At 40.2% G+C, this 72,089-nt stretch overlaps 1 long non-coding RNA gene across 2 annotated transcripts; it reads left to right on the forward strand.

The window, feature by feature from the left end:
* Window positions 1–3,292: 3,292 nt before the first annotated feature.
* Window positions 3,293–57,823, forward strand: LOC103217385 (uncharacterized). 2 transcript variants are annotated; one of them, XR_005241512.2, is made up of 5 exons: window positions 3,293–3,589; window positions 3,888–3,986; window positions 45,121–45,263; window positions 48,850–48,967; window positions 57,114–57,823. It is a non-coding gene; the product is annotated as an uncharacterized lncRNA (long non-coding RNA). The 2 variants fall into 2 exon arrangements; XR_012094231.1 differs by having other exon boundaries at window positions 3,892–3,986.
* The last annotated feature ends 14,266 nt before the right edge of the window (window positions 57,824–72,089 follow it).

The raw sequence follows: 72,089 nt of genomic DNA on the forward strand, positions 1-72,089 counted from the left end.
AACCTTTCATTGTTTCATATTCAAGGATTTCTCCCCTTCATAGGAAAAAAATTATGAATGTTGGCTTAATATTCAGAGCAGTTGTTTTTGTGTCTGTGAACATTAAATGTTAGAAACGGAAGAGCTATTTATCTTCAGCTGGCTGAAGAGAACAGTGGAAATTTCTCTTTATTGGTCTATAAATAAGCAAAGTCTGAACACACCCTTTATTGGGAGGGGAGCCACGGCAACTCATTCCACATATCAACTGGCTTGGCAGGATTTCTGTATTTGATATGGTCATAAGCATGCAGCTAATGACATAGACAAAAGGTTGTCCTCTCACACTATCAAATGTATTTAGCCCTAGGACCAACTAGTATTCCCCAGAAACTAGTATTTCCTTAGAAAGAAAAATGCATGTAAAATCATAAACATTTCTAACAGGTGTTATTGTTGAGAAAAAGCTAGAGGAATCAATGATGTATCATTTAACAAGATCAAGTGAATGGTGGTTAGTTTCTTTATAAAATCATTTATTAACAAAGAAATGTGACATACTTGGACTTTGTTTACATAGTGCCAGAAAAAGCTGGTTAATTCAGTAAAAAAACAAGCAAACAAAACCTCCCCAAAATATCAGTTAAGATGCCTATTTGAATTCTACAAACCAGAGATCGGCTGCATTAATTTTTTATTTATCAGTTATCTGTGGTTGTGAACATGTAGGAAAGCCATTGAAAATGTCTCAACTAAATGGGCAATATAATCTGTTCTTCCTATGTGAATCTGTTTAATTTGTTCATGTATATTAACTTTTTCAGATTAGATAGCCCACAAAAGCAGACAGCTGCACTAGAAGAATTTAGTTATGTAGGCAAAATTAAAAGGCTATCAGTGTGAAAAGTGAGAACTGACAGAAAGCCTAACAAATTGGAAAGAATAACAGGCAGCTAGCAAGAATCATGTTCCCTTTCCAAGAAAGGAACTCTGCCTGTTCCCTGTACGTGATTTGAGGCTTATACTCATATTAATGATAATACCTCTTCCATCAATATCTTGGATTATTACCAGTGTCTGGGAGAAATTTTATTGGCTGCCGCAGTTCATTGAAAATTAATTGATATGACACACTTACTCTACATGAACTTGGAAAAAAGTCTATGGAGTGAGTGATTTAATTCATTTTATGTTAATTATAAATTATGCCAGGAAACACTATTACGGATGGCCTTGTTTCCAGCTCACATTGCATGTGTGAGCAGTTTGTACTTCCGACATGCTGAATACCCTGACTTTGACTGACGAACACCTTAGGAAAGGCATTCATTTGGCATTCTCACTAATATTTGCAATGTGGCATGTCCTTAAACAAATTAGGCCAGGAGGAGGCAGCAAAATGGCCCACTTATCTTTATTTGTAATTTAACCAACATTATGGGAGACAACATCAAAATTGGGCAATTTAAAACTTTTACTTGCTTTCTGTATATATGTAAATAATCTCCTGAGTGTTTCAGAAAACTGAAAAGGAAGAGGGGTTGGGGTAGGGTGGGGAGCGGCTGCCAAATCAAGCGGAAAATGCAAGATGACTTTAGAAAGAGAATATAGAGTTGCTGGTTGCACATTAAGGCGGTATGCTGAAGAACTCTTTATTTTCATTTCCTGTTTGATAGTGCTGATGAGTAGATTCCTCTCTATTCTCCTCTCGGTGAGCGCACACTAGTACTTTTATTAAAAGGAGTCCATCAGAATGGGGTAGTTGTTATGCAGGAGCAGTAGCTCACATAATGGGGGATGGCATTTCTTTCCACTCGTGCTGGTCCGCTGGTTCTAATAGCAACCTGGAGCTCAATTTCCTCCTCAAGAACATTGCATTTCATGTGGAATGTCAATTATTAAAATGCAGTGTCCCGTGTCTTACTTCTCAGTAGATGAATTCATTTGCAAAACTTGCTAATTTATGCAAATGATCCTTAACCTGTAACTGCCTGGAACCTATTTCAGCATTTCTAGTGTTTGGCGGCTCGGAGCCTAGATGCAGGAAGGAAATCCATTAATGCAGAATTTGTCAGTCTGTCATCATTATATTGGTTATTGAGTTGTTTAAAAAAAAAAAAACAAAAACACTAACAACAGATAAAAATGTGTTATTAAGTGGAAGCTAACCGACAGCGAGAGCTGAAAAATCTAGAGATTAAATTAAAGATAAACCAGGATGAAAGGATCTGATACCTGCATCTCCTGACACCCCTGAGTAATGTTAGATGCTAATGACCTCTTTTCTGGAAGAAACTAACTGGTTAATAACCCAAAGAGGGTCTATCAGCTACTGACTAAGACAGATCCAGATAGTGAGCAGATAAGAAATTTCTTATTGGAAATAAAAGCCAAATTGGCCTGGGTTTCCGTAAATGCAAAGCACAAAAGGAAATATACACAGTTTTTGTTTTTATTTTTTAGTCATGGTTACATGAAAGATGAGGTAGCAAAAAAATGGATGCTGTCAGGAAGGGGGTTGCTGTGTGTGCATGCATGCACGCATGTGTACTTGTGCTTGTGTGTGAGAGCGTGAGGTGGTACAAGAGGGCCCGCTGATACTTCTGTGTCTGAATGTGTGTTCCCACAAGTACCTCGTACATCACATATCTTGCAGATTCCCTTTGAATCAATTGAGTTTTGTACGTCAATGGGGCTGTATTTTAATCAACAGTTTGGAAAAGACATACAATTTTTAACCCCTGTAGCCCTCATGTACTGTGACACAGTCTCTTTTCATGAACCATGTTGAGAAAGGGCTTTCTGCAAACCTCAGAGCTGCAGGTCAGGAGGATTCAGATTTCTGGCCTGTCTTCTGCATCCATTGGACCTAGATCTATTGTTTTTATTCCGTGTTCTTCATTCTAGCAAGTTTACAAAGGCCAACGAGCAGGCTGATTTAGATTTAAATTAGCCAGGGAGGCTTGACAAGGGAAGCAGTGTGTGTGTATATGTATGTGTGTGTGTGTGTGTGTGTGATGCACACGTGAGCTCTAGTCTGGACACTCAGCCTGGGCCATCAATGCAGACTCTATCAAGCAGCCCCTTTGGTCTACTGCACCGCACTGGCCACTGGTCACTGTTTTGGGGGATTTCCTTTGTTCAGCTGAGCATGGCCTCTGACTTACCTGAATCCATGCTGCACATACACTGTTACAAGCTGCCCTCATAACCTGATCTTCTGGCTGCTGTATTTTTGTATTTTTTTTTTCTTTCAAGTGTACCAATAGTTGCAAAGCAGGTAGGGGCATTTGTTGTGGATATTGGGATGAATTCTTTCAACTCCTCAATGGATTCCAATGAAAGAGGAAAAAAAGAATCTGCCCTTAGTAAAATGGACAATTGACACTTCAAGGAATCTGTCCAAGGTCTGGGAGATCATAAGAGAGTACATATTTAATGGCTCACTTTGCTTCTATTTCTTTCAGAACTGTGTCCCTTTAAATCTACTGAGGAAGATATTCCTTCTGGCCCACAGGATGCCAAAATGACTTAGTGATTTATTTATGCAGCACTTGGCAGCCTATAGTCCAGATTGTGGCTGAAGCTGAATTTTATGAGCCTTCCCCTAGTAAGTATATTTTAAAATTATATTAAAAATATATTTTTTGAAAACCTCAGTCATGTTTGGCCCAGCCTCGGGCCGTGAGAACGATGGTGATAGGACTAAGGAATTAATATTACTAAGGACCTGGCTGGTGAAATTTTTATTGTGAGAGCTTAGAAGAGTGTTAAGCTTTCATTTGGGGAAGGAAAAAAATTGTATTCAAACGTAAATGTTTTAGTGATATCAAATATGACCTTTCCTATTTGTAGCAATTCATCTGGTCCCTCAACAGCTATTTATTGGGCTTCTCACTATGTTCCAGGAAGTATTCGAAACCCAGGGGATTGTGGTGAAAAAGACAAACACTGCCCCGTCTCGTCCGGAACAGACATTTCAGAGGAGGGAGATGGATGATAAATAGGTAAGTAAATACTGTAGTTGAACAGAATGGTTTCAAATCACAATAACAATAAGTCCCATGTAATAAACACACAGACTGCGTCACAGGACTTTGAGCTGAGAACCCCCTGAGGTGCAGTGACTTTCCATGTTTGCCTGAAAGGATAGCTTCTTTAATGTTAAATCAGAAAAGCAGGCTGGGCACAGTGGTTCATGCCTGCAATCTCAGCACTTTGGGAGGCTGAGGCGGGAGGATTGCTTGAAGCCAGGAGTTGGAGACCAGCCTGGGCAACAAAGGCAGATACTGTCTTTACAAAAAATTTTAAAAATAGCCAGGAGCGGTGGTGCGTGCCTGTAGTCCCTGAGGTGGGGTGGGAAGTCACAGGGGGCACAGGCATGGGAAGGAGGATGGCTTGTGCCCAGGAGTTCAAGGCTGCAATGAACTAGGATCCTACTACTGTACGCCAGCCTGAGCGACAAAGCGAGACCCTGTGTAAATAAAAAAGAAAAGAAGAGGGTCTAACAAAACAATTACCTGGACAATTTTACTTCTTTTAAAACCCAAGCCAAAAAGAAAATGTGTTGTGAAGCTCAAATGAAAGGGTTTAGACCAAGAGATGAGTTGATACCAAGGTGGTCAGGCAATGTAGTTCCTTCCAGAAGCAGCCTGTAGTTTGGCATCGTGGGTTTAAACTTTACAGGATCAGTGATTAATTGTTGTAAGGAGGCCCAAGTTTACAAAGTCTGAAATAAGGCCACAGGGGCAGGGTTTTCACTGATGAGTCATAAAAAATGACACAGCAAGGATAAGAACTTAAAATCCTGGGCAGTCTTCATTGAGAATTCTTCATAGTAATACCTCATATTTGCACACCACTTTATGTTTTTCTTTTAAGTACAGTTCACATTTTTATGGCCTTTGATTTCCACATCAATCCTGTAAGTTATTGCAATCCGCATGTTAGATGAAAGAACTATGTCTTGGAAGAGATATACAGCTTTACAATGGTAAAACTGGCCTCTTTACCATAGTCAGCTATTCACTCAAAAATGCAGATGTGATACCTCACAATTTTAAAGGAATAATTCTTTGTGATTGCATTGCACTCAGCTTCTGTAGCCAGTTGAAAGTGAAAACCTCTGGTAGTCCATAATTTTGTTCCAAGTTTTACCCCATTTTTATGTGGATTTTTTAAACTGAAGTTCGGCTTTCAAAATACAAAAACAACTACTTAAATAAGTAAATGGCCATGGCAGATGCTTCACGTGGTCCTATCTCCCAAAAAAGCTGCTTAAAACTATGGCTTGCTGTGGAGTCAAGTAGACAAGGATTCAAATTCAAAGACATAGTCTGGCTTTTATTGCTGACAGTGAGATACATTTTCCTTAATACTAAAACTGAAGGTGAAAAGGAGGCCTGCAATTGTGACTAAGTCAAGGCCAGAGGACATCAAGGGCCTTGTCATTACTGTTAAAAACCACAAGCAAGAACAATCACCATAATCTAGACCTTTGCTGAAGAATTGCTGGCCGAGGAACAAAAAATTAATAATTCAAATTAAACTCACTTAAATCATTTTACTATCCCTTTTGGTAAACAAAGACCTTTTCTTAAAATGTAAAATTTTAAGAAATTTATCCTTTTTAATGGAAAAGATGTAATTATTACCATGTAACATTGATTGAATGTCAAAAGCATTTAATTTATTGGGTACTAGTAATACAGAAAGATGGTACATAGAAAGTGAAATTAGACACTTTCCGTAAGTGTCTAGTCATAATTCAACAGATAGACACAACTTAACACTCCTTGGCTAACATGAATCTATCATCAGTAAACTTTCTAGTGATTACCTTTTTTAAAAAATTTCATATTGTATAATTTATTCACAATGTATCAATGCCCAAGTCTTTTGAGTAAGATTGCTTTCTGAGAGAGTTACGTGTGTGTTATTGTGTGTTTCATTGAAGTTACTTAAGCATAAATTTGAGCTACAGTTACGGTTATTTTGTAGTACAAAAGCGTTGGGGCAGAGGTTCCATCTAGTACGTGTCCCTTTCTGTCCCATACACAGCCACATGCTATGCTGAACCAACTTGTAGGGTAAACTTGGGTGTGGTCAAACCTCCTACTCTTGAGAATGTGGAAGAATCCTTCCTGCTCTACTTCAGTCAAGGCTCAAGGTGCCCCTTCAGGGTGATGAGAGAGTCTGGACCCCATGTATGCCATGGCTGACACTCGGAAGCAGTTTTGGATGGGCAGGTTCATCTAATTTCAGATGAGGGCTCCTTAATTCACAGAATGTCTGGATCTCCTGGGGCTTTATAAGAGCTAATCTCATCCAGTGCCAAAGCCCTTTGGGTTTTTTTCCTACTGTTTGAGACTATACGTCATTAGTCTTATCCTCTTCTATGTGTTGTTTCTTTGGTTATTCTAGAAGATCCCAAGTAAAAGCTCCAGGCGGCAGTCAGGAGTTCTAAGCAGGTGATAGTCATAGTATTGATGGAAAGGGCTGGCTTTGGGATCAGTTAGATCTGGATTTGAATCTCAGCCTTACCACTTCCTGTGTGAACTTGGGCAATTATTACACTCTTCTTTGAGGGTCAATTTCCTTACTTGTAAATAGGAATAATTATGTCAACTTTATAGGACATTGTGAGGATTAAATGAGGAAAAATAAAAACCAGCACACAGCATCTCCTAAGTGCTCAAAACTGCAAGCTCTCTTACCTCTTCACTCTTGAGGACCTTGCCTTCTAAATATATCTCCGTCTCATACATCACTTCAAGTCACAGGTACGCAAGTGGTTTTAATGACTCAGTTTCATCTGCCGCATATTTTGTCTAAAATGTCTAAGTACTTCACTGGTACAGTAAAGCCTTCCTCTAATGCCATCCTTGAATTTCTTGCTCTAGAGCCGTTGTATAAATGGAGAAGTATAGAACAGTATTAACTCCCCTCCAATAGGGTTTAAGTTAAATTCACCCACCTTATCCTGTGGCATATGGTGTAATGGGGGATGGGCCTCCATATATTACCCTCTAAGGTGAGATTCAATTCCATTTTGCAGTTAAGACTTGATTAGGATCTTTGGCATGCTAAAGCCACAGTTCAAAAAGTAAAAATCTTGGGCTGACAGTTGCAGAGGATTGTTGTTAATACCATGGAAAATAATCAAGTTTATTTAACTAATTCATTATTTTCCCATCAAGGGCAGCCTTGTCACTTTCAGAGGGAGGGATTTGGTCCCTTTTAATTAATGTGATTTCGTAGAGGCAGGATTCTGAATAGACTCTGTGATTCCTATAGCACATCCTATTTTACTAACAGCTATCTAGACAGGATCAGTGTTGTTACTTCAAGAGTTATACAATGGAATAGGGGGGAGTTATAGGTAATCCCTTCTTCTGAACTAGCTTGAAATAAAAATTAAATGGGCCTTGAGCATTTGTGAATTGCAGTGTTTCACTGGGGCCATGGAACACTAAGTGAGGCTCAGAAACAGGGTGTTAATTCAGGCCTAATCATTTAATTCCACTCTGTTATGTGCTGTATTTATTGCCCTCCTGGATCTGTTTTCTATGGCCTGATAAAGAGACAGTGATTCTCCAAAGCTCAGTCAGGGACCATTTTATTTATATCGTTAGTTGGTCCAATAAAAGCACTGGCTTCAGATTCCCGCTGTTATTTTCTGTTTTGTAGCCCTGTCATTAACTATGAATATGCTGATGGGGTTTTCATCTCCTAGGCTGGAGTCTCTTGAGTTAAATGGGGACTTGTAAGAAAAGGGGAAGGTCAGGACTAGATGGACTGTAGAAAAGTTAAGTTTGGTGTAACCAGATGTAAAGTGACTGGGAGGCAACTCGGGTTTTAGGAGCAAATACAAACCTTTCATTACGACATGTGTTAGTGTGCTGAAAACTTGATTGACACTTTCAGAACAAACTTAGGGCTTTTAAGATGTGATTCTGTTTGTGAACCAGACATGTTTCAGAGTTTTTAAAAGTCAAATCTTTCTGCAACTCTCCACAAAGTGAAAACTGCTCTAATTTTGCACAGAAGGTAATATAATATAGCTCTAAAATTGTTTATATATGTCAAGCAAAGATAAGATGAAAAACAACAACAAACATCGATAGGATCACACTTCAGATCCTCTTTTTTTGAAAATAGCTTTTACTGTATACTTTTATTGTTTAGCCAACAATCTCTAAAGTGTTACAGAGGGTTCCAGAATAAGAAAATGATGGTGGGAAACAGATTTATAGAGGTCACTTGAATTAATAATATGGCAATCAGAAGATAACACAGGTGCATTAACATAACACACTGTGTAATTACTAGTGTTTCCAATGGAGTTAATGGGTAGTTATCCATGTAATAATAGACATTATTTCATAGCAGATATGCAATTAGCTCATCTCATTGGTGTGTAGAGCACAAATGAAGCAAATCATCATTATTGTTTCAACACTAAAAGGTGAGGACATTTTGAGGACTGATGGGCCTCTTTATCAGATATACTATTCATATTTTTAAGACTGTCTAAAGCACATATTCAGCAAGTAGAGGTGTGAGAAACATTCAGCAACTAAATGTGAGAAATGTTAACAGTCAGTAGCTTCCATACCTATGCTGGTATTTAAATGTTGGGAGCAATTAGCATGGTAGAAAGTTGTACTGGGGGATGTGGTTGAAATTGCTTGAGCAAATTTGCATGGAAGTATACATCAATAACCAAAGTTATCATATTCTCATTGAAAGATAAGAAATGAATATTCATTCATTTTACCAACAAAGATCTGTTGACCACTTTCTATAGGAGATAAACAGCTAACAATTAAAGTCATGCCTCCATTCTAACTCTCCTAAGTACAGTGAGGTGTATCTTTGAATTGCAGGGGCTGGAGGGACTGTGCTATATATGAGGACATCACTTAGTACTTCAGCATTTATGGGTCAGGGCAGGCGCAGTGGCTTACTCCTGTAATCCCAGCACTTTGGGAGGCAAGACGGACGGGCGGGTCACTTGAGGTCAGGAGTTCAATGGCAAAACCCATCTCTACTAAAAATACAAACAAACAAACAAACAACGCTGGGAGTGGTGGTGCATGCCTGTAATCCCAGCTACTAGTTGGGGCTGAGGTAGGAGAATTGCTTGAACCCTGGAGGCGGAGGTTGCAGTGAGTTGAGTTTGCGTCAGTGCACTCCAGCCTGGGCCAACAGAGCGAGAATTCGTCACAAAAAAAATAATAATAATTTATGAGTCACTTTGTTATGCAGTATTACATTTGATCTTCAAAAGAACCTTGTGAAGTAGGAAGGCAGGTATCTTCATTTTACAGATGTGGAACTTGAGTCTCAAAGAGCACATGTGTCTGGTTCAAGGTCACTTATCAAGAAAACAGTAGAGTCAGGTCTTCTCATCCCTAATCCAGAGCAAGTCCACTAAATAAAGATTGAGAGAAGCTATATTTAAAAATGACAAATAGCTCCACCTCCTGTCCCTGTGAGTTCTAGGCTTTTATGATTCTAGAGTAAGTGTCAAATCTTGAGTTTTAGAGAGGAAAGAGCTAGAATTAAAAAAATAAAAATAAAAAATAAAAAAAGATTTCAAAGATGTGGGAGTATATGGGAGGGGGCTGGAGAGATAGATAGTAAAGGCATTGGAGGCCAAATAACTAAGGGAGGGGAGGAAAGGGTGGTGGCCAGACGTGTAGCACCATGGGGATCAGAGACAGTGGCAGGCACAGTGGGCTTGCATAGAAAGCTGTGGGAAATATGTATTGAATAGTAAACAGCACCCAGATAGAGGAGGCTCTGACACAGAATTTACTTGGGAGGAAGTGAAGAGCCACTGACAGTTTGGGACAGGAGAATGATGTCACAAAAATGACTTTTTGCGAGGATTAGTTTAGTGGTGTGCACGAAAAAGTAGCTATTATTGGCAAAGACACAAGTTATGATCCCATAGCAATTGTCCAAGCATGAGAGAACCTAAGACTACAAAAGAGAGCATACAGCCACAAGGATTTAATAATTCTCCGGGGAATTAGAAAAACTATTTTTAAATGTTATAAAGTATTCAAATAAATCAGTCCCAGCTGCTCGCCCTTCTTGAGAAATAGCTCCAAATTAAACTTGGCTTTTAGCAGACATGAAAAGGAAAATTAAGCAATCATCTAAAATCCAGGGCACGCCCTATATACTTCATAGGGCTCAATTTGTTTTTCTTATAATGTTGATGAAAATATTATCTGTCAAGCAAGAGAAACATTTCTCTAGGTTGCTAGCTTTTCAGATATCAATATTCTTATTAAAATACAATTTATAAGGTTGCTTTACTTCTCTATTTTAAATGTATAAATGAAATCAAATGAATGCTAAATTTGGAGGTCAATAGAAGATTATTTTTTTCCTTTGTGAGCTAAGGAACAGAATAGGATAATAGTAGGAATAAAGGAAAAAATTTAGTGTTTTGAATTGACTTTTCTAAAGTCTAGAGTCTTTACTATGGAGAATTCCACAAAACTTTGATACTTGCGAAGGGTCACAATATAAATTAATCTAACATCATGGCTTTAAGCTAAGCAAGATCTATTATTCCTAAATAGCCTCAGGCTAAATTCTGGACTAAGGTAAATTAGTTTTTAGACCTATGCAATTCTGCAGTATAAATTGTCACACTGGCTGGGTAAACTTGATGAGCAAGTTACTTAACATCTCTGGGCCTCAGTTTCTCATCTGGGAAGTGGGGATAATAATAGTACTGCCTGCCCTCACAGATGAATTCTGCAAATATTAGTCACCATTGAGATTCATTCTCAATCCTCTCTGCGTACCCCTGCATTTTGTACATAGTGATCCTGGCCGTCAGGATGTCCTCTCAGCAACACTTCATTTTCCCATCATTTGTGCTGCCTGCCCTGAGTTCCAGTTCACCCTACTCAGTGCCCTAATTTTGACTAAGTTGAGAACCTGCTGCATGCCGAGATGTCAATGAATGTTCACATATCTCCTTGTCAACTTTTCCAGATATCTTGTTTGCATTTTAAAAGGGTTTAAAAACCTTAAGCCAAACAGTGAAAATGGTATTAATTATAGGTTCCTCAATTGGTTAGTGAGGAAGATCATGGCAGGGAGAGAAGGAAAAAGGGCCTAAATCCCCCCCCCCCCCAACATTTTAAGGTAGCCTCTGGGGAGAATCTGAACTTCTGGTGGTCCCTGAGTGACTCCATAATCAACACCTAATGTTGTTGCTGCTCCAGCCATAACCCTGGCTCCTAGATCCGAGGGACATCAAAGTGGGTCCTATCATCAGGAACATTTTTATGGTTAATAGAATATGCCACCATCCCTTTCACATTCAGCGAACACAGACACATCTTCTAGCAAAGGGCTGCGTTTTGGTGTCTAATGTTCCAGCTACAGTAAAAGCCCACTGGCCTTTCTCCCGTGTTTATAAACACAAGCATTTAATCCACAGCTATGCCTCCATTGCTGAAGAGAGCTGCCCTGCATCCCTGCATAACAGGCTCTTTTTCTCTCAGACCAATTGTGGCACTTGCTTCCTTCGGCCCTGGTGCCTACCTACAGCTGTGCTTACTGAAGTGAGACTGTAATTTGCTACAGCATGCCAGAGTATTAATAGACAATTATTTATTGCAAATCTGAACCATTTATACTGTTTACTGGCTGAGACAATGTAAAATTTTGATCCAAATGTTAATGTGTCCATGACATTGCATAATTCTGTTCCATGCCATGGTTTTTCTCTTCTAAATGAATCGAATTTGCAGTACAAGGAAATGGCGTTTTTAATGGATGAGTGATTTACAGCCTCAAACTTATAAGGCTATTATTTGTGTAACTGAGGGAGAATTGACTAATTGCAATAACACAGCAAATTAGACAAATTTAGGATTGTACTGGGAACAAATTCATAGGGAGAAAATGAAAATAACTTGCAAAGTTCTTAAAGGGTAAATGAATAAATCTCACTTTAGCTTTACAGGGCAATTGTATTTTGGGGGCAGATCAGGTACCTTTGAGGCCAAACAGACTTATAAATATTCAATTGAGTAGAACATAGATAAAAATTACCTCTTCATAAAGAACCATATGTGTAGGAGAGAGCACTTCCAATTCTCCAAATGTTTACTGAAATTGCCTACACAAATGTTTGCAGCAGTTGGGTGAAAACAAAGAGCTTTACAGTTATATGGTTTTCATGAAAAAGACACCAATTTTAGCATATTTACCTTCTATTTGTTGAGCATGCAACACAATTCCAAGGAAGAGTGATTTCCTAATGGAGATCTTCATGATTTTTCAAAATAAAAAATGTGTATCAGCAAAAATAATACTTCTATCTTTCTGAGGTATTCCTCTTAGGCTGTTTATATCGATTCCTGTTATTTTTTACCTCTACTCACAGAAATTGTTAAGATAAAAAGTGCCTCAACACAGCTCTAATGAAATCTGAGAGCTACACTAGATGTCTAAACACAAGGACATTCAAAATTAAGACTCCTTTAATGTTTTAGTCTATGGGGCTCCCACAAATTAATAATGAGAGAAAACTAATTTGGGGTTACTCCAAAAATATCTCACAAATATTTGTGTCTCAGTCCAAATTTCAGTTAACCCTTGAACAGTGCGAGGGTTAGGGGTGCTGACCCCCGTGCAGTAAAAAATTCTAATGTGGCCGGGCACAGTGTCTCACATCTATAATCCCAGCACTTTGGGAGGCCAAGGTGGGGGGATTACTTGAGGTCAGGAGTTCCAGACCAGCCTGGCCAACATAGTGAAACCCCATCTCTACTAAAAATACAAAAATTGGCTGAACGTGGTGGCACACACCTGTAATCCCAGCTACTTGGGAGGCTGAGGCAGGAGAATCGCTTGAACCCAGGAGGTAGAGATTGTAGTAAGCAGAGATCGTGCCACTGCACTCCAGCCTGGGCAACAGAGCGAGACTCCATCTCAAAAAAAAAAAAAAAATTCTCATGTAACTCGATTCCCCAAAACTTCACTGCTGATAGTCTACTGTTGACTTGGAGCCTTGTGAAATACATACATACATATTTTGTATATTACATGTATTATACACTGTATTTGTGCAATAAAATAAGTTAGCAAAAAGAAAATGTTATTAAGAAAATCATAAGGAAGAGAAAATATATTTACCGTAAGTGGGAGTAGATCATCATAAAGGTCTTCATCCTTGTCATCTTCACATGGAGCGGGCTAAGGAAGAGGAGGAAGAGAAATGGTTGGTTTTGCTGTCTCAAGTGTGGCAGAGATGGAAGAGATAGAGGAGGTGGAAGAGGAGGCAGGAGAGGTAGGCACACTCCATGTAACTGTTATTGAAAAAATTCCAAATATAAGTGGACTCTCACAGTTCAAACCTATGTTGTTCAAGGGTCAGCTGTGTATACAAAATGGCCTTCTCTTCTCTAATGGCAAGACCCTCCCTCCCACTGGTGTTAATGATTGCTTCCTTGGTTTTCTTTCCTGCTCCCTGTGACCAATAGCATCCTCTTCGAGTCTGTTCTCCACAATTCAGCTAATGATCTTCTTTCTCAAATATATGCCTTGTCTTGCCTCTCCCCTGAAAAAACCCTCCCCAGAAAGATCAGGATAGAGAAATACTTTATCATGGTGTACACAGTCCTTCTCTACTTCACAGCGGATACCTTGCCACCATCTCTCTTTCTGGTTCTCCCCTTTTCTTGTCCCCCAGCAAGCTCCAGGTGACTTGTAATCCTTGGAAACAGGCTTTGTGCTTCTCTCTAATTTCAGGGCCTTTGTGCATTCCTGATCCTTCTCTCTTTGCTTGGCTCTTACTGATGCTTCAAGAATGGTTTGGGATGACATCTTCCCCGGGAAGCCTTGACTGAGCCCACCAGTCAGTCAGCTTCCCCTTGGCTTCCCCTACTTCCCATCACTGTAGTGTCACACCCAGTTTAGAACACTGGGTCTTTAACTACTTTCTCCACTGAGCTAGAAGCTCCTGGAAGGCATGACTTGTCTTCTTTACTGGGCTTAACCACAGGGTAAACACCCAGCAAATATATGAGGAATAAGTGAAATGTATCTTGAATACCTACTTTGTTCCAGGCACTGAACAACGTCCTGGGGGAATACAGAAATGGTTTGTGTGCGGTCCCTTCTCCCAAATAGAATAGCTTATAATTCAGTAAAGTTATGTAAGAAATCCAGAAATAACAGCAGAATATGATAAGAGCCAGAAGAAAGGCAGGAGTTGCCATAGGGTTTTAGAAAATTGAGATTCATTCTTTAAAAACCACTATCTTCTCTTTGTTTCTCTCTGTCTCACTCACTGAATCACTTTGAAATCAAGCAGACCTCGAATTAAATCTGCATTCAACCACTTATTAACTATGTGACCTTGGACAATTTTTGTAAGCTTCAATTTCCTCATCTGTAAAATGAAGATAATATTTACCTTAGAGGGTACAGTGAAGATTGTGCAAAGGGCCAAGAGCATAGAAGACTCAGCAAATGGCGTTGAGAATATTATTTCAAGGCAATGTGCCACTTGTTCTCTCAAAGCTGCTCCACTGTACTTCAAGTTTTATTACTCAGCATCTCATATTTCAACTATTAAAAAGATATCTTTAGAGTAGGAATCTTATCTACACATGGCAAATAGCTTGTTTTCAAAATAGGACACAATATACTACTCAGTTTTTTCCAATATTGATTATAAGTTAATATTTGGAAGGGTTTCCTTGTTACTGATAAGCTTGAATTTGGGGCTTTTTGAAATTTTAAGGATGTGAGGATAGAAACCCCATAGCTTACACTCCACAGGTTGTCAAAGACTTTTTGCTGAATTTAAATTGCCAAACTTAAAACATCTGATTTATTTATGCAGTACATATTTATCGGGTTCTTGGATAGACCCTCTTGCTGTATCCATCTTTCCTTCCACAGACCTCCATCTCGAATGGAAAAGTATCGGGGGAAATGGAAAGCAGCAACCAACTGCAGCAATGTACACAAGTAGTGAAATGAAGCAATGACTGGTTGAAATTGAATCAGATTTTAGTGTCAATTACAGTGCCTATGTCAGAGTAAGGACCAAACACCATTTCTATAACTTACATGATAAATTAAGCCAAGACAATTATCTACTACATTAATACTGGATTCAGGGTTATATACTGGTCAAGAATTTGGATTGCAAAATTAGACCTGTATAATTATGATTTTTTACAAATTACTTAGTCTTTTTAGACTCCAAATTCTTCAACCATTTCATGGGGATTGTAAAACCAACCTTGTGAGGTTGCTTTGTAAGTCAGTTGAGATAATGCATGTAAAACACTTAACACATAGATAACTCATTGCATGGATATTTTTAGTATCATTTTGAAGATGCCATGGACATGGTGGCAATTTAAAAAACACTAAGTTAAGGGCAGCTGTTTGAGAGACAAGATGATTGTATTATCGTTACTTAGCTGAATGCTTAGTCCATACTCATTGGACGGTGTGATCTTGTATTTCTGCAGGTTGCCCAAGAATGGGGCGGGTGTGAAGAAACAGGATCAATAGATCTGAATGTCTTAACTAAATCAATGCAAATAGAAAGTTTGAATTATGCCTAAAATAACCAGCTACCACCTTCTGTACATGCAAAATTGGAACATGGAAATATTAATTAAAAAGGAAACAGTTTTGGACTCTATCATGAGAAGCTAGTTGTTTGGCTCAGTCCTCTGCCTTTAGGAAAAGCCTCTAATTAGTTTTCAAGAATTTTATTCTAATCTGCAATCACAGAAACACACTGACAATGTTGAAAGAAAATAGACATCAGACAAATTTCAACTCAAGTTCCCATTTTGGAACAAAGCTTGCAGCACATTACATTACTTACATAACTTACATTAATTACATTACTTATACATCTTTGGAATACAATAATCTTGTATTAAATATTTTGTGTTAAAAGCATTACATTTGTTAATTTTATTCATTGAAAATATGCAGGTTCTATAACTCTGTTTAGATGCTTCTTCACTTTTCAATACTCAGAGTCTCTCAAATTAGCAGTAGCTTGGGCCACTCTCTTGACCACTGTGGTGTTATAGCCTTTCCAATGTATTCATCTGGTTCATGCCTGATTTTGAGCAACAGGGGGAAAATATTCCTTATTCATATTAAATGTATTTATTTTACTTTCACATCTCATTCAAGAAGAGAAGCCAGAAACAGGAATATGTTGTTTAAGAGCCAGTTTTAAATTGTGTCCAATGGAAGAATTCCATGGGAGTTGCGTAGGGCTGTGTCACTGATGTACATCAAGAGGAATTCAGATTTTATATTATTTGTTCTAAACCAGAACATTTTACTTATTATTCATAATACATGTTGAAAGCAGATACCAAAATGGCTCATTTGGAGCCTTTTCTTCTCGCCTGCTAATGCACATTAACGCCAGTACACATTCTGTATTACAGATCCATAAAATGCATTTGCATAATATTGAAATTATAATCCCAAATGTGTACTAAAAACCTTTATGAAAAATTGTTACTGCTCAGCTACTATACAGTGGCTAATTTTTAATCTTCAGCCTCTCAGCTGCGAGTAAAGATGGGGTATTCTTTAAATAAAAATCTCAGGAGTCAGATCCTGGAAACTTAACTCTCCCCTCTTTGAAGTAGGCTGTTTTGAGGGGGAGAAATAGACTATCCACAGTGCTAAACAGCTGCCTCCGTGGTGATTCTGGTATTTTGTGGACTGATGTCTTGAATTTTTAGATCAGGTGAGAGGATCTTTAACCTGCCTTGCATCACCAATGGGATGAGCAAAAAAGCCCTCTGGAGCAGAATCAAAGTGGCTGAGGTGGCAAATATTTTAGCAGAGAATACCACTGGCCACTGCTTCTTGAATGCCACCAATGTCCTCAGTGCTGCGGTGGACCTTGGAATAAATTACAACAGTGAACCCTCACAATAATTCCGTGAGCTAGCTAGCTGTCCTTGATGGTGAGACATTGAGACTGCGTCTCAGAGAAGCTAAGCACTTGCTACATCTCTCATTTCTCCAATGTAGACCCTATCTGTTGCATATTCTAACTGCTGTATCCAAGAAGAGTGTTTAATTTATATGTTTGAGTTGTCAAATGATTCCACAACTCTGCTTTCAAATACTTCCCAGAAAGTTCTAGATGAGACTTTCCAAAATTAACATCACAGAGTTACATTTCTACCAGGCCTTTTTGACGTATACTTTAATAAGAGGAACCCTGATAAACAGGCTGAATTCTCACCTTGTGCATAGTGGGGTCCAGTTGGAGAGTGGGCCTGCATTTCCTCTGTGGAAATGGTCATCTCTTGGTCATGGGAGCTTTTTGCCTTTTTCCATGGCCCTAGGCAGAAGTTTACCCTCTGTGTAATGTCAGGCAGTTCTACTCACCAAATTGTGAAGTAAGGAAATGTTCCTTGGTGCCCTCCTACCAGACTCTACCTCCTTCTTCCTCTTCTCCATCTTCTGAAATGTATAGCTGCAGGAGGGGAATGAGAAAACATAGGTCAAACAGGCATGTCCCCGTGTCCCCCACTCCACTCCCACCCTGCACCCTGCCATGGCCATCGGATCCTAGTGGCTTTTATTTTATTTTAAGAATCAAGAAGGGAACCAGAGATAAGACAGAATGAATTCCCTACTTTATTTGGGGGATTTTGGTTTGGAAAAGAGTTCCCTTATTTTCTCTTAGTCATTTATTTAATATTCATTTATTTGATGTTAATAGATATTATACATAGTACCAATGCCAAAGGTATAATAGTTCTAAAATTATTTTTTTATGCTGTGGAAAGTATATCTCTCTTCTACTCCTTTTTGAAAACACACAAACAATAGCATAGTATATGTGATATTTTGCACCTAATTTTAAAAATGTGTATCTTAGAAATCCTTTTTTACAAGGCCATGTAGAGCTACCTCTTTCTTTAACACAGATATGCTATAACTTATTTAATCAGTCTTCTTTTGGTGGATATCAAGGTTGTTTCCAATTATTTGCTATTAAAAACATTGCTGCAATAAATCATGAATCCATAGGTCATTCTGAAATGTATGAATAGATCTGAGAGATACAGTCCTGGAAATGTAATTGTAGGGTCACAGGACAAGCACACTTTTTTTTATTATACTTTTAAGTTCTAGGGTACATGTGCACAATGTGCAGGTTTGTTACATATGTATACATGTGCCATGTTGGTTAATTTTGGTAGATTTTGTGAAATTGTCCACCCTAGAGATTGTACCAATTTAAACTCCCTCTCCCCTCAACCTACTAGCAGCAGTGCACGAGAGTCCCTTAGTTTAACCCTTTAGATCAAGAGGTTCTGGTAGGATATGGCTGAGATTTGAGAGAAGATGAACTTACGGGAAGGTTGGACAGAAGCCTGGCTTTGTAGATTGAATGTCTAACCTCTTCTCAGGCAAGCTACGAAAGAAAAGGACTAGGAAACTCTTAATAAGACCATTCTATTCATTTCAAAGACTCCGAAATAAACCCAAACATATGGGTCTCCTGTCTGCTGCTAAAAATCTCCAGGAGGGAAATTCCACAGCCTTCTTGGGTAAACTATTTGGCTTCTCACAACTCTTTTGAAAGTCAGGACATTTTTCCTGATGTCTAATATAAATCTTTCCTGCCTATATCCACTTGTGAAAAACATGTACTAACATGTCCCTGAAGCAATGCAAGTTCAACTGGCTAGATAACATTATGCTCTAATTTCATGGCTAAAGTATATATCCTCCTTTTTTGCTTTAATAGGAGGCATCTCAAGTCATTTTTAGAAACGTTTATTACCCACACAAGGGAACATGAGCCCTTTTATTGTGTCCCATCTTTGTTTTAGCTACGGACTTTACAAAGACTGTGTGGTGTGTGTACTTTAAAATTCTGCAGTGCCCTCTTTTCTTTTTCTCATATAATCATAGAATTGTGATACCTTGTCGTTAAATGCTGATTAACTTACAGCTTTCTTAACAACACATTCAATATCACTTCTGCTGAAGGCAACAATGTCTGTAACTGAGAGGCTTGTAGGTCATTTCTGAGTATATCTTTCTCCTGCTGTCTAGATACAATAACTATTTTAGGAACATTTGGTATCCAAAAAATCCCAGCACTGTGCAAATTAAAACATCTGCTTATACTTTGACACTCCCATTCTTCAAAGGTTAGTTGGATTTGCGGTTGCTTTGTTCAACAAGACTGCTCTTAGAGCTCAAGGATGCACATTTAATTATTGGGAAGATCTGTTGGACAGAGTTGTGGGAGAAAAAAATCACCCATCATATTCAGACCAGCATTAACATTTTTATAGAACAAGATTGCCTGAGAGTCAAAGAAGAGGGGAAAACTCCAGGAAAATAAATATGAATCTATTTGGTCACTGGTCTCCCACTGATTTACAAGACTCCAACCAACGACTCTTTGCTCTGTTCCCCAGAACTCATCAGCTTGCTGTTAAACTGGCATTTCTGATTCTGCCGAGGTTAAAGCACCAAAGTAAACTCTGCTTCCAACAATAAATAACAGAGGGAGTTTTTCTTTTCATTCAAAAAGGCTTTAGATCACAGCAGACAGCTACAACCAGGTGCATTTAGCTACATTTGTCGTTGCCACAAATGCAAAACATATAAAGAATCCGTGGCAAACAGGTCAAGATCCAGCCTTTTTCTACCCTAAATATTTTTTTTTTTTCCATCTGTAATTGTTACCATTGCCGTAACAAAGGCCGAGGTGCCAGTAGTAAAGCCAGTATCTCCTGATTGGTTTATTTATGCAAGTCATTGACGCCAGGTACCAGACTGAACACTGGAAGGCTTTCTGTGTCTCAGGCCAAAGACTAGTAATCTTCTCCCTGGGCAATGCCGAGATAACACATGTCAAGAGGCAGCAGTGACTCGCAAGCCAACTCATCACTCACCTCGTCCCATCACCAGCCTGGACCCCTTTCATTGCCATTCCGAGGGGGGCCTACAGACCTTAGCTATTGCACAGGGAAGAAAAGGATAGGAGAAGGGGGAATGCATAACACATGCAGCAAGAGGGATTTGGTGAGGCAGGAACCAGCAGGTGAACAACGACTCATTTGGAAACATGCAGCTGGGTGTGTGTTATTTGCATATCAGAGACCCTTTGTTAAAGTGGCTTGCCCAGCTGTGTGGGCACATTGGTGGGGTGGGCAGGGGGGGAGGGGGGTGGTGGTCAGAAGCAGAAGATGAATTCTCAGACAAAACAGAGTGACTTGCTGTCTAATTGGTGCACAGGTTGAGGATGGTGTGCTCATAGGGGACCTGCTGCAGAAAAGCTGCGTGCTTCTGAGATTTATTTTCCTTCTGCCAAGTATATTATTTCCAAACTCGCCTTTTCAAGATCTTGCAAATTCCCTTCAAAAAAAAAAAATGATTTAACAATTTAAGGAAAACAGCAGCAAAACAAAAGCCATGTTGATGAGGGACAGAGGTAAGGTTGGGTTTGAAATGAGTGACGAACCTCGTAATGAGGTGTGCAGCTTTGTATATTAAGCGATTTCTCTGCGGTACTTTTCCAGATGTGATGGAATACATTTATTTTTGTGCTCATCTGAACTGAAATAATACAAATGAGATACTAAAAAGATATCATTACGTGCAGAAGTAGGCGAAGAATTTAGAATCCCAATTCTATAAGTTAACAGCTGTGCGTAAAGCAATTCAGAAATGCTTCGAGTCTGCAGGTTGCCTGGGAATCTCTGTCTAGCTCGTATGGACTTGTGACAATCTACATGTGAATCCTGCATGTTGATAGTTCAAGGCTGCTTTATTTCAGGCAGAAATAAATAGCTGGTAGTAAGAAGTCTGTCTCCATCGAAAGCCTGCAGTACAGCTGAATACAGCCACTGCAGTAGTGCCATAAAACGGGATGAGTTTAAAACTACCAGATGGTACCCTGTACAGTGCCTGAAATAAAATGGAGGATTAGGGTGCCCCAAGGTGTGCACAGGAAAGGCAATTACATGAAATAAATGTGCCTCGGGCCTACAGGATGCTCAAGTATGCTACACAGGAGACATATAGTACATCTGGTGAACAGATTTTATCACACACTGGAAAGCCATAAAGCACGCCGTTGAATATTGGAACCCCGTCTTACAATGACATTTTACCTGTGTTGCTATTCAGTGCTGTTTATTTTAAAAGGTGCTGTAATCTCGATGATGTGTTTTAAAAGCCTCCTTAACAATGTTTTCTACTATGTCCCATTTTGGGGGGTACAGATTGATTCAATGCAATGAAAGTCTGTGGATATATAGCCACTCTGGTCACACGAGATCTTGTTTTTATTTCATTTATCTCATTGCTGATATGATTTGAGTAATAGGATTATACTTGTCAGCACTCCCCATTTGGGAAAATGCCAACATATTTTTAATGTTATTTCCCACATCTCCGTTGCATTGTCTGTTGCTTCACTAGAGTTTCCCTCTCCACCCACTCCTCCTTTTTCTTAACATTCAAAGAAAAAGTGATTTTTTTTAGTGGTGGGGGTTTGTGAGGAGGATTTGTTGGCACGGAGCCATTTCTTCTTCCTCCACAGACGCAAATCTGCTTTCTGTTTGAAAATGATGTGCTTCTCTTCCGTTGTAAAAATGGCTGAGGAACACATAACATTCATTATTGTTTTAAGAGTTGCTGTAATAAAATCCTCTCAGTACTTAAAGATAGTTTTAGTGTCCCTCCTAGGATTCATTCTAGCTTTGATAATTGGGTAATTGCATCCCCTCCCCCACCAATAAATATTTTCACCCAATTAAGTTTAAAACTATAATAAATTTTAAAGAATTATAGTCTAAAAATTCATACCCTAGAACCAGTATTAAGTATGAATATTTATCTTAAGCCATCAAGCAGTGCAGCCTGTTTAGATGCTCCCAACCTTCTGTGCAGCGTCCTAGCTCCCAAGAGCTGCTGCTGGCGGTGCGGCTTCCCCGAGTGCCAGGAAGACGTGTGCCCTTTACTGCCTGTATGGTTTTTGGACAAAGCAATCCTTTACTTTCACGTTCCTGTCCTTCTTTGTTTCCATGCAGCATTATTAATTTGTTCACTCATTCATTCATTCCTGTCTTCAGTAAATTCTAACTGAGTGATTGGGCCCATGCTTATGGTTGAAGCTGGGTGTGGAGAGATGCATAGAGGGACCAAGTGGCTGCCCTGACACAGCCCACAGCTTATTAATACTTTCACTCCCTCCTATTCACTCCACAAACCAATGCATCCAGATACATCTTCCAGGCCCTTATTACAGGTTCACCCTCTGTTGCACAAGAGCATACACTCTCAATACTAAAGGGCAACTAAATGACACGGGACACTACCACCATTGCTCAGATGTGTAATAAATGCAGATTGGCACCCAGAAGACAGTCCAGGAGTTCACATTTCAAACTCCAGCCCAACAGAGACTCCAAACCTCCTGTTCCCTCATGTTGAAAATAGAAATTCAATCACAGCCCCCAAAGCTGGTAGTTTTTGGCAACAGTAACACCTGGAGCTCTGGAGCCAGGAGCAAGGACAAAAGGGCACCACTGGCAAAGCCGAAGCTGAGGTGTGGGAGAAGGGAAAAGTGCAGCTGCAGCAAGAGTGAAAGAGGAATTGATGACTAGGAGAAGAAAGAGAGCCAAAAAGAACAAATCAGTAGGCCCAGCTGGTGGATGTGGAGAGGGTGGACCCTGGACTCTGGAGCTCTGTTGGGCACTGACCCGGTCTCCCCACCACCATGGTTTTCCTCAGTCCTGCTGCCTTCCTTCGTCCACTTTGTCCCCTTCTCCTAAGCCAGCCCATCCTATCCTGCTGTCCACAAATGCCCAGGTTTGTTCTTCCTTGATCAGCGCCTCCACCTCCACTATCAAGGCTTAACCATCTCTGCCCCATTTCCACCCATCACCTTGCAGGAAAAGAGCATGGCAGCATTGCATGCCCAGGTGGTCATATTTCAGAGGACACATTGTGAAAACACAATGACATAGACACACAAAAACAGTGATGCTGAATCTCTAGGTAATGTGGTTTTGGGTGCTGAGCTCTATTAATAAAGAATATGTCAATGATTGATAATATTCAGTTGGTGAAAAAAAATTAGAAAAAACCATTTAGCTTCTAAAACCTGATGTATATGTCAAGAATTTTTGAGGACATCAACAGGGAAGTTGTTTTTAAAATTCAGGATCATAATACCCGAAAAAAAATCAGAATCTAGTAACTTTTCTTTTTCAAACCTTTCTGATGGGATTCTAGGTGAGGGCGTTGGCAATGATGGCAATTGGGGTTCACCAAGAAGAAACATTCAAAAAATTGAAGTTCAAAGCTAAGCTGGAGCTAAAACCAGTCTGGTATTTGGCTCTTTATATCACACACAGTACTGGTCAAGAGGATGGCAATCATAACTTTGTTTTATTTACTCAGAAATATTTCAGACAACTTCAATTAGTTACAAACATTTCATTTGAAGAAATACAAGTAATACATGTCAGAGAATGGTCTAAGTGAAGGGCAGGAAAAGATGACAGGGAAGAATTTGTGAGAAAAGTCTTTGTGTCTGTATTTGCTCTTTACTATATTCAGATTTTTCATCAGTTCTTAATCAGCACTATAAGCAGAAGTTGCAGGCAAGGGCAGGAGAATGGCATTGGTAGTTCTATGCAAGCTATGAGGGAGAAGTATGTGGGGGAAGGAGTTCTTGGTATGAACTGTACAAGTTTGTTTCAATGCTGTTTCTCCAAGGGCAGGTTGGGCTACAGGTGGCTGCTTTCTGGCGGATGCCAGTTGGCATGTCACCTGAGGGTGGAGTTTTCAGAAGGAAGGGATCAGACCAGAATTAGCCTAGGTTCCAAGGAGCCTCCCCTAGATGGATGCAGTCTGAGCAGGTGTGGAGAAAGGTCGTTTCCATGGCAGCTGTCACTAGGCGCTCTGCCAGGGAGGCTGACTGGTACTTAGTGGACTGGATGCAAGATGTCAACATCTCCAAAGTATCCTGCTGTATGAACAATCTGTGAGCAGCACCCAGCTTCCAGCAAGCAAGGTTTTCGAGCATGATAGGGAAAAAGAGAGTGAATGCACCAAACTCCTGCTGCTGCTGTTTCCCAGCTGTGCAGCCTCGGGCAGGTTAAGCCTCAGTTCTCCACTCTATAAAGTGGGCATGAAAATAGTAGTGCTTTCCTTATAAAACTATCATGAAGAATCAATGAGACAATCCACATAAAAGTACATGGCCTGGCTTATAGTAAGGACTCAATCATTTTTAGCTATTGTTACAAATAATAGCTCTGTAGGCAAGGATGAATGAACTAGAGCTGTAGAGAGGAGCACAGGGAAATGAGATTCTCTTTGGAGCATCATAGAAAAGCATCAGAAAGCATATAAAAGAAAAAATAGGGGAAGGCACAATGGGGGTTGAGGACATACAGGTGGTGAGAAATGAAATTAGATTGGACCCACTCTTCACCTCCATCATTAAGGTGGACCCACACTCCATCATTAAGGATCCTCGGCCAAGGGATGGGAATCTTTTGGGATAAGCAGAGGCAAGTGGTGGGTGTGGGAGAGCAAATCAGAGACCATTCTAGAAGTTGGCCTGGTGGCAATAAGTGATGAGAATTGCATGGGTGCTTACCCAGTGGCTGTTGGGTGACGTAAAAGGTGGGTTACAGCTATTATGCTACATGTGGGTATAAAGACAGGGGAAGTGGGGAAGGGGGCCCTGTGGGTAAATGTTGGCTATTAGTATGCAAACCAAAGTCAGGACAATCTGGGTTTTGACTCCAGAGATTTTGCCAAAGTCAATTGAAGGTCTTTAGACACCAGAGGTTCTACAGGGTCTCAACATGTCATGGTACAAATGGGAAGGTTTTGTGCTTGTAGAAAAGTGGTGACATTGAGGAGCAAAGAGAAACCTGTTCATAAGGCCTTAAACAACATCACATGCTGGTATTCATTTTTTTTAAGGTGACAGAGTAAAATACATTTTAATATCCATGGAAAATACGAATGTAATAAAATATGAAACTTGAATTGACCTAGAGATAATTTCAGAATGTTCTGAAGATAAAAATGATTGAAAAAATAGCTGATGTGTCAGAATGCACCAGCAGAGTAATGTAGGATGAACCAGAAACCAGGCTGTAGAAATATGTCCATGCCAATACCATTAACTAAACAAATCTGAGATTTGTGAGGCTTAGAGATCAGCAAAGACCTTGCTATAGCTAACAACTCAGTGCTGAATAAGAGAATAAGAAATTGAATTGTCTAGGGTACAGATAGATAAGAAATAGGAAGAAAGAAGCTAGTAGTACATGAGAACAATCTCCATACATACAAACTCCACAGATGCATAGAATATTTTCATAATAACATTCTGCAAGAGACCTCTAGTTTCTCACTCCCCTTTCTCACCTTACTCTCTTGAATTCTGAGTTCTATCTCTTTGACTCCACTAACTCTCTTCTCTCAAAAATCAATTGCCAAATCCACTTACCTGTGTACACATACACCTTTATTCCAAGCATATTTACTAAATATCAGCTACATATAGGGCTCTATGTAAAGCATTGGGTGATTTGATACCTGCTCTTGGAGGGTTTACATGTGGGGAAAAGGCAGATGTACTCCAACAAATAAATATAGCACAAGGCAGGAGATCAATATTATGAAAATGGTGCTTTGAGGATATGACATGAGGCAAGAGCTCTGAATTCCCACGGGGTGGGCTGAAGGGGCTTCTTGGGAGCTTAGAACTTCAACAGTGAGGGCAGGGATTTAAGAGGATGTTCTAAGCAAAGGGGAATAGGAATGAGCTGAGGTGCTTTCAGGAAACAACAGGAAGTCTGGTGGTGGGGAGGACAGGATAGTGGAAGAAACACTATCCATTTGAAGAGGACCAGGCTTGACATACAATCAGTTGTACAGATAACAGAGATATTGCTGTCAGCAACGTGGAGCAAACGGAGAACTGAGATGATGATGGCCTGGACTACAGGGAACCAATGGAAAGGAGGGGTCAAGTTTGAAAACATGGTAGAGGTAAAATCAACAAGACCAAATGACCCGTTGGAGTGAGAAATGGGAAAAGGTTGGCACCCAAGGTTCTTTTCAGAGTTCTTATCATCTCTAACCTTTCCTGCCCACATGACATTGCTTAACACTTCCAGCTTCTGGAAGCTCCTTCTGTTTCTTTAATGAGGTGGCACTGCCCTGCTTCTCCTTCTGGTCATGAGCAAAACACAAATGTCCTTTGGAAAGAAATTTAGCTCTTCATTCCAACACTCATCTCTCCAAAAGATTAAGTGATTTTTGTGACTCTGGTGAAAATTGAGTTAAGTAGTAGGTCTGAGCCCATGAGATTTATCTGCTAGGCTGAGTTCCATCCCCCGGGGAGAAAAAAAAGGGAAGAGATTTGGTTGCAGGTGTGCACAGATGTGAGCTTAGGGAATTGAAATGTTCCTAGGACTCTCTGCAGGAAACTTAATGTTTCATACCAGCAGGCAAAAATAGTTTGAGGTTCTTTCCCAAGATAGTTTTAAATAGAGATGTGATTTGGAATGGTCAACATATAAATCTTCCTCCCTGGCTTCCACATGAAGCACATGTTTGAGCCTATAGACAGCAATGAGTCTTTAAGAGTCATAATGGCCCATCATGCCAGAGGGTATTTATGGATTTACAGAGTCTTCAGATATCTGGATCTTGTGCAAGCATGATAAAAGCCCTCTGAAGTTTTTGCTCAAATAAATAAGTGCTTAGCTAGCTGTGTTTCTTAAATTAAATGACTCAGCCATTGTTCACTTGTAAAATACCCAAGGGTCCTAGTCTACATTTTGGAGTAATGTGCTGCAACATTTCTGTTGGAAGAATAAAGCGGTTTAGGGGCTGGAGGAAATGACTAACTTCTATTTTTGTTTTTCACACTGCTAATTTAATAGGAAATATGCTGCTGAGTACAAGTTTGATGGCAGGCATTTCTCAAGCCATCTCCAGTGCCCAACAAGGGTGATCGGAGTAAAATAGTTTTCTATTTAAAAAACTGATTTGAAACATAGTTCAATAATTTTAGAAACCAATGTTTTGTTAGATTCTTAACTGATAGGACTTAGAAGCTAATGGTTGTAGAGATGGGAATCTTGTTTGTAGAAAGATTGAGTTTCTCATTGAGTTTTTTCATTTCTAGCAAGGAGTTGGAGAATTTTTACTATCTCACAAACCCTCTTCTTTGATAAGGAGAAATATTAAAAGTTATTTTCTGTGTCTTCATGAAATGCCTACCATGATATGGAATTGACATACCCATTTTCAGTGAATGCTTAAAACAAAGTATTTTATAAATTGCTGTAAATAAAGCCTCTGACAGTTAGCTGGTACTAGAGCAGTTAACTCTGTCAGAGGACCCTCAGGCTTCCTGGTGTCTTCTGTATGCCATAAGCCAAGATGCTTTGGCTTAATCCAAAACCAGAGGCCAAAAGTTTATTGATCTGTGTCAGTTAGGTAAATCTCAATGCACAGAGATCATTGATTTTAAAAATATAAATGTTTTCCCAACCTATACTTCTTTTTGAGATAAGTATTGGGGAAGAGCTGAACATAATGCATCTTTCTTGGTTTCGGTTATTCAAATGGGAACATGTCATATAATGATAGCCACATCTGGAGCGAAGTGTAATGGCTAGAGAAAGGCTGCTGCTACCATCATTACCACAGTGACCTTCCCAGGCAATCTCCTAAATTCCCAGCAGACAGGCAGAGTCCTCTAGCTTGCTGATGTGGGAGCCAAGAAATTGAAAACAGTTGGGGGAAGAACAAGAGGACCTGTACCTGCTACCTCAGCCAAATTACCTGTATTGACTTTGAGTGAAGCCCCTTAGGTTTGAAAAAATAGTTGTTTTTGTAATTGTCAAGGGACAACTCAGTTTTTCTAAAAACTCTGAAGGTGAGCAGTCTCAACTCCCGTTTACAAATGGAACACTAAAAAGCCATATGTAATTGAGGCTTCCCTATGAATCACACAGATTATGCCAATCAGATAATCAGGCATGTGTTTAAAGAAAAAGCAGAAGACTAGTAAGTCAGAGGCATGGAGGCAGTAGAGAGGAAGACATCATTCCAAAAAGGAAGGTAATCAATTGGAAAAGCTGAGTCCCAAGTCCTCTGTAGTGACTCTTCTGGAAGACCCCAGAATCAATATTAGGGATATGGTTTGGCCCTGTATCCCCACCCACATCTCATCTTGTAGCTCCCATAATTCCCACGTGTTGTGGGAGGGACCTAGTGGGAGATAATTGTATCATGGGGTGGGTCTTTCCTGTGCTGTTCTCATGATAATAAGTCTCACAAGATTAGATGGTTTAAAAAATGGGAATTTCCTTGCACAAGCCCCCTCTCTTGCCACTGCCATGTAAGAAATGCCTTTCACCTTCTGCCATTATTGTGAGGCCTCCCTAGCCATGTGGAACTGTAAGTCCATTAAACCTCTTTATTTTGTAAATTGCCCAGTCTCAGGTATGTCTTTATCAGCAGTGTGAAAATGGACTAATACAGTAAATTGGTACCAGTAGAGTGGTGCTGATGAAAAGATACCCAAAAATGTGGAAGCAACTTTGGAACTGGGTAACAGGCAGAGGTTGAAACAGTTTGGAGGGTTCAGAAGAAGACAGAAACATATGGGAAAGTTTGGAACTCCCTAGAGACTTATTGAGTGGCTTTGATGAAAATGCTGATAGTGATAAGAACAACAAGGTCCAGGTTGAGGTGGTGTCAGATGCAGATGAGGAATTTGTTAGGAACTGGAGCATGTCAGCAGCAGCCCTCCCATCACATGCCCAGAGGTTTAGGAGGAAAAAATCATTTCATGGGCTGGGCCCAGGGTCATTCTTCTGTGTGCAGTCTAGGGACTTGGTGCCCTGTATCCCAGCTGCTCCAGCCATGACTAAAAGGAGCCAAGGTACAGCTGTTGCTTTAGAGGGTGAAAGCCTTGGCAGCTTCCAGATGGTGTTGAGCCTGCAGGTACACAGAAGTGAAGAATTGAGGTTTGGGAATCTCTGCCTAAATTTCAAAGGATGTATGGAAATGCCTGGATATCCAGGCAGAAGTTTGTTGCAGGGCTAGGGCCCTCATGGAGAACCTCTGCTAGGGCAATACAGAAAGGAAATGTGGGGTCAGAGCCCCCACACAGACTCCCTACTGGGGCACCACCTAATGGAGCTGTGAGAAGAGGGCCAACATCCTTCAGACCCCAGAAAAGTAGATCCACTGACAGCTTGCACTGTGTGCCTGGAAAAGCTGCAGACAATACCAGCCCACAAAAGCAGCCAGGAGTTGGCACTGTACCCTGCAAAGCCACAGGGGCAGAGCTGCCCACTGCTGTGTGAGCCCACCTCTTGTAACAGTGTCACCTGGTTGTGAGACATGGAGTCAAAGGAGATCATTTTGGAGCTTTAAGATTTGACTTCCTTGCTGGATTTCAGACTTGCATGGTGCCTGTAGCCCCTTTGTTTTGGCCAATTTCTCCCATTTGGAACAGCTGTATTTAACCAATGCCTGTACCTCCATTGTATCTAGGAAGTAACTAACTTGCTTTTGATTTTGCAGGCTCATAGATGGAAGGGATTTGCCTTGTCTCAGATGAAACTTTGGACTGTGGACTTTTGGGTTAATGCTGAAATGAGTTAAGACTTTGGGGGACTGTTGGGAAGGTGTGATTTGTTTTGAAATGTGAGGACATGAGATTTGGGGGGGGCCAAGTGTGGAATGATAAGGTTTGGCTCTGTGTCTCCACCAAAATCTCATCTTGTAGTTCCCATAATTCCCACCTGTTGTGGGAGGTACCCAGTGGGAGATAATTGAATCATGAGGGCAGGTCTTTCATGTGCCGCTCTCATGATAGTGAATAAGTTTCACAAGATCTGATGTTTTTAAAAATGGGAGTTTCCCTGCACAACTCTCTTACTGCCACCATGGAAGAAGTGCCTTTGGCCTTCTGCTATGATTGTGAGGCCTTCCTAGCCACGTGGAACTGTAAGTCCATTAAACCTCTTTCTTTTGTAAATTTCCCAGTCTTGGGTATGTCTTTATCAGCAGTGTGAAAATGGACTAATACAGGGATTGAACAGCTTTTCAGGTATATGAAGCAACAAACATTTCCTAGTCATGAAGATATTTAATCTCCAGGCAAAAGGGAAAACTCGTATGTGTCTTTCCCTTAAGCTTTTTTCAATCAGACCCCTGGGGGAATGCTTAGAGGATGTGGTGAAAAGCGTTCCTTGAGTTTTCCAGCTTATTCCTAGCACTGTCCTCTAGTATGGGACCACCAACTTCCTCTGGATTCAGGGATCAAGGGATTGACAATAGTGCATAGGCTTAAGGGATTATCCTTTGGATTCTGACCACTAAACTTAATTGGGTAAGCAATGGGGACCAGCTAAGACCACTAAGCAGAGAAATGGCATGATTAGGGTTGTGTTCTATAAATCTCACTCTGGCAGCAATGTGGAAGGATGAATTAGAACAAGAATAGGATGATGGCAGCAAACATTGCCATAGGTATCCATGGCTGGAGTGGTGGCTCATATCTATAATCCCAGCACATTTTTGGGGAAACTGAGGTGGATCACTTGAGGCCAGGAGTTTGAGACTAGCCTGGGCAACATCATGAGACCCTGTCTCTACAAAAAAATAAATAAATAAATAGAAAAATTAGCCAGATGCCATGCTGTGTGCCTGTAGTCTTAACTACTTGAGAGGCTAAGGTGGGAGAATTGCTTAAGCCTGGAAGGCTGAGACCATGGTGAGCTGTGATTGCATCACTGTACTCCGGCCTGGGTGATAGAGCAATGCCCTGTCTCAAAAAAATACAATACAATAAAAAGTACTTTGAGAGAAGATAAGAATTTGAAGGACAGTGGCAATTGCATTGACCACCATGGTCCTAACAAACTTCCTTGTGTCCCCAGACCATGTCATCCCCACCTTGGTGGCTTTAGTGTCTATGTTTACCCAAGAGCTGCTCCACACCTTCCTCAGATAAGAGCTTACATGTCATAAGCATGTCTGCTTCTAATATATTTTAATGTGCATTCCTTACTATAAGAGATTTCTGGTAAATTTATAGTTTTGGCATAGGGCCATTTCCTCATCCTGCTCATAACTAAATCCAGCAAGATCTTCTTTACCTCTATTACATTCTAACTGCTGATCACAATGGCAGGTAGTGCAGGAATAGACACATGGCGACAGCCTAGCAAACACCCTCTCTTTTTCAGGATGAGTAAAATTAGAAAGGGACTCTATACAGCTGAGACCTATGTGGGTTCAAATGATAATAATAATAAAATAAATATTACACCTTTGTACTTTGTACTGAGCACTTCCTTTGTACTGTACTGTGGGCTTAATGTTTTATATTATATCTTGTCATTTAATCCTCACAACAATCCTATGAAGTGACTACTGTTAGCATTCCTATGAAACAAACAGAAAACTAAATCTTTTTTTTTTTTTTTCTAACACAGAGTCTCACTCTGTCACCCTGGCTGGAGTGCAGTGACACAATCTTGGCTCACTGCCAACCTCTGCCTCCTGGGTTCAATCAATTCTCCTGCCTCAGCCTCCCAAGTAGCTGGGATTACAGGCATCCAGCTAATTTTTGTAGTTTTGATGGAAATGGGGTTTCACCGTGTTGGCTAGGCTGGTCTCGAACTCCTGACCTCAAGTGGTCTGCCGGCATTGACCTCCCAAAGTCCTGGAATTACAAGCCTGAGCCATCATGCCTGGCCAGAAAACTAAATCTTAAAGAGAGTTTAAGAAACCTTCCTAAAGTTTCATAGCTAGTAGGTGGCAAGCAGGGATTCAAATCCAGGCCTATCATGTTCTTGAGCTCAAGCTCAGTGATGTTGTACCACAGAGAGTATCATCATTTCCTGTACATGTGCACATCTATTTCTAGTCCAGTCCCATGATATAAGGGCAAACTAAACCAAACTGCAGGCATTTCTCCCAATCCAATCCAAAATTGGAAGAAAAGCTTATCTTAAGTCTTAGAGAGGATTCTCTTAGATTTAATCTAGCACTTGAAATCTGGGTCTCAACAGAAGGGAATTTGTGGAAGGATCCAGATCAGAGATGAACTCTCACACTCATCAGCATGGACCAAATCTAGGTCCTGTGAGAAAGGAACATAATTTATCCAGCACCCACGATGCCCCTCCTTCAAGGGTTGGTGACTAGACTCATCCCAGTCACCTTGCAGGAAATTCTTGGCATGAAACATGCTCCTGTCCCAAATTTATGACACTTAGGCAGCAGTCTTTGCAGACTTGAAAAAGAGACTCAGATGAGGTTTTGTACATAGGCATTAATACTATTTTAGCTACAAGAGCTCTAGGCAGCCATATCTGCCAAGAGAAGTGGATTTTTCAGGCAGGGGTCTAAGATAGCTCCTTTACCTGCCATAGTAAATTGTCAGCTATAAAAAGTCATCCAGTCCCCAGTGGAGAAGCTACTCCTGGTCATCAGTTAACTCACATTACAAAGAACATTTTAAAAGTCTGGTGGCATAAGGAAAGTAAACAAAAGATTAATATCCAACATTTTTATGCAAGCAATACATCATTAATGATCATTATGGAGAACTTGCTTAGTTCAAACGAGGTTCCAGAAGACTGGAAGCATTTCACTGTAGCACCAGTATTTATAATAGCCACCCTGGGGAACAGCAGGCCCATCAACTTGACATAGCTAATATGCAAGGTAATGGAAATAAGTAGAGGTGAAATGGAGCCACACGGACACTGAATTATCTTGGGAGCCAACTTCCATGCAAATAATTAGAAACTGCCCTGATTATTAGTAGAGTGGAGAGGACGCTGCCTCAAACACCTTAGGTCACATTTTAACTTGCTATTTAAAACTGGCGCATCATGTTGTCCTGCTGCTTAAAATCATAGCAAAGAACACCGGATGCAATTGACAGAGGACAAATCATTTCTAATGAAATTTGAGGAAGGAGTTTGTTCACATGGTTTGGGAAGCAGCACAATATTGGAGATGAGGGTGGTCTGGATTTTAGTCCCTGTCCCAAGTGACTCACTGTGCATCATTATAAAATTCCTTTAACCTTTTATTAATTTTCTCAACTGTAAAATATAGATAGTATTGCCTAACCTCTTGTCTCATTGTTCGTGTAAAACAAGAGAGATGAGCCTCTATAAAAATACTTGGTTGAGCATAAGACAGGAGAGGGAAATGCAGATGCGTAAATGAGCCAAGTGGCTGCATGGAGGACGCTGGAGGATTTTGCAAACTGGTGAGTTGCGCCCTCTAAAAAGGCCCTTCAGCTCTAGCTCATTGTTGCCTTGCAGGAACGAAGGACGGGTGTTACAGGCAGGTCTTCCCATTTTAAAGTAATATTGGACATAGCTTTTCTTCTCTGATAAGTAATCTATTTTAAAATGCAGCAATGAAAACAAAAGTTTCTAAAACTCTGTTCATGCAGATTCCATCCTATTCATGGACTATTAGTCCTCTCCCCCAATGGGTCATATGGTATAAGGGTAATTGGGAGTTTTACTAGTTGATAATAACAATAATTGCTAACATTTATAGAATTATAGACTAGAATATGAGCTGTGTGCCTAGGTACTTATTTTTACTATGGAAATGAGGGTTTCCCTCCAGCTTTATTGAGGTGTAATTGACACAAAAATTGTATACATTCAAGGTGTACAGCATGATAATTGGAGAGGTACTCTTCTAAATGTTATATAAAGTAGTCCCAGAAAGCCCAAGAAAAGGTACTATTATAATCCCCATTTCATACCTGTGGAAACTGAGTGAGATTATCCCTGGTTAAAATTACATGAATTTTATAGAAGCCTTCATTTCTTAAAAAAATTACAGAAATCTTAATTTTTAAAACATGTAGCAGAGGATGTGATGTAGGAGCCCCAACCCTCAACTTTTTTTTAAACCAAACCCTTCACTGTGACCCATTCCAAGAAAGTACTTTCCCAAAGCATGGTTAATTATGGATCTTTCCTGTACTGTAAATAAGTACAGAGAATTTGCCAACGTTTCCTCTCATACATCTACTTTTCTTTAGCTTACCTTGGCCCATGGAGTTAGTTAACTAAATAAAATTAAAAATTCATTTTTATTTAACTGGACAAAGAAGGGAGTGGCCAGGGAAGGTAATTTCTTAGCCTGACTTAAAGCTGACCATGATGTGGGAAAGGTGAGCTGCCCAATGTCAATCCTGGATCAAGTTCAAATATGAGAGTCCAGAGGAAACACAATAATATTTCATCTTCTCATTATTGCACATTAAAGACTCCGCTAGAGGCCTTTCATCCTGGAAAATAATATCTAGAGGGGATCTTCAAGTTTCAGGAAGATATTTCCAAGAAGATCTAAAAATAAAAAGATAGGATACCCACAAGAGAGGAAAAAGCCTCAATTTTCTATTAGTAGATCAAATAATGAGGTGAATATCTGAATGATGAATAAATCATGACTTCATTTTCCCTTTCTTCTTGTCCCTGTAGCAGGTCTTTGCCAGTTCCTTTGCTTATTAGCATGACTGCTAGAGAGTAGGCAGAAAAACAGTTAAAAAGCAATGTTCTTTGTGGAATAGTTAGAAGAAAATTATCATCTGTAGTGATTATTAGAAAAGGGCTAACAATGAAAGAAATTTCTGATTACCTACACGCCTTAAGCATGCAGGATTGGCATTAGTATTATTTGCCAATCCAAGTCTATATTCCTGCTCCTCCTAACACTCTCATTTCCCACATTTCTGTTTGCCCTTCCCGGACATTTCCAGCACTCTCTTTCAGCATGGAGATGAAGGACTTTCAAGTGATGGCAAGCAGTTAAAAATATCAGAAGGAGCTGGCAAATGACAGTCATAGTTAAGGGAAGTAAGAAATGGAATCTTACCAAGGGTCAGTGTGTGGGACTCGGACGATTCTGGTGCACGTGAATGACTAACTTGGGGCAACAAGAAAACAAAATGGGCAGCCCAGATGCAGAGGAGTCTCATGCCATCTCCCTGTCCATGGGCTTGGGGCCTGTGTCCCTTCTCTTCCCGTCATGGCCTGAGTGTTTCCCCAAGAAGCCAGGGACTTAGAACAGGATGTGTGTAACCCTGGAGGGAATTCTAAACAAAAGCAAAACAAGAAACTTCCCTTCACCAAAGGAGCATTCATTCTGAGAAGTAGATTTCTCTTAAAATGGTGTTTCCTTGGCCTGTGAGAGGGAACTAGTCAGTGATTCTCAGAAGCAACCGCAAAAGAAGAGTCTTGGAATTATAACAGCTTGTTGCTAACGTTGACACTAATCATGAAAAAGGAAGTGGTAACCATTAGAAAATTCTTAAGAATAGGTTATGCTGGGACAGAGGGAAGAACGGTACTGACATTTTAAAACTGAGCAACATTCACCCCCTCCACAACCTCCAAAACAGCCCAGGGAGCTTGTGGATCCTAAACGTTTTTATCACAATCAATTGTGTAAGTATTCATAGGGCTTTGGAGTGTTCCTACCACTATGCTAGGAGTTTCTTTTAGTGGTGCTAGGAGTTTTAGTGAGAGAAGGCTTTTTCATTAAGCAAAGACATCATGTTTGGGAATGAAGTTAGTGGGGTCAGGACAGATTTACATGATCCTTGGGCTTGAGGAGGGACTTACATCCTGGCCCTTGATTCAAGACAGGAGAATTGTCTTGTGCACATTCCAGAAGTGGGTATCCCAGAGGTGAGGACATTTAAGGCACCTCAGTTATCAAAGAAGTACAGGCTATTGGACAACTTGCAGCCCACTGTAGGCCCAAAGGTAATGCTCTGTGGAGAACTAGACCCAATTAAATTGGGGGCTAGCCTTGCAGTTACCAAGTTTCATGCAACTTCTGATGGATTTGGAATGAGGAGTAGAGGCAGGCCCAGAGCAAAATAAGCTGAGTTGGGAAAGGGGAAAATAGACTCAGAATGTAAAAGCAGGGTTCTTTGATGGGCTGAAGAACTGACACATGGAAAATGTAATGCATTATTGACAAACACGTATGCTGGCTGCAAAAATAATTAACACAAGCAGAAAAGAAATAGGAATGAAATGGAGCAGAAAGACTTTGAAAGATTGTGAAGTGGCCGCTGAAATTGCCAAGCTAATGTCAGAGAGATGATTAAAATTTTCCAATAGAACAGGTGAATAGGTACTTAGGAGAGTGTGGTGTAAACCAAGGGAAAGTGGATCATTATATGAATCTGCACTGAGGTACTAATCAGCATTTTATGTGCAACTTTGCAGTGCACATTTTAGCAGATGGAGGAAGCTCTTAAAAGCTGATAGCTAAACCAAGTCTGACTGCCTTTCTGTTTCATAATAACCATCCCTGGAATGGGTACTTGTTCCTGTGAGCACTGCAGAATCAGTTCCCAGAATAGAATTCCAGAAATATCAATACGTTCACTAAGTAAAAATATCTGCAAAACTCTAGGATCAAGGGAGAGGAAGGGGAAGGAAGGGAAAGTTTACATCTTCCTAAACAGGAGTGCCTGGATGAACAGGCTATAACAGAGTTCTCAGTAATGAGAACTCAAAGTAAAGATCAAGTAGCAAAAAGGAGAAAATCTTCTGCAGGCCAGACTGTATATATGCACGCATGCACACACACATTCTTGTAGAAACTGTATTGTTGCAATAACCAAAACAATTAGATGGTGGATTGTGGGTATGTTAAAAGAGAATAATTCTTCATGATCAGAATGGCTTTTTCGCTCGTTCAACAGAAAAAGACTCTTATTTTTTATTTGTTGGCAAAGCCAAATTAGAAAAAATATATATCTTTACGACCATAGGAGACAAATGAGTGATACCAAATATCACTAAAAATGCTATTAATCTACAGTGATATAAAATTACCATCTCAGCACAAAGAAAGCCTATATAATCTGAATTTCTCTGGCATCATAAAAACGAATGAGAAGCGAAATTGAGAGTAAGTATGCTTTTGAGATGCCGTTAAGAGTTACATGCATTGTTAACAAATGTGGCTAGACAGACTGGTGATTTACCTTTAGTAACAAATTTATAGAGATACAGAAAATTTCCAGAAGGGACCAACTCATTGCCCTTCACTTTGGTTGATGACTCCTTTGAGGGTGTTATTCTCCTTTCTTGGATATTAAAGTGTGGCTGATTAGCCATTGACTTTATAGATTATTTCCCCATTTTTATTTGCTTATTTTCTGCATATAGCAGAAGCCAAAAATAGCTTGGGGTGGGGTAAGGGTGTGGCAAGGAAGAGGATACAGGTTAGGAGTTTCTTCATGTACCAGAGGAGCCTAAGTGACCTCACTGGGTGACCAGTGAGGTACACAAAGGACTTTGGCTTCATCACTATGGAGCCTTCCTCAAATCTGAACAAGCCCCACTCTCTGTTTATCTTCCATTATCTCTTAATCAGTCAAGGTGAGTGGAATGTCAGCCCAATTCCAGGATATTTCCACAAGACCCTGGAAGGAGCTGGACAAGGGCAATGGCCAGTTCAATAACTAAGAGGAAGTACAGGGCAATATCTGACAGGAAGTAGAGGGCAGTATTTAACAGGAAGTAGAAGTCAGTATCTGACAGGAAGTACAGGGCAGTTTCTGACAAGAAGTAGAGGGCAGTTTCTGACAGGAAGTAGAGTGTAGTATCTGACAGGAAGTAGAGGGCAGTGGCATTGGGCTGTTGAGGGGGGTAGGAGGACAATGCAGGATGTGGAGGAGGAAGGGTAAAAAGATGGGAAAAGGAGAGAAATGAGTGTTTTCACATTTTTTTCCCCTATAATAATAAAGAAAAAGAAACAAAAAGGAACTTCACTACCAACAACACCACTTAGGAGAAATTTAGAAAGGAACGTGTCAGTTTTCAATTTGTCTCAAAGTTGGTGTGGGAACAAGATGTGAAGGTGATAAAACTTCACGTAAATGCTACCAGTAACCTCTGAAGTTTGCTGCTAGCCAGGGAAAATATGCAATGAGTGGTAGCAATGACATTTACCTTTTTGTCAGCTGCCTTCAAAGATTTTAACATTTATATTATAATACTAATGCAAGACATCCCTGTGAGATGAGCAGAGGCTCTTATTTAGAATCCCATTTCCCTGAGGATTACAGCCTCCTTCCCAAGGGCACATAATTAGAACAAGGTGAATCTGGAAATAGAACTGAAGTCCCATTCTAGTCTATTGTTCTTTCCCTGAAACTGTACCAGGCACCTTTTCCTAACATCCCTCTAGACAGAGACTCCATCTCTGAAAACATGAAGATGCTGGGCATGGCCTTTTATGTCACAGCAGAAGTTCCAAGGTTGGCCCCAACGATAAATCCAGGTTTATGGGACCTAAAGCTTAAACTTGTGGGTCATTCTTTAAGAAAAATAATTTTAAAAGTTGAGTTAAAAAGTAGGTATGTATGGGAGAATTTTATTTCAAAAAGAAATTGCATCAAATCAGAAATGTTATAAAACTCACTGCTATAGTTTAATTTATCTGACTCCTCCATTTGATCCTCGGTGTTGGAGGCAGAGCCTCATGAGAGGTGTTTGGGTCATAGGGTGGATCCCTCATGAATGGTTGATGCAATCTTTGCAGTGATGAGTTAGTACTTGCTCTACATTAGTTCCCATAAGAGCTGCTTATTTTAAAGAGTCTGGCACCTCCCCTCTTTATCTCTTGTGCTTCTTCCTTCACCTGTTATCTCTGTACAAACTGGTTCCTCTTCCACCATGAGTGGGAACAGCCTGAAGCTCTCACCAGAAGCAGATGCGGTGTCATGCTTCTTGGATAACCTGCAGGACCATGAGCCAAACAAACCTTTTTTCTTTAATTACCCAGTCTCTATTATTCCTTTATAGCAATACAAATGAACTAAGACACTGACAAATATCACGAATTAAAAAAAAAATCAGAAAGGAAAGTAACATTATGTTTTTGGTAATTAAGCATCTAATTGCAGTTCTATGATGCTTGTTTCCCTTCATCTTTGCCTTTATACTCTTTGTCTCTTTATATAACAATTTTGTAATTTTTTCTAGAGAGGAAAACATAATTCAGTCTTTACTGTGTTTGATCAAAATGTGGTCATTATTGGTTTCAAAAAGTTACTTTTCACTTCAGCCTTTTATTGGCAATGCCGTATCTGTAAATTCCTTGGCAGTTTTTGCCTGAGGCCAAAACTTTTAGAGACTGTCAACCTTCTAATCTGGCTGGTCAGCCACTCACTCCACCTCCCTGTTCCCAGTTACAGATTCTCAGTGACTTCTTCCTCACCAGGTCTGACCTAGGGTAAGGGGGCCAGGGAGTCAGGGTGCTCTGAAGCCTAGGTCAAAGTAGTAATGAGCAGTACCTGGTTCAGATTCCTATCATTGAAGGTAAGAATGAGTCAGGATGCTCATGGCAGGCCTATCAGAAGGAGCTGTCATTAAGTGTAGGCAGAGGGAGAGGATTTTCTGAGCCCACCAGGCCAACCAGCAGCCCCAGGACCATGACAGGCAAGGGCAGTGATGCCCCCAGGCTGAGTTAGCAACTTTGTCTTCTTGCTGGGGTAGTTGCTTTCTCCTGCAGACAGCACCTGAGCCTTGAAAAAGACCTTGAATTTTAATCTCCATCTATGCCTTGTGTCTGCATCTAATTGGCCATCAGCAAATTATGAAATAGGTGGCTTACTTTCAGGAACACCCTTTCTCCTATGAGCATTTTTGTTCTTGGGACGTAACTACAGAGGAAATTCACAGATAGGGAATTTAAGTAATAAGTTTGAATCTCAAAGGTGCTTTTTAAACCTATCAACAATAAACTATCAAACTTTGAACAATCATGTTAAAAACTGAGTTATCATTCTATGCTCTCTGTAATAAATTTTACAAAATTGTCATATGAAGAGTCAACCAAAGAGTATGTAGCCAAAAAGTGTAGGAAAAAAGGTGCCATAGTGCTGTGATCCCCTAACCAGCCCCAGAACCCAGAGGAGATTCCCCTCAACCTTGTAGGACTTGCTCTTGGCTTCCTGGTAGAGCTCATTAAGCAACATGTCCCTTTTGATTAAATGCCTGGGAGCTACTTAAGATGCCCCCCACCTTGGATGACTGAATTTAGATCAGAAATTTAAAAAAAAAATCATTAAGACTTTAAGGAATTTACCTATAACTGTGGAATTAAATGGAGCCAGTAGGGAAGGTATTATGATATTGGAGAATTTCCCCTCAATTAAGCCAAGAGATAGACATACCCATAACATTTATGGCTAAAGTCAACACCAAGTCTGAGCTTAGCAGCTATTGATCATTTACCAGCTGTATGACCTGTAACAAATTTCTTAACATTTTTATTAGTCCTAGTCTTCTCATCAATTAGAAAGGGGAATGATGCTATGGTCATACTTAGCTTGCAAGGTGTGAAAGCACTTATTACACTGCCCTACATCTGGTGCTTAATAAATGTGATTTCTTCCTATGATTTTACGAGTTCTTGAATTTTATGGTTTTCTATGGTGTCCTTCATCTTTGCTAAATGGTCCATTTATGTAACTTGAGCTCCTGCTGAAACCCAAGAGACCTCATTGTTTTTAAGTCGTTACTAATTCCTGATTTTTGCTTTATCTACTTCACCTGAAGGCCAAACCCTGAACTTTTGCTTATACCCTGTATTACCTATTTTGTGTGATGTTGATGCTAATCCCTGGAACAAATGTGCTGACAATGTTAGATCATTTCTTTACATAGATTTTGATGCTCATCTTCCTAGAAAGACTGGCCACATCTCTCAAAGGGCAAGTCTGAGGCATCATAGTACATAACACTTTTTCTCCTGCTCAAATTTCTCTGGGCTGCACATATTTCTAATTTTAGGAGTAGCTGCAAGCATTTAGGAGTTATGCACTCACATATTCAATGGTCTATGCCAAAGCTGTCCATGTCTGATAGGGTAATGTGTACTCAGTTATTTTAAATTCTTTCATTTGAAATGAATGCTTTACTGTTTCCACATTTTCTGATATTCGGAAATATACTTTCCCAGACCTCTTCCTAAAGCATGTGGATTTTAAGGTATGCATCAGAGCTCTGTTCTGCTCTTGACTGTTGACTATATCTGGCTTACTTAAAAAAATTGTGTTTGCCCATAGAGGGGCAGGGAACTGAGGAGGAGAAGGTAGGTAAGGTAGGATTCTAACTCCAAATGAGCTGATAAAAAGGTATCTGAGATGATTGTTTTCAAAGGTGGAAAGAGATGGCTGGAAATCAGTGGGCAGGTATGTTGGAATATAAAAGTGATCAACATGAATACAGGCCATATCATCAATGCCCTCTGAATGCAAAGGGAAGGGAACTACTATGCCATGGCTTCCTTCAAATTGATGTGTTTTTCCAAACGTAGAGGAGCAAGAGAAATGCTTGCAGGGACTTTAACTTGAAAAAAAATAGGCTTGTAGCATTAACATAGCACGTTGAGTTCTTTGGAGCCAAGGTGCTGGCTAAATTTCTCCTGCTAATAAATGCTTTTATCACAAAGTTTATGCGATTCCACTATCTGGTGATGCATACCAAGTTTCTTTGGTTTGTAGCAAGACCATTTTGCATTACAGTTATTCAAAAAATCATTGATCAATTACTAAGATGAAGCTTCATAAGAAGTAAATTCTTGACATGCATAGAAGTACATGGATGGTTAAAAGAAACTTGGAAATTGGAGTAACTGAAATAATTTAATTTAATCCAGTCATTTCACAGGTGGGAGAGTGGAGGCCCAAGTTACTTGTAGGATTGGGTCAAAGAAAGCCAGCATTCTTTGACCAGCATTAACATCTGTGTGTCCTGATATTTACTCAAACTATGACATAATATCTGTACACCAGTCACACAGAAATGAACTAGAGGTGATATCGTTCAGATGTCCCTTCCAAATCTCATGCTGAAATGTAATACCCAGTGTTGGAGGTGGGGCCTAGTGGGAGGCAGATCCCTCATGGCTTGGTGTTCTCCTTGCAATAGTGAGTACTTGCAAGATCTGGTTGTTTAAGTGTGTGGCACCTCTCCCCACTTCACTCTTGCTCCCACTTTGCTTTCTGCCATGAGTAAAAGCTCCTTGAGGCCTCCCCAGAAGCCAAACATATGCCAATGCCTTGCTTCCTGTACAGCCTGCAGAACTGTGAGTCAATTAAACCTCTTTTCTTTATAAATTATCCAGGCTCAGGTATTTCTTTATAGCAACACAAGAATGGCCTAATACAAGTTGGCGGGGGTGGGGGGGACTTCAGGACACCTATATAAACAAAGTGAAAACATTTACATTTTCTTTATACTTTATTATTATAATAAAAATAAAGAGCATTAGAAATGGATATTGAATAGTGAATGTGTGCAAAAGCTCAAAATAAAATCTTTTCCAAGAATTTTAATGAGACAGTTGAGCTTGCTTCCATGTACATAACTGTTTTATACCAAGTTTTATGTTTGAAATGGCTACAAGCAAGTCCTGATCAAGTCTTTTTAATGATCTCTTCAAATTCTTGATAGTCACCATTGATGAGAAACTTTGTTCTCACAAGTAGGTGATAAAAAATTTAACACCATTTTTTACAGTCATTCAAAAATTTACAACAGTTGAAATTACCTTTCTTTAAAGAATCTGAGCTTTTCTTTTTTATTTTCTTTGACCGATGTAAATGTTAAAATTTCTTTTGATAATGAGAATGGATTTCAAATTCAGTCAAACTTTTTTCATTCCAAGTATTTCAATAGAAAGGCGCTTGAACATGCAGAATGTGCTCGCAGTGCTGGAGCTCTTGCCCCGCTGTTTGTATGGACTCCATAAAAAGGGCACTGCTACTGCAAGTACAGGTGTAAGTGTCCAGCATATGTGAAGAGAGAGGTGAAGGGCAGCCCTTGAACTCTACCCTGCTGGAGTCTCACCTGTCCTATCTCCTCATCTCCCACACTCAATCAAGACTTGGACCTCATAGCAAGCTCCTTAGGCCCCTGGAACAAGAAGTCTCTGGCATCTCTGCAGATTTCTTGCCCACAGAGGGTAACAGCATGCCCTGAAGCAGACTGCTGATACAGACAGTGAGGAGCACTTTCCTGCCAGCACTCTGTGTGTTGCAGATAAGCTTGTGGTATTTGCCACCTGAAGGTACTATGGGACATGCTGTCAGAATCCCCTCAGACTGCTTTCAAGGAATCCTGGACTTATGATCAGCTCAGGACTTCATTTATCCCAGGCCTCATGGGCCAGAGTTTCATTAGATCACAACATATCTGTAACCACTTCATGGCACAAAAATCAGGAAGCCCAGAGAATACAAATGTCTGGCCCACGTCTGTGAGTGACAGCCCAGGACTAGAAGGCATTGTCTACCCCTCAGTCTGTGTTCTTTCCCCTTTCCATAGTTCATCTCATTAATAATTCGACCAACATACCATCCTCAAGGGTAGAAGTATGTCTCCTGAATTCTACCAGCAGACCAGTAAATGTGGTAGTTTTACTTCTCATGTATAATAAGTAGTAGTCCTAGAAATTCACATGATTTATATCCATGGGAAATTTTATTTTATAAATTAAAAATAATAAATCCTGTTCCATTCATTGTGAGATCACAGAGATACTGCTGCCCTCTTCCCTAAATGTTCAACATCAGTGAGACTGGTACCACTGACCACTTTTCATCTATCAATCACTATGGATGGAAAAATAAAAACAAGCAATTTCTTTTATCATCTTTTCCTCCCAAACTCCATTCATTATCTGACTTTGCATATGCTTCATCCATTTCAATTCCCCTGGGCTGAGCAGTTTATGTTCTAAAGAGCTGCAGACTAGACTAAAAATGCCCTTCTTTCATCTTTCTTTTATAAAAGAAATATTTTTTTTTCCTGTGCCTGAGAAGAAGTGCTGAGTGGACAGCCCTGGTGGCTTCTGTTTATACTGTGAGCAACTGAGACACAAATCAGTACCAGGGTTATCTTGATTTCTGCCTGGAATAATATTGTCCTGCAGGGACCCACTCTGGGGATCCAGAGGGTGATATATCCCTTTCTATCACAGGTATGTGCCTAAGAGTGCAATTTTAGCCCCTTTGATGCTGCCAGAGACAATGAATAGTGATAGGATGGAGGAGTGGCACCATGTCACCACACTGTCATCATAACTCACCACCAACACATTAAATGCCTACTTTGTACAAAACCATGTGTTAGTACTATGTACTAAGTCTATGTGTTAAGTCCAGCCTAGGATAGAAAAAATAATAATAAACATTTGTTGAACATTTCCTATACTCCAGGCACTAAATCAAATGTGTTGCATGCATCATCTAATTAAGCCTCACCATTAAGCCTCACCATGATCCAATGAAGACTGTGTTATTATTCCAGTTTTCACATAAACATATTATTATTCCCAAGATTATGATCCTTCTATGTAAAGATTCCTCTTATTTTATCTAATGCAAAATGTCTTTTTCTCCAGTTCAGCTCCTTGTTTGTTTTCTTCATAACACTTCACACATCAAAAAAAAAACCTGTTTTTCATTTGTTGCACTTTTTTTTTTTTTTTTTTTTTTTTTGCTGTCTCTCTCACTAGTATGTTATGTTCTGAGGTTAGAGATCCTGTGTCTTTTGTTTCACTGCCTAGCAGGGCACCTGGACACATGGTAGGATCTTAGTAAGTGTTACTTGAGTGAATAAATAAAGTTAATACAAAGAAGTTAAATACCTTACCCAGGGGTCATAGAGTTAGTGAGTGACAGAGCTGGGATTCAATGTCCAGGAGCTTATGCACATAGCTATTCTCCTAAATATATGATAACCCTGTTTGGGATTTGAGATTTAGACATAGAAACCAATACAGAGAATTCAGGGGTTCTGCATCCCAGAGAAAATCGCTTTTTTCAGGTGTAGTGTGGAAAAAAAATATTCTATTTTAGATCCCCAGCTGAAAATATGGTAGGATTCCTGCTAGATATACTGACCCACTGACCACATTACCTTTTCCTGCTCATCTTTTGATTTTCTCCTCCACTTCTCTTTGCTACTTAAGGACACTGGATTTTGTGGATGCTCCTTGGACATACTGGAATGCACCTTGGGTAGCCCATGGATCATTTTCCCCAGTATGAAGCATGGGAGGGCTGGAAAATGAGCTCATGAGCTGGTCGAGCCAGCACAACAAGCTGGAGCCAGGTAGGCCTATTCATGATCCAAACTATATTTATTATCTGACTTTGCTCCCAGAAGCTGCATAGTCAGAAATCAGTTTTTCCCATTGATATTGGACCAACTGGAAGAATAGAAAGATTAAATTGATGAGAGGATTGGCTGTCATATAGAGCTTTTCTCTCATCTTTAGCTGAGAAGGGAGACTCAAACATAGTGCTCAAGGCTTCAATCAGAGTAGGCACTCAACTAATATTTACTGCATGAATAAGTGAATGACTGACTGGAGAATAAGTGTTTTCCTTCATTAATAGTCCATCTTTCCCTTAAGTTGTTTAAGTTCCTTCTGTGAGAATTTCTAATGAGAAGCTTTCACTCACAATGTTGTAAATATCACTGTTTCTCTCTTATATAGACCAATTATTACATTAAAATTGTAATATCTTTCACCTCTCTTTCTTGGGAAGACTTCCCAGGGACAGCGAGACTTTTTTCAGACCACCAACTGCTTTGGGAATCATAAAACCACTGGTATTTTAAACTCTACAGATACCAAAACTTTTTTTAAAAAAATTAAAAAGAGTAACAGATGGAATTTATTATCTCATCTTGGGGGTGGGGTGGGCAGTGCAGCATGTACTTAGATCAAGAAATTTCCTGAGTTGTGAGTGGATGTGACTCACTTTTTATACCAAGGCCATGGAATATTAAGGGACCGTTTCCATCTCTATGTTCCTGAAATGGTATGATCTCTACATCATTGATGATAAATATATTATGTTTTCTGTTAAATATCATATTATCTGGGGGGAAAAGAGGCACTGGTGTTATCAGTGGTTAGAAAAGAACCTTTGTATATCTCAAAGTTTTTACATCTTTAATTGGGATTTTTCTTTTCTCTATTTCTCTCTCTCTCTCTCTACCCCCCCTTCTTTTCTTTCTTCTTCCTTTCTCTCTCTCTTAATATACATCTGCTTCTCTTGAGCAATTACATGTCTTTGGTAACTCTCACCAACGTAAACTGGCAACATTATTATGAGCCTGTGAGTTTTCATCCTGAAGTGATGCAGTGGAAGTTTCACTGAGGCAGTATCTTGGTGATATTCTCCTTCCAGTAGGGCTATCTGTTGGGCTAAATGTGCAGTTGAAGAGAGAGACAGACACCCGCCCCACCCCATCCTCCAGGACCATCAAAGTTCTGTGGGTATCGACAGTGGGAATTGAGCCAGCTACAGTTAACTTTCAACACATGCATAAACCAACTGGGATGTCTCTGTGGCCTCATCAGCATGTGCATTCAAATGAGCTCCCATTAGCATTATTATCCCAAATTTCTTTCTTTTGTCCCACCCTGCTCAAACATCCCTGCCAAGGCCTCCCAGTGAATTCCTGGGAGTCCCCAAGGAGTGTCTCGTCTCCTCACATGCCTGCCAGTCAGGTCCTTAATCAGCCCTCCACCTTCCTCTCCTGGATCCTCCACTCATGCCAGGTTGGAGGGAACCTCATTGTAGCACCAGCTGGTGGTGCCTATGGTAAGAACGAAGTGTTTGTAACACTGGTGACATATCCCTAACCTGCTAGTCTTCAAGGAGCCAGAGCTGTCTGGGTGCCTCAAAGAAGTAGGGAAGAATGATCCTCACCCTAGTTCTGTGCCATACTTTGATATGCACAAGAGTGGCCATGTTGGGGTCCAGGTGACAATGTCTCTTGAAAATAGCTCCTTCAGACTCCCTTACCTTTCTACCTACCAGGTGATTACCCAGTCCAGGGGATCAGTTGCAGATGGTAAGTTTCATTCCCACTGTCACTAACCACAGAACTTTCTTGATGATTCTGGAGGATGGGGGTGAGGGTGGGGTGGGTGTCTCTGTTCAACTGCCCACTTAGCCCAGCAGACAACCCAGCCCTACTGAAAGGAGAATATTACCAAGATATTGCCTCAATGAAACTTTCCATTCACTTATTCACTGTGCCTTATAATGCACGATGCAATAAGCATTCCTTGCCTCCTTCACTTGCTCATTCAGCAGTTCAGTTAGATCATGGCTTCAACTCTCCATGGCTATGCCCCCATCTCAAAACTACGCAAAACAAACAAAAACAAACCACTACCACCACCACCACCACACTCTCCTTGCTCCAAAAACAAGAGCTCTTGTGGATATCAGATTATACAAAGTTGTACACAGAATAGCCACTACTCTATGCTGTTCTGCAAACAGCCAAATTCTGACCCTCTACCTGTGCTCAGCAGAGACTTATGCTATTGTGCTCTACATGGTAGCCCCCACTTTCCATGTTCTGCACACCCCTGCTGGAGACTCTGCCATTCGCTTACTCACTGTGCCTTATAAGCACAATGCAATGAGCATTCCTTGCCTCCTTTGCTTACTCATTCAGCAGTTCTGCTGGTATCAGTTAGCCACAGCTAATGTTGTACACATCAAACCACACTCAAACTCCATGGCTTAACAGAATAATCATCTATTATCCCTCATATATTTGGGTTTGGCTGATCCAGGTTCAGTTCAGCTGGACTTGATTTCAAGCTACAGATTGGGTCCAGATGTGCTCCTTATGTCTTCTTCACCCTCTTTGGACCACCAGGCTAACCAGGACATTTCTTCTCATGGCAGAAGCAGAAGAAGGGCCAGCCCATCTACATAAGCACATTTGCAGGCTCTGCTTATATCAAGTCGTCTAGTATTCTATCGAGCCAAGCAAGTCACAGTGCCAAACCCCACGTCAGTGAAGCAGAGGTACCGCCTCCATGGAGGTACAGAGGGGCAGGAATTGGGGATGGTGGGCAGGGAGTGAATATTTGCTAAATGATAATCTAATCTATCACAATGCTCCAAGCCCTAACTTAAATGGTCAGTAAACAAGTCATCGAATGTAGTCAAGAAAATACCAAAGGAGCTATTTTTGCCTGAAACAGGCTGCTCTGACAAGTTTATGTGGAAGCATACATCCATGTCTCATATTGTGGGACCATATGTACAAATACTTCACATCTAAGCATTACCACTTGCCTTCTTGGTCAGCTCCCAGCTGATTTTGTTTGAAACAGTCACGACTTACTCAGTGAGGGATCTCTGGTTTCCAGAATCAATTCTGCCTTGTCTTTCAAGAAATCATTCCTGCTTTCTCTGCCTTGTATTCCATGCTGTTTGAATCGCCTGAACTTACTTTCACTGTTGCCCCATTTGCAAATCTCCTGTGTTCAGACTTCCCTGTTGTACCAAAATGTTTCTGGAGAAGTCTGTAATAGCTTTCCAAATTAAAAAAAAAAAAAAGGAAAATACAGAGGTCCTTTTCTATCACTCTTCTTCCAGCTTAAATTATGTGTATGTATTAATATATATGTGTATGGGTATATTTATGTGTTTGTATCTATAGAGAGAATATGTGTGTGTGTGATGTAATTATTACTCTTATTGCTGGTGATGGAATAGAGGTTAAACAAACAAAAACAGCAAAGACACATATACAGCGCGCTTGTCCCTTCCTGCAGGTGAGGAGAGTTGCAACACTATATTTGGGATCCTTCTTGCTTCTATTGTTCTGCATTCTCTTTGATCTGAAATAGTAACATAGAAACTTTCTTTCACAGGGACAAAGATATCCTTTTTAGCCACGTGTTTAATTCTTCAATGTCAATATTTGCAGAAAACATAAGCACAGCATGATATTGCCTTGGAGTTGTTGATTAATCCCATTCGGAAGCTTTGGTAAGTTTTTTTTTTTTTATCTTCAGCTCATCATTAGTCTGGTAATGGTGTGTGTGCCTCTTTCAGTGAGTGTATTATTGTATTGCCCCAAAGCCTAATAAGGATGACAGTGAGACTTTATTGTGGATTAAGTTTACAGACTTCCTCATTCCCATCCAGTTCCATGGGAGGAATGACTTAACTCAGCTTCCATGGGAAACAGAGACCAGCCATAGATGCCCGAGAGGAGTAATGATGGCACTGATGTAATCTCCAACCTAGAGATATGCCAGGGATGTTTGTCACCTGTTTAAGAAGCTAAAATGTCACCATGGAGTCTACAGTTCTTTGATAACCATTTCATCTACAAAACAAAGGAGGCGTGTGAACACATGAAATGAAAAATAAGAGACACTGTGAGCTAGGGGAGCCCTGAATGCCCTGCGGGAGTCTCTACGTCTTGGGGCACTGAGGTCCTCTCCCAGGGCTGGGCACCAGGACTCTCTCATTGTGCTCACCCTTTTCCCTGCCTCACTCTGGCTTTTGGATGAGAGGAAATAGAATTGAGAAAATATCAGAAAAGTTTCTCCATAAGAGAAAGGCAAACCATTTTCAGTCTCCTAACCACTCTTCTTCATTTCTTGAGGTTTAAACCAACTTTAATCACAAAGCCATGAGGCCATTGGTTTTCCCACCCATTCACTACAATGTGGGATCAAACATTTTCTTTTTTGTGTCTGTTTATGTGATAACTTATGTAGCCTGCAGACTTTCAGAGCGATACAGTATTGGTTTCCTTCAAATATTAGAGCTTTACTCTATTTAATTTTCATTTCCCAAAATATAAAGTCTGAGTCCCTTAGCTTGGGATCACTAAGTACCAAGAAATCAGCTGAGTTAAAGTGGCTCACAGAACTTGGGACAATTATAGCTTCTTGCGAAGCCAAAAAGTACTTCTGAGCCAAGGTCATTCAGTAAATCTCAGCTAAATAAAAATGTCATTAAGTTTTGTAAAGCCTTTTTGCTGGGCAAGAAGTAAAAAATAACTTACAAACCATTTGAAAAACCCTAAAGGTCAGTCAGACTTCTCTGAGCAAAGGCTTCATCAGGCTTCTGCCTCTTACTGAAAGTCAAAGCATCAAATATCCATCGATTCTTGAGCCCTCTTTATTCTCCACCCAGAGCTGAGCCCAATGCCTCACAGTCTGCCTGTTTCCAATTCCTCCATGCCAGCCTATCTGTTAATGTCCCAAGCGGCTTCCTTTACAGCCGCGTGATCATCTGTGTATTATTAACTAACTGCAAATTAAAGTCATTACTTGGTGCTTAATTTTATGTAACATTTCTTTGTAATGTGTACAAAAGAAATTTGTTTTTAACAGGAGTTTTGTAAATAGCATGTGCCATGATTAATTAGAGAATGAGTCTGCTGATTTGAAATTCAGTGCAACCATTTTCTTTAGAAATAATTTCTTATATAACATTTCAAGGTGTGTGAGTCTTCAAAAGAAAAAGTAAGCATCTTGCATGGATTGTCCTAATGCTCCATCTTAGATATTGTTTAGACTTTACCTGCTAGAGAACTCGCTTTTATTTTTCTCAAATCTATAGGCACTGTAAGGAACAGCAACATTCAAAGGGCTATTATAAATCCTTTTTGGAACAAGGCAGAGTATAAATGAACAAACTAACAAACAAACGGGCAAATCCTCAAATACTTGGAAGTCAGTTATATTTCAGTATAGTTTGCTGTCCTCCAACTACTGTGCTTTTTCTCTTCCTCTTATACCCCAAGTGCATTCCTGCCTCTAGGCCTTCGCACTTGTTCCTTCTGCCTGGACATCAATCCCCCTGGGTCTTCATGTGGCCTGAACTTTAGTCAGGGACTTTTCTGATCATTGTAGCTAAGGAAGTTCCCTGCCCCAGCCCCTATCACATCACTGTGTTTAATGTTTTATTTACTGAACAAATCACTCTGTGATATTACCTGGCTTTGCGGTTGTTTCTTTGTCTCCTCCTATGAAATGTAAGATCCTCAAGAGCAAAAACTTGTCTGCCTTGTCCTCCCTGTATCTCTAACACCAAGAACAATGTCTGGCACATTAGTGGGTGCTTAATTAATCTCTGCAAAATCAATGAATGGATTGCATTGCTCTCACAAGCCAATAATTAACCATGCCCCTAATGGACAGAAAGTGTAATCGGCTTTCAAAGTTTTCTTGAGGGAACAGAAAGAGAAATTCAGTATTTGTTGCCGAACCATGAGATACCTTGCAATGGATTGAAGAATTAAAACATGAACAAATTAGATGATGGGAAAAGCAGGAAGTAAATGTTGTAACTAATTGCTTAGTTTGTGCGAACACCAGACGCCCCCTGAGAAGTGAAGCCTTCAGTCACTTGGCACCTCCTGCCTTTAGGAGTCCAGCAACCAGTTGAACTGTTCCTATTAAAATGACTTGGCCAAGCCATTGTCTTTGCTGATAATAAATTAAAAGATCTGAAGAATCTTTCAACTTTCATGTACTTAAAACCGGATTCTTAGGGTTGATATGCTGTTTCTGAGCAAGAATTAGATGAGGGTGCAGGTGTGATATCACAAAGAGTTTCTGACCAAGAGAATAAAAATTAAGAGGTATAAATTTACATGTTATATCATACTACATTTTAGTTTTGTCTTCAAAATATACCAAAGTCTTCCTTTCTCCCCAGAGTCTCATGCCTTTTAAAGCTCTTCTGTAATTCTTCTTTTACATTAAGTCTAAATCGAATGGAGGGGACCTTGCCTGGCAATATTAATAAGATTTTAGCCTGGGTCCAGTGGCTCATGCCTATAATCCCAGCACTTTGGGAGGTGGAGGCAGGGCATCTCTTGAGGTCAGGAGTTCGAGACCAGCCTGAGCAATATAGCAAAACCCCACCTCTACTAAAAATTTTAAAATTGGCCAGGTGTGGTGACGCATGCCTGTGGTCTTGGCTACTCCAGAGGCTGAGGCAGGAAGATTGCATGAGCCCAGGAAGATTGCATGAGCCCAGAAGTTTGAGGTTACAGCGAACTATGATCACACCACTCATCTCCAGCCTAGGTGACCCAGCGAGACTCTCTCAAACAAACAACAACAATGACAACAACAAATGATTATATTGCCCATTGTGAGTAGAGTCTGGAAAATGTTTATTTTCTGCTTTTTCTGTGTACTTAATGTGAACAAAAATTTAGGTGGCTCAGTGTGCAATGAGTTACAATTGCCACATGTTCAGATTCCATCTCTGCCATTTACTAACTGTATAAATTTGGGCAACATACTAAAATCTCTCTGAATCTGTTTTTCTTATCTGCAAAATGGGCTTAAGATAACTCACACGGATCAAATGTCAAGCATTTGTTTTCATGTAATCACAAGTGGCAGTTCTTTTACTTTTTACTTTTGGATTTTCAAGTATAATCTAGAGAGTCCTCTCCAATCCTGGTTATAGATTAATTCACCCAGGGCTTTTTCCCTCCAATATTTTAGATGTTTTACCTTTTACACATAAATTTCTCATCCACTTAGAATTTTTCCTGTTATTGGCCAGGTGCAGTGGCTCACACCTGTAATCCCAGCACTTTGGGAGGCTGAGGTGGGTGGATCACAATGTTAGGAGATCGAGACCATCCTGGCTAACACAGTGAAATCCCATCTCTACTAAAAAAATACAAAAAAATTAGCTGGGCGTGGTGGTGGGTGCCTGTAGTCCCAGCTACTCAGGAGGCTAAGGCAGGAGAATGGCATGAACCCGGGAGGCGGAGCTTGCAGTGAGCCAAGATCACGCCACTGCACTCCAGCCTGAACGAAAGAGCAAGATTCCGTCTCAAAAAAAAAAAAAAAAAAAAGAATTTGTCCTGTTATGTAGTACATATGTAGTAACAAGGAGTGGCTTCAATTTTATCTCTTTGCGTACAACTACCCAGCTACCCTAACACCATTTATTAAAAGTTCCATCCTTTACTTACTAATAAGAGATACCACTTTTATCATATATTATTCATGTGCAACTAGTTATGCCTTTGAATTTTCTATTTTTTCCATTCTTATGCTTATTCATTAACACCAAACTATTTAAATTTTAGAGGTTGTGTGTTATTACAATACCGTTGCTCTTCTTTTGAGGCATTTTCTAGCTATTCTTGCATGTTTATTCTAAACAAATATATAACCAATTTGTCTAGCTCTAGGAAAAATGTGATGAGATTTTCACAGGGATTACATTAAATATTTAAATAAGCATAGAAATACCTAAGATATTTATGATATTTTCTGTGTGACTATCATTTACCTTTCCAATTGTTTAAATCTAATTTTGTACCTTTATAAGTGTTTAATAATTTTCCTAATACTGATTTTGAACATTTCTTGTTAAGTTTACACTGAGGTATTTTGTTTTTAGCTATCAGACACACGGTCTTCTATTCCATTATATCTTCTAACTGGTTTTGTTTGCATCTACTGATTCAGGAATCATGTTGTTATAGTAGTACTGGTATTAGTATTCTGAAACCGTCATGTATGTAGTGTGGGGTAAAGCAAGAATATGCATATATTGGTGTCATTGAGAACTGGAATTTTCAGCTTGGGTGAGAGTAGATACAACTGTAAGATCAATGAGGTAAAAATGCTGTAGTCCTGAAAATAAATCTGAGTAGCAATACTAATTCATAATGTGTTTTATGGTTTAAAAGCATACATTTTCTAGTTCTTTCCACTGGAAAGGCCTAGAAACAATGGTCAACCTACTACTACTAGCAATGAGCACCTCCAGAATCCTGATTGCATCTCTAAAAACCATTTTCCATCAACAGGAACCCACCTCTTAGAAATATGGCTGATTCGCCAACAGACACATGAAAAAATGCTCATCATCACTCACCATCAGAGAAATACAAATCAAAACCACAATGAGATACCATCTCACACCAGTTAGAATGGCAATCATTAAAAAATCAGGAAACAACAGGTGCTAGAGAGGACGTGGAGAAATAGGAACACTTTTACACTGTTGGTGGGACTGTAAACTAGTTCAACCATTGTGGAAAACAGTGTGGCGATTCCTCAAGGATCTAGAACTAGAAATACCATTTGACCCAGCCATCCCATTACTGGGGATATACCCAAGGGATTATAAGTCATTCTGCTATAAAGACACATGCACACGTATGCTTATTGTGGCACTATTCACAATAGCAAAGACTTGGAACCAACTCAAATGTCCATCAATGATAGACTGGATTAAGAAAATGTGGCCCATATATACCATGGAATACTATGCAGCCATAAAAAAGGATGAGTTTGTGTCCTTTGTAGGGACATGGATGCAGCTGGAAACCATCATTCTCAGCAAACTGTCACAAGAACAGAAAACCAAACACTGCATGTTCTCACTCATATGTGGGAATTGAACAATCACTTGGACACGGAAGGGGAACATCACACACTGGGTCCTATTGTGGGGAGGGGCGGGGGAAGGACAGCATTAGGAGATATACTTAATGTAAATGATGAGTCAATGGGTACAGCACACCAACATGGCACATGTATACATATGTAACAAACCTGCATGTTGTGCACATGTACCCTAGAACTTAAAGTATAAAAAAAAAAAAAAAGAAATATGGCTGATTCAAGATCTGAGACAGGAAGTTTATTAAGTGAGCCTGGAATATATTGTCATGCCAGGTATCAAGGATGCTATGAAAAAGTACTATGATTCTGTCCAAAGAGGATCCAACTGGCCAAAGATGGGATAATTTGAGCTCTTCAGTGGAATGATAAATGAAATGAATTCAATGGAAACGTATCAAGTATATTTAAATGTAAGTTCAGAATGATATCAAAAATCTAAATTCATTAGTCATCTTTAAAGAACGCTACAGGATTAATTCATTGTGTTAAAAAAAAAAAAAAACGGCCTCAAAGTAATCAAATAATCAAGGGTAAGTTTCTCTTTATAGAATTTTTCCAGCTAATAAATAAATGAGGATGGAAAGAATTGAGATATCAGCATGTTGCAACCTTCTAATGAATTAATGGCTCTGGACAGTGTTCACTAATGGCTGCTAAACACTAAAGAGAGACACTTAGACATTACGTACCTCCTAATAGAAGTGCAGAACACTATATATGCATTATTCTTGACAAAAAAAATAATTGAACTTGAATCTGGTCAAGCTTCTAAATCCAACTACCAATTTACAGCTTACAATGACATAGGAACATGTTAAACATCACAGGGATGCCATCAGCAAACCAAACTCTGGGAAATTCCAAGACAGCCAATTTCTTCAACAATAACTTAAACAAGTTGCAAAGGCGAGGTAGGAGATATGGTTGAGAAACTTATAATTTTTTTTGGCATGCAAACATTCATTTGACTTTATTTTAAAGGCAGAACAGAATCACATTCACTTTCTTAATACTATCGCTATAAACAGGCTGTATTTCGGAGCTCTAAATTCGCTTTGGAAATTTTTGAACAGTTGACTACTAGCAGCCCAGCAAGCTTTTTTCTTCCCTTCCAGGCTCTCCTGCACTTTAGTAGGGAGGAGGTAGTGTGTTGGTGACAACCGATGCTAAATAAATAGTGCGTGATTATGCTTGCCAAACCCTTTCCACCTCCTCCACAAGCAACAGGGAGCCTTGGCTTATTCTTTATCTAAAGTCTCTGAGTCAACAAGGAGGTTATCAGACACAGAGAATAGAGGGAAGCTTCTGTTGTAGATCATTGTAAACGTTAAGAATGGATGAACTTGGAGCTTAAGTGTTCAGTCCTTCTTTTGCTGACCAGAGAGAGGTATGCTAGCAAGAGAACTCAGATGCTTGGTCCATTGAAGCATCAGTGTAATATATTCAATTCCTTTGATTAAAAAGTGCTGGAAAAGCCATCTCTGGATGGAGCAGGGAAGTGAGTTGATTACAATGATGGTATTATAAAGGGCAAATCAAAGCAGCAAACAGCAGGCAATGCCCCTTTCCTCTTGAACTCCAACAATCAGTCCACTCCTGTCAGCTTTACAGACCAAGCAAACTCAGGTGGGAGAGCAGGGGATGATAACTGGGGCAGAAAAAGGAGAAGGCCTTTGTCCAGACCTGTGGACCACTTCAGATATTGTTGTTTCCCAGCACTGTGTGCTTTCTAGTCAAGGTGGTTATGGGGGATTCAAGGTTTAAGACTCCATTTTCTGGCCAGTGCAGTAAAATGGCATAAACAGCTGATCCTTTAGAGGTATACCATGCAGATGTCATGTTCCGTTCCAATTGCACCTTCCATGGTTTAGAGGCATAGATAGCTTTCCCACTGATGCTCAGCCACTTCCTAAAAGCAAAAAGCCTTTCGTGGAAGACAGGAACAGTTAGATTATCTTTAGCTTGTCCAATGTTGAGACGATAGTTGCCTCTTAAACTTGCAGTCTGAAGCAGTTCCAAAGCCATTTCAGATTCACTTGCAAAGTCAGACATTGCCATGTTGCAACCATTGACCCAGAATTTCTTGTCAGTGGTGGTACACGTCTCTCACTTGTGGTCTTGCAATCTCCCCAGCTTAAGTTTCTCTTGACAGTTGTAGTATTGTCCATGGTGACAGGAGCATTTCTGACCCCATCAGTCATTTACTACCTCTTCCTTGATAGAGCTATCATTGTAGAGCCAAGTTCAAATAAGTATCAGGACATGCTCACTTTATTAGACCAAATCATATCAGAAATCATATCAGACTTGTGCCTGTTAACAAGATCATATAGCCATGGCATTGTTATTTTCACCGCCAAAATGCTGTGTTTTGAAGCCATTTTTTTTAATCAAGTAGCTAAAGTGAATGGAACCATTCTAATAAGTGATGGAGTTCACAGTGTATGTTCCTCTTCCAGACAGTTGTTTCTAACTCACCAACCAAACTGGTAGGACCCCCATTGTCCTTAGAATCTAAGTTCTAAGACATGACACTCAGCCAGTTTGTGATGCTTTGTATCAGGACTACATACTTGGCCTCCAAATCCTGGAAGAGATTGGCCCACTTGTCCGTTCAGCTGGAAGAAGCCTCCTATGAACTGCTGCCCAAAGTCTGCATGGCTGAAGCCAGGCAGGTAGTGGTGATACATGAAGTGCTGATAGTGGATCTGTCTTCACCCTTCCAGAGCCACCAGCACCAAGAACACTCCCCAGTGCACAAACACTCTGAAATTGGCCTCGTCAAGTCAGTGTGGCAGCAGCCAGGAGTCCAGCCTCGGCCAGTCCAGAGTGTACCTGCCTGGAGCCCCAAGCACCCACATGGCAGCTCCACGCACCAGCAGCAGCAGTGGCAGCAGCGCGGGGGCCACTGCCAGCAACCTCATCTAGTGAGCCCTGGAAGCCTGCAAATTAACAGAGACTTTTACTCAATTAATCCTAATGAATAAACCTTGTTTGGATCTCAGTCAAGCAAACATACTTATGTTTGCCATGCTTTAAGGAAAGCAGTATGTTGTTCATGGAAGCAGATGGAATCTGTTGTGGAAAGCGGAAAGAAAAGAAGTTGGGGAGGCGGAGGGTGAAGGTTCAGGCCAAATGAGCTGGTGGTGGTACTTTTCACAACCTGTGTGGTGGTACTCATTACAACCTCGTTTATTATCCATGGTCTTCAATTTGCTCCTTGGGGAACTAGTTTGGTCTAAATAAAAGCTCAGAATAAGGATCCAGAAAAAGATTAGCTATATTAAGCCATGCACTCCAATTCAACTAGAGATAAAACAAGAGAGAAAGAAGGCATATCTCCAAATTCAATTCTCCTAGCTTCAGTTATGTTTTATGGAGAACTTATGTCATTCACAAAAGAGATGTAGTTTCCCCAGGGGAGACAGCAGGTGTACATTTTCTCTCAAGGTTATTTAATTGCTGTCAGGAAGACATATGATTAACAAAGCCAAATGCTGGAAATATGAAGTACAGACAATTTTAAAGTTGTTTATATAGTTGATTACAGTATATCATACAATGTGTTTATTTGCCATAAACCTGCCTATCACAAACTGTTTCCACACCTGTGTGTCTTCACTAAACTGCCTATTGCTTAGCTGTTTGTGAATTCCCAGCTATGTGGATGGCCAGCAGCTGGACAGGGGGCAGCTTCCACTGGTGGCCTCTCTGAGCCACCTCCAATGTATAAGCTTCACACCAGGGCTTTGCGCACTCCAATCTAGGGTTGAGACCTGCTGGCCCATTGTGTCCCTTGCTTTGATGACAGCCCTATGGAAGGAAATCAGTACAGAAATGAAGGGCCTTTGGGGTTCCTCGCTGTCCTTTATGACAATCCCACTGAATGTGAGGCCCACCATCTGTCATCTGTGGGATACTGTTCAGAGATAAGTAGGGAGTTGAGAGCAGACATTTAGAACTGTCAGAGCCACTTGGCAGCATGCATTTGTGTATGAATCTTAAAATTTTGAAAAGGGACTTGAGTTTTATACGTATTGGTTTTTTATTTCACTTTATGTTTATTACATTTTGCCAAATATCAGTCTGTGACTGATTAGAAGTAAAAAAACCAGAATTGATCCTTCACTACAGATAGTTTGAGATGCACTGGTATAGAGTGATGGCCCCAAAGCACGCTGCATCCCAGGGCTTTACCCTGACATTCGACAGTTCCAAGGGGACAGCAGATGGGAAGAATGTGATCCACAAGGATGGCTTTCGAAAGCATCTCTCAAAGGTGAGGAGCAAACACTCAATCTACTGCACATGTGTTAGCTTCATTCCAGGGCAAGGCAGACCTAACAAAACCAGCCCAGCTGACCCCTAGTCATGGCATAACTCTTAGGCCTTTCAATACTAGCAGTAGTAGTAGTAGTAATAGTAGAAGATGAAGATACAGCTAAGACTTATATAGGACTTATCTGTGGTCCAGGTTCTGTCCTAAATGCTTTGCCTTGGCAGCATGCGTTTCTGAGAAGGGGCAGAAAGTCGCTCTCTTTACACAGAGTCTAAGAAAGCTTATGTAGACAGGGGCGGAGCAAGATGGCGGAATAGGAACAGCTCCAGTCTCCAACTCCCAGCGCGAGCGACACAGAAGACCGGCGATTTCTGCATTTTCAACTGAGGTACTGGGTTCATCTCACTGGGGAGTGCCAGACGATCGGTGCTGGTCAGCTGCTGCAGCCCGACCAGCGAGAGCTGAAGCAGGGCGAGGCATTGCCTCACCTGGAAAGCGCAAGGGGGAAGGGAATCCCTTTTCCTAGCCAGGGGAACTGAGACACACAACACCTGGAAAATCGGGTAACTCCCACCCCAATACTGCGCTTTAAGCAGACAGGCACACCAGGAGATCATATCCCACACCTGGCCGGGAGTGTCCCACACCCACGGAGCCTCCCTCATTGCTAGCACAGCAGTCTGTGATCTACCGGCAAGGCAGCAGCGAGGCTGGGGGAGGGGCGCCCGCCATTGCTGAGGCTTAAGTAGGTAAACAAAGCTGCTGGGAAGCTCGAACTGGGTGGAGCTCACAGCAGCTCAAGGAAACCTGCCTGTCTCTGTAGACTCCACCTCTGGGGACAGGGCACAGTAAATAATAACAAACGCAGCAGCTCTGCAGACGCAAACGACTCTGTCTGACAGCTTTGAAGAGAGCAGTGGATCTCCCAACACGGAGGTTGAGATCTGAGAAGGGACAGACTCCCTGCTCAAGTGGGTCCCTGACCCCTGAGTAGCCTAACTGGGAGACATCCCCCACTAGGGGCAGTCTGACACCCCACACCTCACAGGGTGGAGTACACCCCTGAGAGGAAGATTCCAAAGCAAGAATCAGACAGGTACACTCGCTGTTCAGAAATATTCTATCTTCTGCAGCCTCTGCTGCTGATACCCAGGCAAACAGGGTCTGGAGTGGACCTCAAGCAATCTCCTACAGCTACAACCTACAGCTGAGGATCCTGACTGTTAGAAGGAAAGCTATCAAACAGGAAGGACACCTACACCAAAACCCCATCAGTATATCACCATCATCAAAGACCAGAGGCAGATAAAACCACAAAGATGGGGAAAAAGCAGGGCAGAAAAGCTGGAAATTCAAAAAATAAAAGCGCATCTCCCCCGGCAAAGGAGCGCAGCTCATCGCCAGCAACGGATCAAAGCTGGACGGAGAATGACTTCGACGAGATGAGAGAAGAAGGCTTCAGTCCATCAAATTTCTCAGAGCTAAAGGAGGAATTACGTACCCAGCGCAAAGAAACTAAAAATCTTGAAAAAAAAGTGGAAGAATTGATGGCTAGAGTAATTAATGCAGAGAAGCTCACAAACGAAATGAAAGAGACGAAAACCATGGCACGAGAAATACGTGACAAATGCACAAGCTTCAGTAACCGTCTCGATCAACTGGAAGAAAGAATGTCAGCGATGGAGGATCAAATGAATGAAATGAAGCGAGAAGAGAAACCAAAAGAAAAAAGAAGAAAAAGAAATGAACAAAGCCTGCAAGAAGTATGGGATTATGTAAAAAGACCAAATCTACGTCTGATTGGGGTGCCTGAAAGTGAGGGGGAAAATGGAACCAAGTTGGAAAACACTCTTCAGGATATCATCCAGGAGAACTTCCCCAACCTAGTAGGGCAGGCCAACATTCAAATCCAGGAAATACAGAGAACGCCACAAAGATACTCCTCGAGAAGAGCAACTCCAAGACACATAATTGCCAGATTCACCAAAGTTGAAATGAAGGAAAAAATCTTAAGGGCAGCCAGAGAGAAAGGTCGGGTTACCCACAAAGGGAAGCCCATCAGACTAACAGCAGATCTCTCGGCAGAAACTCTTCAAGCCAGAAGAGAGTGGGGGCCAATATTCAACATTCTTAAAGAAAAGAATTTTAAACCCAGAATTTTATATCCAGCCAAACTAAGTTTCATAAGTGAAGGAGAAATAAAATCCTTTACAGATAAGCAAATGCTTAGAGATTTTGTCACCACTAGGCCTGCCTTACAAGAGACCCTGAAGGAAGCACTAAACATGGAAAGGAACAACCGGTACCAGCCATTGCACAAACATGCCAAAATGTAAAGACCATCAAGGCTAGGAAGAAACTGCATCAACTAACGAGCAAAATAACCAGTTAATATCATAATGGCAGGATCAAGTTCACACATAACAATCTTAACCTTAAATGTAAATGGACTAAATGCTCCAATTAAAAGACACAGACTGGCAAACTGGATAAAGAGTCAAGACCCATCAGTCTGCTGTATTCAGGAGACCCATCTCACACGCAGAGACATACATAGGCTCAAAATAAAGGGATGGAGGAAGATTTACCAATCAAATGGAGAACACAAAAAAGCGGGGGTTGCAATACTAGTCTCTGATAAAACAGACTTTAAACCATCAAAGATCAAAAGAGACAAAGAAGGCCATTACATAATGGTAAAGGGATCAATTCAACAGGAAGAGCTAACTATCCTAAATATATATGCACCCAATACAGGAGCACCCAGATTCATAAAGCAAGTCCTTAGAGACTTACAAAGAGACTTAGACTCCCATACAATAATAATGGGAGACTTCAACACTCCACTGTCAACATTAGACAGATCAACGAGACAGAAAGTTAACAAGGATATCCAGGAATTGAACTCATCTCTGCAGCAAGCAGACCTAATAGACATCTATAGAACTCTCCACCCCAAATCAACAGAATATACATTCTTCTCAGCACCACATCGTACTTACTCCAAAATTGACCACGTAATTGGAAGTAAAGCACTCCTCAGCAAATGTACAAGAACAGAAATTATAACAAACTGTCTCTCAGACCACAGTGCAATCAAATTAGAACTCAGGACTAAGAAACTCAATCAAAACCGCTCAACTACATGGAAACTGAACAACCTGCTCCTGAATGACTACTGGGTACATAACGAAATGAAGGCAGAAATAAAGATGTTCTTTGAAACCAATGAGAACAAAGATACAACATACCAGAATCTCTGGGACACATTTAAAGCAGTGTGTAGAGGGAAATTTATAGCACTAAATGCCCACAAGAGAAAGCAGGAAAGATCTAAAATTGACACTCTAACATCGCAATTAAAAGAACTAGAGAAGCAAGAGCAAACACATTCGAAAGCTAGCAGAAGGCAAGAAATAACTAAGATCAGAGCAGAACTGAAGGAGATAGAGACACAAAAAACCCTCCAAAAAATCAATGAATCCAGGAGTTGGTTTTTTGAAAAGATCAACAAAATTGACAGACCACTAGCAAGACTAATAAAGAAGAAAAGAGAGAAGAATCAAATCGACGCAATTAAAAATGATAAAGGGGATATCACCACCGACCCCACAGAAATACAAACTACCATCAGAGAATACTATAAACACCTCTACGCAAATAAACTGGAAAATCTAGAAGAAATGGATAATTTCCTGGACACTTACACTCTTCCAAGACTAAACCAGGAAGAAGTTGAATCCCTGAATAGACCAATAGTAGGCTCTGAAATTGAGGCAATAATTAATAGCCTACCAACCAAAAAAAGTCCAGGACCAGATGGATTCACAGCTGAATTCTACCAGAGGTACAAGGAGGAGCTGGTACCATTCCTTCTGAAACTATTCCAATCAATAGAAAAAGAGGGAATCCTCCCTAACTCATTTTATGAGGCCAACATCATCCTGATACCAAAGCCTGGCAGAGACACAACAAAAAAAGAGAATTTTAGACCAATATCCCTGATGAACATCGATGCAAAAATCCTCAATAAAATACTGGCAAACCGGATTCAGCAGCACATCAAAAAGCTTATCCACCATGATCAAGTGGGCTTCATCCCTGGGATGCAAGGCTGGTTCAACATTCGCAAATCAATAAACATAATCCAGCATATAAACAGAACCAAAGACAAGAACCACATCATTATCTCAATAGATGCAGAAAAGGCTTTTGACAAAATTCAACAGCCCTTCATGCTAAAAACGCTCAATAAATTCGGTATTGATGGAACGTACCTCAAAATCATAAGAGCTATTTATGACAAACCCACAGCCAATATCATACTGAATGGGCAAAAACTGGAAAAATTCCCTTTGAAAACTGGCACAAGACAGGGATGCCCTCTCTCACCACTCCTATTCAACATAGTGTTGGAAGTTCTGGCTAGGGCAATCAGGCAAGAGAAAGAAATCAAGGGGATTCAGTTAGGAAAAGAAGAAGTCAAATTGTCCCTGTTTGCAGACGACATGATTGTATATTTAGAAAACCCCATTGTCTCAGCCCAAAATCTCCTTAAGCTGATCAGCAACTTCAGCAAAGTCTCAGGATACAAAATTAATGTGCAAAAATCGCAAGCATTCTTATACACCAGTGACAGTCAAACAGAGAGCCAAATCAGGAATGAACTTCCATTCACAATTGCTTCAAAGAGAATAAAATACCTAGGAATCCAACTTACAAGGGATGTAAAGGACCTCTTCAAGGAGAACTACAAACCACTGCTCAGTGAAATCAAAGAGGACACAAACAAATGGAAGAACATACCATGCTCATGGATAGGAAGAATCAATATCGTGAAAATGGCCATACTGCCCAAGGTAATTTATAGATTCAATGCCATCCCCATCAAGCTACCAATGAGCTTCTTCACAGAATTGGAAAAAACTGCTTTGAAGTTCATATGGAACCAAAAAAGAGCCCGCATCTCCAAGACAATCCTAAGTCAAAAGAACAAAGCTGGAGGCATCACGCTACCTGACTTCAAACTATACTACAAGGCTACAGTAACCAAAACAGCATGGTACTGGTACCAAAACAGAGATATAGACCAATGGAACAGAACAGAGTCCTCAGAAATAATACCACACATCTACAGCCATCTGATCTTTGACAAACCTGAGAGAAACAAGAAATGGGGAAAGGATTCCCTATTTAATAAATGGTGCTGGGAAAACTGGCTAGCCATAAGTAGAAAGCTGAAACTGGATCCTTTCCTTACTCCTTATATGAAAATTAATTCAAGATGGATTAGAGACTTAAATGTTAGACCTAATACCATAAAAATCCTAGAGGAAAACCTAGGTAGTACCATTCAGGACATAGGCATGGGCAAAGACTTCATGTCTAAAACACCAAAAGCAACGGCAGCAAAAGCCAAAATTGACAAATGGGATCTCATCAAACTAAAGAGCTTCTGCACAGCAAAAGAAACTACCATCAGAGTGAGCAGGCAACCTACAGAATGGGAGAAAATTTTTGCAATCTACTCATCTGACAAAGGGCTAATATCCAGAACCTACAAAGAACTCAAACAAATTTACAAGAAAAAAACAAACAACCCCATCCATAAGTGGGCAAAGGATATGAACAGACATTTCTCAAAAGAAGACATTCATACAGCCAACAGACACATGAAAAAATGCTCATCATCACTGGCCATCAGAGAAATGCAAATCAAAACCACAATGAGATACCATCTCACACCAGTTAGAATGGCGATCATTAAAAAGTCAGGAAACAACAGGTGCTGGAGAGGATGTGGAGAAATAGGAACACTTTTACACTGTTGGTGGGAGTGTAAACTAGTTCAACCATTATGGAAAACAGTATGGCGATTCCTCAAGGATCTAGAACTAGATGTACCATATGACCCAGCCATCCCATTACTGGGTATATACCCAAAGGATTATAAATTATGCTGCTATAAGGACACATGCACACGTATGTTTATTGCAGCACTATTCACAATAGCAAAGACTTGGAATCAACCCAAATGTCCATCAGTGACAGATTGGATTAAGAAAATGTGGCACATATACACCATGGAATACTATGCAGCCATAAAAAAGGATGAGTTTGTGTCCTTTGTAGGGACATGGATGCAGCTGGAAACCATCATTCTTAGCAAACTATCACAAGAACAGAAAACCAAACACCGCATGTTCTCACTCGTAGGTGGGAACTGAACAATGAGATCACTTGGACTCGGGAAGGGGAACATCACACACCGGGGCCTATCATGGGGAGGGGGGAGGGGGGAGGGGGGAGGGATTGCATTGGGAGTTATACCTGATGTAAATGACGAGTTGATGGGTGCAGCACACCAACATGGCACAAGTATACATATGTAGCAAACCTGCACGTTGTGCACATGTACCCTACAACTTGAAGTTTAATAATAATAAATAAATTAAAAAAATAAAATAAAATAAAATAAAATAAAATAAAATAAAATAAAAAAAAAAAAAAAAAGAAAGCTTATGTAGACTTACTATAAGCTACAAAATAGCAAATGGTCTTCCTTTCTCTTTGAAGTGATATATATTCGAGCCTACACATGTACAGAGAAGTATAGCATCCAAATCTGTTCACAGTGATTCCTTGTATAGCCATGAAAATTTGCTAATGACTGGGTATTTTAAAACATCATGCCAAATATGCTAGCTATATTACATATGCCAGATATACTAGAGACAGTAATTAAAGAAATTTAATACCCAGGAAATAAGAGTTTGTGTGCAGATACTGGTCATGGAGCATATCTGGAAAATTAGTACAGAAACAGCATTCAATTTTAGAAAATATAGAGATACTTTGACCAACGTTTTGATTCTCTGTTGCTGCACTTGGAAATTCTCAGGCATGAAACAGAGACAAAAAATATATAAGAATCAAAGATAACAGAACAAAACTTACATTACTGCATAAAGACATTATCCAAGACCACGTCATTTGTCATTTATCTACTAGTTTACTCACTCCAAAAAGATAGACTGAGAAGCATTTCAGATATTTCTGTGTTCCTTCCTGCATCAGTAGGGTTTTTAAAAATGTTTGAGTTTTCTAAAGTCTATATTTTAACAGTATATTAGAAAGTCTATTCACTCTGTTCCTCTAAGAATGAGCCTTCTTAGACTCTGTGTAAAGACAGCTGCTTTCTGCCTTCTCCAATAATCTCTGCAACAGCCAGAGCTACCCCTACTATTGTTGGCAGCCAGATTCCCTGCCTGGCTTTGAGGTGGTCAAAAAATAGTTAATCACACATAGATTTTCAGTGTATGGTTGTAGGGAGGATTAAGGAGTTCACTCTGGGGAAACATAAATGGTGGTAGCGATGGGGACTAGTTCCTTACCTCACCTTTCCATGGCCTCTGTCCGTCGTCAGGTTGTGTGCACAAGCTGGTGCTTGACTCTGCACGCACAGTGGATAGTTTCAAGTCCAGTTGAGTAGGGAGGGAGATGTTTCCCCTTCCAGCCAACTGGCTAAAATTTCTTCTTCTTCCCACAAATGTAAGCCTAGCAGTAAAATGGTAATGCTAAATCCCAATCAATTAGTATTCACTGGAAGCCCATAACATTCCAGAGCCATGATTCTTGCCCTTGGGAATTTTACCCTAATGAACTATGAATCATAGGAGAGCCTTCTCCACATTAACTCTGTGTACCCTTCCAGATGAAGTCATGGTTGTAGCCTACCCTAAAGGTAGAGAATCCAAAGGAAAAGAAGGCCAATGCTGCCCAAGACTCAAGGTGTGCTAGTGAAATGCCAAGAAGAAAAAGATATTTACTATTTAGTGGGGATATTCCCAGGAGAGAAATTTCCAGCTTGTACGAATAGCGTAGGAGGTCACCAACCTCAGGCAGATGGCAGCTGTGAGGCCACACCAATCCTTCTGTCCTCATATTGACAGAAAGAGGCCTCCACTCTGGAGCTCTGGTGGAGGCCTGGCCACATTTGGGAGCCTGAGCTGGAGACAGAGCCACATCCTGTGCTTAGTTTGAGCCCTGGTCTTTGATTTTGGCTGGCAGAGCCTGAAACCCTTGATGATGCAGGGATGAGCACATTTCCTGAGCTTGGAGTGGTCAGTGCAGGCAAGTAGTTTGCATTTAATGCCCTTTGGGATCTTGGGCTTGACCTCCTTGGACTTCACAAGGGCCCTGATAGCCTCAGTTGATTCACTCATGGCTTTGACGTCACTGACCTGCATCTTCTTCCGGCCCTTCTTGTGCTTCTTGGCAAAGTGCATGTTCCTCAGGAACTTGGGCCCACCCTTTTAAGGGATTTACATCTTTGACATAGGCGTTTCTTGATATCCATTTCTGTTCCATTTTCAGGACTAGTTGTGTGTAGTGTGGTTCTTAGACTTGGCCCTATTTACACAGTAGCCCAAGGCTCCCAAAGCAACTAGTAGCAGTAGAGAAAGAGTCCACCCTGTTTCTTTGTGCTATTTCTTGTGTCTCTGTTATAATAAGAAATAAAGTAACTTATAAAATACCTTCAAAAATTGTTATTGTATCCCCCCAACAAGGTGATAAGATAGATACTAATATCTCCATTTTATAGACAAGGAAACTAAAACGCAGGAAGAATACATCCCTTCTTGAGGTCATGCAGAATTAGGGCCTTAATTGAAGTCCTTTTCCTTCAACCCCAGTGCTTTTTGCCATTATAGCTGCCTTTATGGTCTTTCACTGGATTTTTTTCCTTTGGGTATTTCACAGTCATCTCAAATTGAATTTATCCAAAACAAAATGCCTAATTTCTTCAAACTGTGTCCTTCTCCTGTTTTCTATATAAGAAATCTGCAAGTCATTTTTGATACCTTGTCTCTCTCACTTTCCCATATCCAATCCATCACCACATTATGACAATTATACCTCCAAAACACCCCTCTTGCTACTTCTATCTGGTTTAAGCACTCCAGATAGTTGTTAAACAAGTTTCGAGGTAGAATGTGTGTAATTAAGAAGGATACCAGGAAGACAAAGTAGCTGGGAAGTGAGCTAGATTTCCTCTTAAAGATTTTGAAAAGTCTCTTCAAAAAAAAAAGAAAAAAATGTTAAGCTCATGGGCCATCATATTTGCTTTACTATATCGTGTAGTATTAGTACATGTAGTCATAGTAATATCTTAAATTTTCATTTTAACTTCCCTAGGTGCAACTGAAATTCTTTCTGGAACAAAGCAGTTAAAATTAAATTCATTGTGGTTTAATAATAAAGTAAATGAATGCATTAGATCAATTATCTAGTTTTCTTCTCACAACTAAACGCTTTAGCATAGGCAAACAGATGTTATTATAATTTATAGATTGAAAACTGAGGTTCAGAGAGGCAAAGTGACTTGCCCAAGGTCACACAGCGAGACTAGACACCAGAATACTCATGCCAGCATGAGTGTTTTTTCCTAGTAAGCTCTGCTAACTTCTTTAACACATCCTCTCCTCATATTTTAGTGCCGAGACAACACCAAAATAGAGACTAGAAAATGTGGCACATATTCACCATGGAATACTATGCAGCCATAAAAAAAGGATGAGTTCGTGTCCTTTGCAGGGACCTGAAGCTAGAAACCATCATTCTCAGCAAACTAACACAAGAACAGAAAACCAAACACCGCATGTTCTCACTCATAAATGGGAGTTGAACAATAACACATGGACACAGGGAGGGGAACATCACACTGGGGCCTGTCAGGGGGATGGGGGGTTAGGGGAGGGATAGCATTAGGAGAAATACCTAATGTAGATGATGGGTTGATGGGTGCAGTAAATCACCATGGCACGTGTATACCTATGTAACAAACCTGCACATTGTACCCCAGAACTTAAAGTATAATTTAAAAAATAGAGAATAATATAGGAAATTCACTGATTTAGCAGAAATCTGTGGCGCATACACTGGCTCAGAGAACATGGTTGTTGTTGTTCCTCCTCCCCCTCCTCATCTTCTAGAGACTGTGTGCACACTCCAACAAATGAAAACAAAGACCTTAATAAGAAATTTTCCGTATTGGTAATATGACAATTCTGAGTAGGAAAGAAAAAAAAAACCGTAATGGCACATTTCTATGATACTCTTTAGCACACTGATTCTTTCTGCCCTGGATACAAATCCTGCAATAAGTGACTATCAGTCTTGCTGAACCTTCACTCAAAATATCTTCTGAAAAACGGTCTTTTCTTATGGTCCTTCTTGTAGTTAGAAACTATGTCTTCTAAAGAAATTCAAGAAGCAAGTCAAAGCAATTTTTTAATTTACTGTTTGCAAGGATTGGGTTGGGTCACTCCAAAATATAATCTTTTTTTTTTTTTTTTTTTTTGTCAGCTCTATAGCCTAGGCAAAGTGTTTCTTTTCTCTCCAAGTACATGTCATTGAAAAATTTACCATGAGATTCCTAAAACCTGGGTCTTACGCTAAAGTGCACTCCTAGCACCGCAGACAAAGGTAATGATTTAGAAAATCTCTCAGTGATGTGGATGAGAATGAGTGTTAGAGCAAATCCTGGGCAGCAGAAAAAGACTCCAGTACTTACATAATCCCAGTGTGCACACATGGCTTCTGCTACAATTCTTTTTTGCTAAAACTTACCGGGCTTTGCACAAGACCTCAAATGCGGTGAATTCTAGATAACACCTAATAATTATTCATGCCATTGTCAAGAGCATCTTTGCAGTTCTTGCCAAGGTCTGTCGTTGAATGTGTTTATCCAGCTGCATGGCAAAAACATAATACACAGTCATCATTTTACTCAGTCACCTACTCAATATTTTCTTCTATGATTAAATTAACTCATAAATATTACACTTTTAATGCGAGAAAGCCATGGTTCATCCAGCCAGTTGAATAGTTGTTTGTCCATTATCTAATGTTGCTGGGCACTCAGTCATTTCATTATGGAGTTTGAAATAATGAAAATCATTGCATTTACTTAACATGCACAATAAACAGACCAGGATCCCTCCAAGAGCTCCTTTATTATGCAGTGCAAGGCCATAGAGGAAATTCTGTAAGCAGCACAAAGAACTGTGGGGGCTGTGTTGGAAATGATTTTGGTGTATACAAGCAAATCTGCTCTAATTGTCTAAAGCCAAGGACAGAAATGCTGGCTCGATTTGCAGCTGGCACAATTTCTGGCTCAAGCAAGTAGAGTTGCAAATAAATACACACATCTTGATTTTGCTTATACCTGATTCACTACCAGATTGTGCCCAGAACCCCTCTAGGCTATTTCCACGTACTATGGCATTTTTGAGACCTCTTCCTCTAAATATCCAAACCTAGTCTGGTTTTTTAAAGCAACCTACAGCAGGTCTTACACATTAATCTCCATAGTGTAAAGATTGAAGCTTGAGGACAAGAATCTGCCTTTGCCCTCCAACGCCAGCCCTAGTGACAATAGCATCATATGCATCCACATGGATACCCAGCCCTAGAGACAAGAGACACATTCCGTAGGATCATTATGAAATCACCTCCTGAATGGAGTCTTTATAGCTGGCACTGCAGGGCAGTTAACTTTTCTCGAATTATATCCAAATTTTGCTCAATCATTCTGGGAATAGCCTTGGTTAGCAATTGCTCATAATGTCAATGCTTTTGAAAACTTTTTACTGTCATTTTATTGTTTTTATTTCAAAAATAAAACTTAAAGGAGCTTGAAAAGTAGATTTTTAGATGATCACACAAAGGCCTGATTTCACTAGTTTCAGTTCTGTGCATTTTACTTTATGTGCACCCACTGAAATTAGCCAAAATTAATCCATATTTGAACAAAGACTATGGATACAAATGAGCCCTAACTTCTGAGACTACTCAGTGCAGTGCACTAGCTGAAGCGTTTGGAATGCATTGGCCCTGGGAGGCGAGGAAGTTATAGCAAACAACATATGGGCTCTAAAATCTGGAACTATCCAAGACAGAACAAGAGAGCTATTTTCACTTTCCTTGTTCCATTTTTTTCCTCCAGAAGATGAATGATTTCTAACCACATTTTACTCTCATCTTTAGAGCTGGATCCTGAAAGAACCAGGTTGGTTTAAAATGGCTGGTGGGTTTGCAGGCCTGTCTGATGATTACCTCATGCATTTGTGTCATCTGCTTTCCTTGTTGTGTGAAAACACGGTGAGGAAATGTGTAAGTCCACTGAATTGTTCCCGACTCTTTTATTCACCTTTCAGCATGCTAGTTCCTTCCCTTGGCATTGATATCATTATGCATTTGTCAAAGATAAACTGTCACTTTAGGGCCTCTATTATGTGCAAGAATTGGCAGCAAATTTTACCACTGGGATTTGCTTATATCCTCTGTATGTTATTGTACTTCTTTGGCATTCAGTAAATTCCATGCACCCACTTCTTTGATGTTCATTCCAGCCCCTAAATGTGGAAACAATGACTAAAATTTTGGATCAAAGCATCCCATAGATGGCAAGCAACACAGCTCTCTGATAATTCACTAGAACAGAGTATCTCCCCTCCCCCACTAAATCTAGGCCAGTAGTCCTCCAAGAACAGCTCTGGCTTCCCCAGAGCTGCAAGGGCATGCGAGGAAGTTGAAGAAAACGACTCCAGGGTTTTAGTAAAAGGAAATAAACTAAACTGGATAGCTCTTTGGAAGCTCCCGGCCATTTCTAACTATAGGGAAAGCAAACCTTTTTTCCAATTCCTTCACCACGTTCTTTTTCCTGGTCCTGCTCTAACTAGCACTTGAACTGGGCCAGCCTTTTTTCAGCTTGGAAAAAGACCTATTTTCTCTATCATGTCAGCCTCACAAAATGGCCCAGATTTTTTTTTTTTCTTTTTTTTTTTTTTTTGAGACAGAGTCTCGCTCTGTCGCCCAGGCTGGAGTGCAGTGGCCGGATCTCAGCTCACTGCAATCTCCGTCTCCCGGGTTCCCGCCATTCTCCTGCCTCAGCCTCTAAATGAATCTTTAAAAGGAGAGTTAAAGGGTCCATGGACTAAGGAATTTTTTTAGTAATTGAAAAATCACAGAACTACCAAAATCTGAACTAGTAACTTTTACAAACTGGAATTAACTGTCTGGAACACACTTTCAGTGTGTACTTGTGCTTTACTCCTGGGATGCCCGTGCAAATAATTACTTGATGCAATTTATTTCACAGGTCAACTTTGACTCATAAAAGTATTAAAGCAGGTAACCCCCAGGGATGCCAGGAATACAGATGAGCAAATAGATATAAAACTGTTGTAAGCAATTGGCAGGGTTTGGGGGTGGGTATTTTATAAATCTAGGTTATTTATGGTTATGTTTTCACCTCACACCATTTAGTATCCAAAATATGCTAGTTATAATTAATACGCAATGTTGAGAACTATTATAGAAGTACCATATTCCTTTTAAATATAGTGAAGAAAATAAT

The sequence above is a fragment of the Chlorocebus sabaeus genome, chromosome 10 (assembly GCF_047675955.1).
Source record: "Chlorocebus sabaeus isolate Y175 chromosome 10, mChlSab1.0.hap1, whole genome shotgun sequence".
Classification (NCBI taxonomy): Eukaryota; Metazoa; Chordata; class Mammalia; order Primates; family Cercopithecidae; genus Chlorocebus; species Chlorocebus sabaeus.